The sequence below is a fragment of the Lepisma saccharinum genome, chromosome 13, assembly GCF_977018435.1.
Source record: "Lepisma saccharinum chromosome 13, izLepSacc3.1, whole genome shotgun sequence".
Lineage (NCBI taxonomy): Eukaryota > Metazoa > Arthropoda > Insecta > Zygentoma > Lepismatidae > Lepisma > Lepisma saccharinum.
Window position 1 is genome coordinate 19520166 of NC_139241.1, and position 72089 is coordinate 19592254.

The window sequence follows — 72089 nt, forward strand, 5'->3', positions numbered from 1 at the left end:
GAACGTCAAACATAATATTTTCTACAACTAAAAGAATCACATCTTCTTCCTATCTGTCCCAATAACTTTCTGTTCCTCTCTCTCTCTCTCTCTCTCTCCCGTCCTCCCCCCACATACACACACATTCATCAAAATAAATCTTTTCTTAGGCTTGTATGTGTATAAATATAAAATTCAATACCCAAAAATACTATTAATTTTCTACTTTCCGTTACTCGTCTATTTCTCACAAAACACCTAATCATTATAAGTGTTCGCCAGAGCATAGTGGTAATGTATTGACGTCTTGTAATCAGTGTGTCATTTTCTGAGTTCCAGTCAGGTCGCATAAATTCAATTTAAATGTTATCCCGAGTCGTGATTGGCCTATGTGTGCAAAAAGTGATGTTAAAACAAACTCTTGACCTCAATAATGCAAAACATATTACAGAAACGGGGAGTGCTATGTAGAGACAGAGACAAACTTCACGCAACCTTCGAACGTGACAATGTCAACTGAACTTGTATGGGTCTTGTTTCGGTATTCATTGCAATGAGGATACCAATATTTCCAACTGTTGTCAACGACGGCGAAGTGACTTCGCGGAGCTAACATTCACACTGTCTTGCACTACAGGAATGTGTTCTTCTGTGCGATGACTATGTTTTAGCCCACGCAAATTTACGGTAGCAACTGACCCGGATATCTCGAATTTCTTCACCAACCTCATAACTGTTGTTGCAGTGGGTTTTTGGATTGTGTGAAGTTTAAGAACTGTCTCCGCATAGCACTCCCCGTTTCTGTAATGTTTTCAAAATAACGACATGTTGGTTGATAGTGAACTGCTGCATGGCAAGTCAACTGCACCACCGGAAAAAAAAAATCTCAATTAGTAATCGGAATGATAAGAGATAACAAAAATGATATGAACAGTTATAGATTAGGAACACACAGGAGATGTACTACGTAGACATTTTCAGCGAAAAATGCAGCTGAGACTCGGGTTCGAGTCCTGGTTAAGTATGCATACTTAACCAGGACTCGAACCCGAGTCTCAGCTGCATTTTTCGCTGAGAATATGAACAGTGTTGCCAACCATAAAACAAAAAAAAAGTGACAAGTGATTTAAAAAGTGTGCACTTTATGAAACACCCTTTACAATAAACTCTCTCTCTTTCAAAATGAAAAGATAAGGAAAGGTTTGTTATTATAAAAATTGGTAATTTTAGTGCTCTAAATGCATCTAAAATCCAAAATACTAGATAGACGTTATAGTCCCACTGAATTCTAAGTCCACATTATGCACAGATAGGCTACGTTACTGTCCTACTAAATTCTAAGTCCACTTTATGCACAGATAGGCTAATCGAGCATGGACCTACAGCTTAAAGTGAAATATGAAACACTATGTGTCTCCACCGGTATACAACCAGGAATCCCTTGTTGTCCTGCACTGAACTTAAATAAACAGCCCCCCCCCCTTTCTAAAATAAATTGACATTAAATATGGTATTTATAAGAAAGTCATTATTGATTGTTTTTGTTACTGAACGTCAAACATAATATTTTCTACAACTAAAAGAATCACATCTTCTTCCTATCTCTCCCAATAACTTTCTGTTCCTCTCTCTCTCTCTCTCTCTCGTCCTCCCCCCACACACACACACATTCATCAAAATAAATCTTTTCTTAGGCTTGTATGTGTATAAATATAAAATTCAATACCCAAAAATACTATTAATTTTCTACTTTCTGTTACTCGTCTATTTCTCACAAAACACCTAATCATTATAAGTGTTCGCCAGAGCATAGTGGTAATGTATTGACGTCTTGTAATCAGTGTGTAATTTTCTGAGTTCCAGTCAGGTCGCATAAATTCAATTTAAATGTTATCCCGAGTCGTGATTGGCCTATGTGTGCAAAAAGTGATGTTAAAACAAACTCTTGACCTCAATAATGCAAAATTTGTATTTTCTTTCAGCTGTGGTTTCCTCCTTTCCCGAAAAATAACGAATTAGCTTAATCATTAACTCAACAAATAAAAATGCATTTCTAAATTAATTAATGATAACTGTTATTACATCCAAACCACTATATTATGGTAAATGTAAATGAACTATCATCTCACATAGTGAAAACAATGTTAAGACTTGTTGTAGATTAGGCCCACACAGGAGATGTATTACGTAGACATTTTCAGACGATTCCACGCAGGTAAAACAATGACAGCGAAAAATCAGGCAAGGCCGGGCCGGCTCGGTAGCTCAGTGGATAAAGCATGGCACAGTATGCCAGAGACCCGGGTTCAAGTCCTGGTCAAGCCTGCATTTTTCGCTGAAAGTTTCTAAATGTTAAAACTGTTGTAATGAGTGATATACAAGGGGTTTTAAAATGAAACTGAACTTTTACAAAATTGAGAAAATGGTCATATTCAGCAGCAATTTGGACCTGTCTCCTAAGTACTCCCCTTCACTGTGCACACACCGCTCAGTGTTTCTCCCAGTCCTGGAACGCATGCTGGAACTCCAGTTTTGGAATAGTCTCATAGTGAATTCTCCTTGATATCTTCTATTGTCTGGAATTCATGACATTTGAGGGTTGATTTCAACTTGGGAAGAGGAAGACGACTGCTGGTACCAAATCAGAGAAGTAGGCCAGTTGTGGGATAACAGATGACTGGTGTTTTGCCAAAAACTCCGGGACAAAGAGTAGCATTCACTGTGGAACCATGCGGCAACAACTCCGATCCCCTACCAGTTGAAGAACATGACCAACATCTCTTTAACATGGGACCTATTCATTCGTTATTCTCGATGGAGGTTCGACCTGATCTGAGACGTCTGTACCATTCGTAACACTGTGTTCAACTGAAATTTTCCTCGCCATAGGCTTCATGTAACATGCCGTACGTCACTTATTCAATTTCGCACAGAATTTCATACATACTTGCTGCTCTTCCTGTTCCTTCCTTCATGGTAGGGCAACTGAAAATAACAGCGCATATTCAACACACCTGCACTAAATGCAATATACTGCATTACTGAGGTTAGCAACGACTTTGAAACATTAACCAAGGGCACCGCTATACATCACCACTCTTGGATCTCTTCAATGTATTTACATACAAACTTTACAAAAGGAGTTCGGTTTCTCTTCGAACAGGACTTGTATATTGTCAAACACATACATGAATACATATATTTAGTTTGTCAACTCTTATTGTGACAATACTAATTTGAAACAGTTAAACACTATTAAAGAGACAATGTAAACTTTTGCTCATTCTTTCTGATGATTTGCGTTATTGAAATGTTATCTCATGTTTGGAAATGCTATATTGGTTTAACTTCCTGTGAAGAAGACCTTGAGTCACGTTTCCTGCTCCTCCGAAGCGAACTTCACTCGGATTGCAGGATCATATATTTCACACTTCCTTGTTGCATAGCTACCAACATAATTAGGAAAGACGTTTGACTTAAAAAAATTCCATGCGACAATTTTTTTATAACAGGAGTGTACCAGTACTCGAGATTTAACAAATCAGTGCAAACAGCTTTATGTTGAGGTTAAATTGAAACCTACAAATTCTGATATCAAGGACAACCTCACCAAGAAGATTCAGCCGATTGAGAGGAAACTGGAGATTTCAAGAATATCTCTTATGAACTATAAGAATGTATGTGGGTAAATTCACTACTGAATCCTTATGTGATTTTTCAAAATTTAACTTTGATATATTGATTTGGTTTATTTTACTTAGCCTTTCTGGAATTTTTAACTAATCGCAAAGATTGGGAGTGATTATATCATGAAATTGAAGGAAAACTCTAAAAACAAACATCCACGTCCTGACCAGGATTTGAACCTTGGACCACTGTGGTTGTTTTAGTTTCAGTAAATACTTCTTTGGACGAATTCCCTCGTGAATTCTTAAATCTTATGAGACTCCTACTTTCAAATATCTTTTTGTGTTGAGGGCTCTCGAATGAGCGATTTCCCTCCTGAATTCTCAAATGTGTCTTCAATTTTTCATTTCGAGCAAATCTTCTCTTGCACTCACGGCACTCCTATGAACGAATTTCTTCGTGAATTCTCAAATGTCGTTTCAAAGTTCCTTTGTGAGTAAATTTCTTCTCGCACCGAGAGCATTCATATAGGCGAGATCCATCATGAACTCTCAAATGTCGTTTTAATGTGCCACTTTGAGTGAATTTCCTCTTGCACTGAGGGCACTCATATGGGCGAATTCCATCATGAATTCTCAAATGTCTATTCAAGTATCCTTTTTGAGAAAACTTCATTTTGCAGAGAAGGCACTCATATGGGCGAATTCCCTCGTGTAATCTCAAATGTCTGTTCAATACTGAACGACGAACAAATCTAGCTTTACAATGATGACATTCATATGGGCGAATACCATCATGCATTGCCAAATGTCTTTTCAGGCTCCCACTCTCAGCATATGACTTCTTGCACTGATGGCATTCATAAGGACGAATACCCTCATGAATTCTCAAATGTACTTTCAAGTTTCCACTAAAGGTAAATTTCTTTTTGCACAGTTGGCATTCAAATGGGCGAACACCCTCGTGAATTCTCAAATGCATTTTCAATCTTCCACTAAGAGTAAATTTCTTTTGGCAATGAGGGCACTCATATGGGCGAATTCCATCATGAATTCTCATGTGGGCTTTCAAAGATCCACTTTGAGTAAATCTCTTTTTGCACAGAGTGCATTCGTGTAGGTGAGATACATCATGAATTCTCAAATGAGCTTTCAAATTGTGACTATGAGTAAATTTCTTCTTGCAATGATGACATTCATACGGGCAAACACCCTTGTGAATTTCACTGGCTGATATGATTCCTGATGTCTCAAAATTGTCAGTTAAATCGGATATTAAATTTACTTTCTGGTTCCTGAAAATAGAAGTAAATTACAGCAAAGTATAAGTTGAAAAGAACAATCTGATGTGGTCAGATTACATTTATTCCAGACCAACAATGTAAGTAAATATACTGTTAAAAAAGCAACTTCGGGAATGTTTCCAAAATATAACGCCATTGAGTGCTAAAATTCCATTTTGTCCCCTTTTGTAACAACACCTTGTATTATGCTGTGCAATACGAAATTTATTCTGGGATTCTTATAACAGTTTATGAACATTAATAACATTATCAAAAAATGTTATTTCTTTTTCCCCTTCTGCCGAGTCACGCCGCAAGCATGTTTCGCCCATGCGGGAACGCTGTATAAAAACAGTTTCCTAATATAATCAAATTACCTTATTTTTTGCATTTGCTCTGTAGTGAATATTTTGTGTAGAATTTTCTCAGAAGATTGTCGTGTACATTGCATCATGGTCAGTCACGTTAAACACAAATAAAGTGTTAATTAACAGTTAGCACGTTTTGTTACTAACTTAAAAACCAACTTCTTAAAACTTCTGCGCTGAGGTTCAACAGGTTATGGGCCCAAATACTGTGAACGTTGGTAGTTTCTTAGAGTGCAACAGGAAGTATCCATTATCTTTGTAATCAGAGTGGTGAGAGCTTTGCACTTTAGGAAGAAGCTTGTTTGGTTTGCGGTTAAAGATGGAGTTTAGAACAACAATAGACAAGCTGGAAGGTGCACAGAGCAGGCTGAGGTGGAAACAAGTGGAACAACGATGTGCTAAAAGTACTGAATAGGATATGTACTTCTCCAAAATTACTTGATGCTGGGTGTACTACCGAAGAGCGACGGAATTATGAAGCAGACTTTAAAACGTTCCAGAAGGTGGACATTATGGCACAAAATTTATTGGTGAATAGCATGAATGAGAGCTAACTGGACATCTAAAGATTAACACGTAGCACCAGGTTGCAATTCTAAATTCAATAGATTACTTTCAATTGAAGCTATTGAAATTAGCACCAAATCAAACCTCAAGCAGCAGTCCACTTTTGTTTAAGGGGCAAAGCTTTACATGTTCCATCCTCCCAGACCTTACTACAGAATTCTACAGACTGGTGCCATACAGATTCAAGAGTTTAGCTATTGGGTGTAGTGAATACTAGCTGCTGCTCCAACCATGCTTTTGATCAGCACACCATATATAACCTAGTAATGTTTGTCTATGGATAGAACCAATGCCTCGTCTAATGTGATCTATCAACTTGTGTGTTGCATTTGGTGCAATGTCTATGACTGATTGTAATAATTTTGGGTGATGTATTTACAATAATACTCCGGGATTGATGGATCCAAATTTTCATCTGTGATTGCATCATCCTTTTTGGTGCTATAATGACAGTTGCCGATTCTGGTTGCTGATGGCAGAGGACATCCTAACAATGTTAACAGTGTATATCTAGGCTCTCTGCGATTGGTGGCGGCAAAAATGTTAACATATTCTAACAACCAATAGGCATTGAAAAAGATAACTTCTATTTGTTGATATGATACAGTGATAAGACTTCTATCAGTTGAGCCTAGTTGAATTTGAACAAAAAAAAGGTCCCATATAATCAATATCTATAACTGTTATCAAGACATCAAATTTGGTGTTATGATTATAGGTGACAATTTTGGTCAAGGATGACGGAGGGCCTCAAGAGCATGCCAACAATGTGAGTCTGGGTCACTGCGATTGATGGTTGCCAAGATAGTCAAAGTTCAAAGTTTTGTTCTTAATTTTTTTACCTTATGATCCTACGTAGGTTGTTCCTCCAGACATTCAAGTTCATCTCCTAACCTCTGATGCCTCAATGCAATACCTTTAAAATCCAGCAGGCTGGAATACAGCACATGTAGATCATTTGTGAGACCTGCTCTCTGAAAATAACTACATAGCTTAGGGACTTAGATCTCAAATATTGTCATGATGGCACATGTTAATTGTAGTCAGGAATGACAGAGAACATTGAGACGATGCTAGCAGTGCAAGTACAGGCTTGCTGCAATTGATGGTTTGGAAATAATTAATATTTCTTAGAAGTCAAAAGTGACTCTAAAAAAAATGTAAATTCTATTTGTCAGTGTGATACATCAGTGAGACCTTGATTTTCAGTTCAGCATTGATGATTTCAGCAAGAAAAAGATTGCACATGATCCATATCTAAACCATTTTCAACACATTCAACAATTTTTGATTTTTTACATGGTAAAATCCCAAAGCATGAAATGTAGAGCGATGATGACAGATTTCAAGACTATGCAAAGAGTCCAAATCCAGACCCTCTTTGATTGATGGCTGAGAAATTATTAACATTTTTTAGAAGTCAATACGGTAAATCCATACCAAATTGACCGAAACAACAATAATTGGTTCATTGATCATTTTTTAAAAATTATCATAATTTTGTTCAAACAGGAATATTTTTCTCTAATGAATCATTCAATACAAAATCAACACAGGCAACAACCTGACCATCTCACATTTTCATGAAATTTCGGGAGTTGAAACTATTCATGGTAACTGTGAAAATTTTGAGTCTTGTGCATTTTGAAATTGTTAAATTCAAGGTCAAAGTTCACAGAAATTGCCCTTTCAGAGCCCATTTAGCTATCCTAAATGTGCTGTAACTCTGCCCCACTTGGCCTAGGAAGTTGAAATAAAGTTTATTATACAGGGAATTGAGCAAGCTTTTCAACAATGTGTAACAAGCTTACTTCTGGATAAAAGGAAAATATTGTCACGTGGCCTTGACCGTTGACTTAAGAAATCTCAGAACATGTCATCGCCAAAAATCGGAAAAAATATATATTTGGCACACCATGCTATACTCTAAAAAATATGAAAAATCAAACTCAGATACTGATAAAAGTCTCAATGCAATGTACTAGGGTGAGTCAAATGTTCCTTAACACACCCTTTAAAATGTAAAGGATTTTTGCTAAATGTAATTGGTCATGATAGAAACAGGTTAGACCCAGGGGTAACCATAGTAGTGTGTGTGTGTCAAGCGAAAATCCACCATGTTGTTCGCAGCTATATTGAATTCAACTCAAAAATTTTGAGTGGAAACTGGGTGGTGTAATATGTATATCAAATCAAGCTAGATTTATATGAGAAATGAAGTGGTGAAGGCTTTTCCAATGTATTCTTAACCAGCAAAAAGATATACGCATATCTTTCACTTATCATATCTGTTCATTATAATGTTATCAATGTTCCTGTATGCACACTTCATGATGTCTCTCACACTCTCAGAACATTTTGCAAAGTAGTAGGTGCAACATCATCTCAAGCAGCAACTATGTATTATATCAGATGGTCACTATCTAGATTGCCTTCAAATGCTTCTGAAGTTAAAAGTCACAAGGTGCTAGACCTGGGGAACATGCAGGTCTTTTGACAGGTCCCTGGGTACCACCGTAACTATCCAGAAATCATTAATTTGGCAACATTGCTCTTGGGAACCAGCATAGAGTAGCCAACTTTACTGTAGGTCCCTCTAATAGGCGAGAAAACCTGTGGTGAAAGATTTACATTCTTGTTTATAACATGGTCAGAAATTATATTTAGCCAACATACTAATAGAGAACAAAATAGAAAACTCAAGGATGAGGAATAATTTAAGAGAATATTTGCGATTCGGCATGATAAATTTGGAATCTGATAAACTTTTGTAAATTTGGAAACACTGCACTAGATCATGGTCCACCTACCTGGAGAATGTCCTTGACAAGTTTGAACACAAAAGGGCATAATTGCGAATAGTTTATGCAAATAAAATATAACAATATCTCTCAAAGTACTGTGCAATGAGCAAAAATTAATAATTCTCGCAATTTGCAGGGAAAATGTGCTCTTTGCATAGAAAAGTCATAGCCTGCGCAATCATCAATGTGTTTCAAGGCATTTGTTACAAAGTGATGTAGTAGAGTATTGGTAAAATATTTGCGCCACAAATATATTTTTCCAAAGAATTAGGGGTCATCGGTTCAAATCCAAAACACTCCAAAAATGTTTTCCTTTTATTTTTAATGGTATTCAGATGCATTGAGCATGGAGTTTAGTAGTAATTAAGTTGATTTTTTTTCCCGAAATGTTTGCAAAAAATTATTCGGTGTAGAATTCGACTGATGTTTCTAGCAGCTTAATGTATTTGTTTTTTCTTTCTGGCAGTAATGTATACAATTCAGAGATGAGATTTATCACAAAGCAGAAACTTTGTACTCAATCTAGGCATGCTACATGTGAAAAGTCTGCAATTACTTTGAAACTAATTTACACAACATATCCTTGATTATTATTACCATTCACTCTAAGTAATTCTTTTCATTATTCTTTAAAAATCAATAGCAACACTCATCACTTTGGATCGAAAAATACCTAAATTGTTGTCGTATTTCGAGATAAAGTATTTGTCAAATAATGAATGTCCTGATTACGACTCGGAAGTTGAAGAATTATAATCTTTTCTGAGCCTTCAAAACAATGCTAAACCTGATATCAGTCCATTCTCTTCAACTAGAATCAGGAAACATAATTTTTTTGCTTTTTCTCAGCCTTTTTTTTAGGTCATTTTCAGTACTTTTTGTCCTTTTTGTTACATTTTCCTTAATTTTAAGGTTTATTTTTCTCCTTCCTTGTTCTTTTGTGAATTTTAAATGCATTTGCTAGCAAATGTAGATTTAAATTTTCTGATATGGGCCTTTCAGCAACTTTGCCATTAAACGAATATATGATCAATGGAAAAGCACAACTATTATTTTCAAGTGAAATATTTGCAATGCATTAAATAATAAATTAATTGTGAGCAAAGTTAAAATACTTGGTGTGAACCCTACTTTAAGATTCCCTTGCTAGCCTTCGCTTTAATCTGTGCTTTTAAAATAAAATTAGTCACAATATTAAAATAGATGTAATTTTATGTACGCCAGACACAAATGTATTTTCAGTTACTGGCCGTCTACTGCAACATGGAAGATCCATTGTCAACTGAGGTGAATGATTTATACATTTCATCTTCTGAAACAGTTTCTGCTGTGGTTGGGAATCGATCTTGTGTCCTCTGTCACACACATCGAACAAGTTACCACTACACCAAAGAAGCCTCTTGTACTCAACATCTAGTTTAAAATATGACAGTCAACTATTTAGGTCTTTTAGCTTAACAAAATCTCGTATTTGTATTCACTATTAGTTATGTGAAACATGTGGGAAATTACTCATGGATGTGCTGAGAAATGTTGAGAATGAAAAGAGGCCAAGCACAAAGCCTTTTCAATCTCACAAGTAGGAAAAGTGAAATTGTATGTATGTAGAGTGAGAGAGCGAGAGGGAGAAAGACACCTCACAATCCAAGCTGGATATTTACAATTTCATTTTATTTTGCATCATTTGAGAAATATGGATACAAGAATTTGTTAAATTAAAAGAACTATGGCATGGACTATCGTTTGAACTGTACATCAGTTGCTAGTGACATCTGTGGTGTAGTGGTAATGTGCTCGACTTGTGCAAGATTGATTCTTAACCACGGTAGAAACTTTTTCAGAAGGTGAAAAGCATTCCACGAAATATTTCTTGATTCATGGAAATAACATTGATTTCTTCCACGAGTTGGAAACCTTAAATTCCCGACAGCTATCTAAATTGAACCACACAATCAGATACCAAGTAACAAGCACAGAAACCAGATAGGAAGCATAGCTTAGTCATCACTAGGGCTCGGAAGTTGATGACCTGTAGAATAACCTAAAAAATATTTTTAAAAATGGTCTAAAATACTTTTCACACTGAAAATTAAAGCTTGATTTTTTTTAATTAATTAAGAGAGAGTCATTGAATATATCAATAAAACTCGCTGTTTGGTGGTTTAAACTACTAAACTACTGAAGAAAAGGGATACAACCAGTTAATTGCCAATTTAGTTTTCTCTATTTTAACTTCAAGGTTACATAACATTTACCGCAACTACTTTTGTGTAAATCATTCAGCTCCTTTGACAATGGATTTTCCATGGTAAACGGCCAGCAACTGAAAATACATTTGTGTCTGGCGTACATATAATTCTATCTATTTTAATATTGTGACTAATTTTATTTTAAAAGCGCAGATTAAAGCGATAACAGAGGCTAGCAATGGAATCTCACAGAAAAAAAAATGGAGTGTTTTGGATTTGAACCCGCGGCCCTCAATGCTTTGGAAATATTTGTGATGTGAGTACTTTACCACTCTACATCACCTGTAGCAAATGCCTTGAAATGTGTTGATGATTGCACAAGCTTCCATTTTTCTATGCAAAGAACACATTTTCCCTGCAAATTGCGAGAATTATTAATTTTTGCTCCTTCCACAGTACTTTGCAAGGTGTTGTTATATTTTATTTGCATAAACTATCTGCAATTATGCCCTTTTCTGTTCAAACTTGACAACGATTTTCTCCAAGTGGACCATGAATGAGTGAAGTGTTTCCAAACTTACAACAATTTCTCCGGTTCCAATTTTAACATGACAAATCGCAAATATTTTCTTAATTTTTTCCTCATCCTTGAGTTTTCTGTTTTGTTCTCTATTAATATGTTGGGCGATATGGTTTCTGACTTCATGTTATAAGCAAGAATGTAAATCTTTCACCACAGGGTTTTTGACCTAGTAGAGGGACCTACAGTAAAGTTGGCTACTCTGTGCTGGTTCTCAAGAGCAATGTTGCCAAATTAATGATTTCTGAACTTAAAAAACTTTGAGGGCAATCAAGTAACATTTGGAGAAGTGTACCATACCCCATAAGCAAGGATGAAAAACCTGTTTACTTAACAAATCCAAGTAGCCATCATCTATTTAAGGTTCCATGATTGAAAATGGACCAACCAATCCCATTCTCTACACAATTAGCATACCAGCAGCAACCATTTGGTTGGGATCTGTCTACTGTAGATTATCAAATCACAGGTATTGCATATTCATTTTATTAACTTCACAGTGAATATCAAAATTAGCCTCATCAATGTGAAGAACTTCTCACTCCAAAGGAAGCATCATATTTTAATTGTTTGAGACACCATTTACAATATTCAACTCTGGAGAATGTTCCTGATTAAAATCATGTGCAATAGTTCATCAACTTCTCTCCTGATAGGTTAATGTGATCTTGATGAGTTCCTAACATTTTACAGGCATTCTAATGATTGTTTTTCTAACACCATGAAAAGGAGAAAATGATTACAAGCATGTAATCATAATTTTATACTGGATAACAATACATTCGAAACACCATTACCACTACATTTCTTGTTAAATCCTAGCCTGATTTCATGTATCACATCACCCTGTTTCCATTCAAAATATTTGAGTTGAATTCAATATTGTTGCCAACAACATGGTGGACTTTCGCTTGGAACACACTATTATGGTTCCTCCTCGGCCTAACCTGTGTCTATCGTGACCATTTATACTTAGGATAACTCTTTTATTTTTTTTATAGCATGTTACTGGACTATTGACTCACCCTAGTACATTGTAATGGGGCTTTAATCAGTCATATTATCTTGTATCTTGTGATACCAATGCAGTCCCAGTTTGATTTTTCATATCTTTTAGAGTATAGCTTGGTTTTCCAAATATACTTTTTTCACGATTTTTGGTGATGACATGTTCTGAGATTTCCTAAGTCAAAGATCAAGGCCACGTGACAATATTTTGCTTCTATCCAAAGGTAGGCTTGTTGAAAAAAAACAGAGGCAAAATGGCAGCAAGTTGTAGTAGTGGCGCTAATCGTCCTCCTGTTTTTCTAGATTTTTCAGTTGTTTTTCTCGGCCTGTGTTTAATCCTGGTGTACTCGTGGCTTCAGTGTAGCATTCCTTGCCTTAGAGGAGATTTTAGTTTTCGGCACTCGCAGCAACATGTGTGCGTGTCTCCGCCATGGCTTCACCCAGCAGCACGGAACAGCGCTCGCAGGTAAGGGGACCCTGGTCTGGTACTTTCACCTCCTCTGCATGACCTTGATCTGCGAGGACATACATGTGAATCCGGGGCCTGTGAAAACGTTGGCAAATTTCTTTGTGTATTACCTATGATCTGTGTTAACTCAAAATGGCCCAGCAAAGTATGCCTCAACTTAAAACGGAACTATGAAATACTGTGGGTGGAAGTTTCAGTGACCGGTGCCAAAAATCTTCTCCTTGGCTCTTATTATAGGCCACATAAAAACAGTCCTTTGTTCTTCCTCGAAGAATGTTGAGATTCTTTACTTGCGGCAGTTGCCCTGGGAGATGCTTTTCAGGGACTTCAACCTCTCTAATGTCTGGCAAGACCCTGTGAATGGCAGCAAAGTGTACGAACAATGCATGGTTTATTGAAACTTTCATCTGTAGTTTAAACCTGAGACAACATAATTTGTTCAACACCAGGAAGGACAGCAACCTGTATTATGTTCTGTCCACCCTAAACGATATTAGTATCACGCCACGTAAAAACCTCCTGACCTCCGACCCCGACAGTTTGGATGATTCTATTCTCATCCCCCCCACCCCCTTGAAGAGGTCCTCGACCCTCCATCCAGAACAAAAGCAACTTGTGGAACCGAGTGCCATGGGAGGAGATAAGACTTTCCCTCGACTCCCTCCCCTGGGGCCTTTTGGAAGATGGGACCATCGACGAGGCAGCTGACCTATTGCCAGGTGTCATTCAAGCAGCAGTGACGAACCACGTGCCTACAGGAAAAATATCTTCTCATAGATTTCCGTGTTGATTAGACTCCAAAGTACAGAATGTACTGACCAACAAGACACGAGCATGGCAACTTTAGAAGGGCTTCCCGAGTGAACACACGCACAATACCTTTGCTGCTCTGCCACGACACTCAAAGTATCTTCTTTGAAAAAAAATATAAGGAACATATAGACAATATCACTGCAACAATCCCGGAAAACCCAAAAAAAAAATTTAATCTAATAAACTCAAGAAAAAATAACAGTAGAATTCCAGCTGAAATTACACATGATAGTGAAAGTGTGATAGACGACCAAAGAACAGAACTCTTCAACGCTTATATTCATGGTAACTTCTGCCCACCATCTTCCCTTGCAGCATTGCCAGTCTGTTCCTCCTCTCTAACAACGCTTGCCACTACACCCGATGAGGTGAAGAATCTATTGTCATATCTTTCAGTTCACCGTACCCTAGGACCGGACGATGTCAACACCATGTTTCTCAGGAAAACTGTGCAATCTCTATGCTATCCCCTCTCCATTCTCTTGAACAGATATTTTTTGGAAGGCATCTTTCCTCACATTTGGAAACAAGCTAACATCACACTGATACACAAAAGTGGTAACAAAAATCTTGTTTCTTCTTACAGACCAATCTCCTTACTCTCTCCTCTGTCCATCATCTGTGAAAAAGTAAACAAAGACAGACTGTACAAATTTGTTTCTCCGTACTTAAGCACAAAGCAACATGGTTTTCTTCCTGGTAGCTCCTGGCTTACAAACCTGTTTGTTTCACTCTCACATGCTATGAAATGCATTTCAAATAATTCACAATTAGATGTAATATACTTTGATCTGGTCAAAGCCTTTGATACTGTTAGTCATTGTCTTCTGATTCACAAATTATGCAATAGATTCAAAATTCATGGCAAATTTCTAACCCTTCTCGCAGATTACCTTAGCGATCGCCAACAACGTGTCGTTCTTCCAGGAACTGTTTCTAACTTTCTTCCTGTCCTCTCTGGAGTTCCACAGGGTAGTGTTCTAGGACCTCTCTTGTTCATATTATTCATCGATGACCTTGCCGACCATCTCACAGCTCCCTCTAGTAATTACCTTCTTTTCGCAGATGACTGTAAAATTTTCAGAGAAATCTCCACTTCCAGCGATACTCATCATCTTCAGAATGACATAACAACATTTACTTCCTGGTGTCTGACATAGGGCCTTACATTACATCCTGACAAGTGTACTACTCTCACTATCTCTCTCAAGAAGATTCTGTTAAAGTCAGCTTACTCCATCTCTGGTAATAAAATCAAAGCAGTATCCTCTCACAAAGACCTAGGCATTGTTTTCGACCAAAAGCTCACATTTGAGGAACATATTTTATGCACCACAAAAAAGGCCATGCATCTCTTAGGTTTACTCTACCGTTTCACTGAAATTAGTGACATCTCAATCACCTTGTACTTCAAATCATTCATTTACCCAATAATAGAATACTGCTCTCCCGTCTGGTCCATGGCATGTCCCACTCAGCTCTCTAGAATCAATTCAGTCTTTCACTTCTTCCTAGCTATAGTCCGTCACAGGGTTCCCTCATTACGCAATTTTTCATCTCCGCATCACTTGTCTTTTCTAAACTTACACACTGCTTATCAGCGACGTTTGCAGAATGATTTCAGTTATTTATACAAAATTGTGAATGGCAAAATCCGCTGTAACACACTTCTTGAGGAATTCCACTTTCGAGTACCTATGCGCACAACACACAACACAAGATTATTTTATACAAAAAAACCTAGACTAGAAATTCAAAAAAGCTCTCTCCTTTACAGGCTTGCAGCACAATACAATGATCTCCCCTCAAATATTGATATATTTTCCTCCGAGTTTGCCTTTCGGTCTTCTATCAGAAGAAATGCTTGTAATTAATATCACATAGTGCCATCTTTTACTTATTTCTTTGTTCATTTGCTATTCACTTTTATGTTATTTTCTTGTTCACTTGCTATACACTTTTATGTTGTTTTGTTACTCTTAATTATTTTTTTTATTGTTTTGCTTATTATTATTATTGCGTTTTCATTGTTGACAATTTCAGTGTAAAATGGCCACCAGTGCTGTAACTGGAATTTTCTCAATAAATAAATACCATTGAAAAGCTTGCTCAATTTCCTGTATAATATAATATAATATAATTTCAGCCTCCTAGGACAAATAAGGACAGAGTTACAGCACATTTAGTATGGCTCAACAGAATCTTCATTACAAGCAATATTCCTAAAAAATGTGTCAACATTTGCAATTTTACTTTCTTTTGTAATGTCCATTCGGCAGTCATGTACACCACCATTACTTCCACTAGCAAATGTACCACATGTAGCATGCTGCTCCTTAATATCACTCATAATAAATACAAAATGAAATAATAATTTTAAAATACACGAGCCCAAACAAAATCAACTGCATATGAAACACATACGTGCAATGTTCAAAGTGTTGACTAAGCAGCTTAGAACAAGTGTGGCAACCCTGGAGGCCTAGGGGTGTAGAGGAAGCAAGGGAAAACACTGAAAGTTCATGACCTTCATTGGACTATTTTGGTACTGTTTTCTGTAGTGGTTACACATGCTCTGATTTTGTGAATGAAGACCCTATTGATATAAATAAGAAGAGGAAATCAAATTGCTCAATGCATGTGCTGCAAATAGCAAGAGAGGTAGCATCTGTTACTGGCCAGTGGCTGTCTGCACGAGATACAAGTGCAAACGCTGATGAAGTGAAGCAAATGTCAGGTGAAGTGGCGTGGGAATATATGATGTTTTGAAGATGCATAAATGTAATAAAAATAATTTGAATTACATATTTATTTCGGTGAGAATAGGCAGAAGGCACTACTGCTTTCTGGGGGGAAAAAATAATATGTATACGAGCAGTGTTGTCAGCTAATGAAAAAAAAATGAAAACCCCAGCCCTATGCATGGTTGATGGACCAAATTAAATAAAAAAAACATTCTTTGGGGTCATGTCTGTCCACCAAAGTTGAAAGAAAAATGATAATTACAAAAACACTTTTGAAAGTCCTCATTTTTGGGAAATTTTAGACATTGGATATTTCAGCATAGGTCCCTATTTGTCGCATGTTATCAATATGTTTTTGGTTCTCATTATTATAGCTACATGTAAATGTGTACAAGCAAAAAGCTGTGGTTAAAGAGTTAGAGACCATTTTATAAAATGTATCCCATAATAAGACCATTTTCAATTTCCATCTGTTAATAATAGTAACAATCCATGGATTGTTTTGTAATTCAATATGTATATAAATGAACAAAAAGACAAAGAAAATGAATGGAATTATTATCTGTAGCTTTCAAAATATTGTGTTAATTGCAGTCACATGCAGGTGGTTTTAATCAAAACCAGCCATCTGGAACGTCATAATTTGAGTGGTAGCATTCAATACTGACTGACTGCTGAAGGTTAGGAAGATTTCAATACCAATATGATATCCTGTTCTCAACCAAAAGCATATGCTTAAGCTAAGAGATAATATAATGTTCAGTTGCTAATAACAAGACAACCCTAAGTTGCTATTCTCAAACTACTTTTTGCGTTATTATGTCATGAATCAGTCGAGAGATTTCTGAATTCCCGAACTAATCAGAATTCTGAATAGACTTATTATCTGTTTTACATAATAACAGAGATTTTTGATTACCTTGTATATTCTTCTTCATTTTCTGGATTGTCCAATTCCCTGTCTATTATATTCATTGTGCTACTTTCTTCGGTTTTAATAGCTCGGATATCTTTATTATATTTTACATCTTCTTCCTCCTCTACACATTCTATTTTCACAAATGAGATTTTGTTTTCTTCTTCGAAATCAATTTCTTCCTCCCAGTTGAATGCATTATCCGTTTCCTTGGTTTCTGATTTGCAGGCAACTGATTGCTTCACCACATTGTCATTTCTAATATCAGGTGTCAAATCTGGTAATATCGTAGAAACAACATCCAAATCTGGTAATATCGTAGAAACAACATCCAATTTATTCACACATGTGTCGTTCACATGACTTCTATTGCATTTGTGTATTGATGTTTCCTTGTGGTTGTTTATATCTTCTGCTTTGGAGGAAATTCTGGATTTTGGCATTTGTGATGGAGAGTTGTATTCTTCAATATGAATTTTCTGTGATGTGATACATGTATTGTCCCTCTTACATTCCAATTCTGAGCTGCCACATGATACATTTTCACTGAAATTACCAGACACGAAAATATAATTATCAATAAGAATTATATATAAAGGAATAACAACAAAAAATCAGCCTCAGAATTACTGAGATATACAGGGTGGTCCATATATAATGAAAATATGAATATGATGTAAAATACATATGGGATGGAACAAAAGCTCTACATTGGAAAATATAATGCTGCAACAAGAGTCATAAAATGGCCCTATTGGTTATATGTCACAGATGATGTTGACATTTGTGAAACTAATATGAAACTAACTTTTTAAAATGGGAACCGTATTTTTATTGCACAAATTCTATTAAGATATACAAAATTTTGAGTTGAATCATTTTTCTAAAAAGAGTGCATTTATCAGTATTTACAAGTGATTAAAAATTATTAGTTCATAGGCATATTTATCATAGTCTTTGTTGGGTAGGCAGGCAGTAAAACGACACAGCTGCTACCTCTAATTGTTTATACTACAGAACACATGTACTTTTTTTTCCAAAATGATCCAACTGTAGGTTTCAAATTTTTGGCTAGAATTTCCCCCTATCTGCCATATGAAAAAATAAGGTTGGTACCAGTTTCACCAACAGCAACACTTTCTACAACATAACAGATAATGGTACCTTATGGCTTTCTTCCAGCATTTAATTTTTCACATAGAACAGAAGTTCCTAAACGTTTTCATTACACGGCACCCTTAGTGTTTCAAGATCTTACCGTGGTGTCCAAAAGAAACACATATTTCAAATTCAGAAACATTTTATATGTAAAAAAGTACTAAATAAGCTCATTTTAAAACCATGTGTAGACTAACAAGTAAGTGCCATTTCAATGAAAATACTGGAACATTTTGCGGCACCTCTGCAAGACAGGGCACCTCGGTGCACACTTTGGGAATCACTGGCATAGAACGTTTACAATATGTATTTCGTTGTAAATAGGTAACCTTGTACAATGCTGATAGTGACTTCTAAATAAAATTATGCTGTATGAAAAGAAGATGTAACATGGAAATGAATCATCTACACATGAGTACATCAATTAAGGGTCAAAGGGACTTGGGGGAAACTTGAGAAACTGGCATCTGTTCTGTCAGAAAGCAAATCCATGTTGCAAGAAAATTCAAGAAAACGTTGCAGATGTAGTACTCTGCTGCATTTGATGACTCTGGAGAACATGTGGTGATGTTATTAGTGCGATAGCAGACCATTCCAGGAGCAAGATAGAAATCATACCAGTCCAGGAGTCAGGGAAAAATGTGTTTGCTTTGGGTAAATGAACGATGTGTAGACAAGTGGAAGTATGGCACATTGCATTCATCTAGATGACATTCGACATGATCTCATCATGACTTCAACTGGATGTAACATTGATTGATTTGCTGTATTTTACTTCACTTTTGTGTCACTTTTGGCAAATTGCAAAGATGGGGATTAGTGATGATATGATGAAATTGATGAATGAACACTCATAAACATCCATGTACAGGCCAGGATTCAAACCAGAGAGCCCTGGCATCGTAGCACAATGTGCTAACCAGTCTACCACGGGGGCCAGCAACTGAGTGTAACACAAAGACAATTTTTTCCCCATGTTGGCTTTCATTACAATTGTGGAGAGTTGTCTCTCCTCCTATGCCAAAGACACCAAGAGCCTTCCACATAAAAAGGATATTCAATTTATGATTAGAAGTACAGCTTATTAATACATTTTCATATTTTTCTACTTCTTCATTGCTTCCTTCCCGAGATCTGCCATGATGATGAAAAGGTGCCTCCCCTGATTGCATAGTGTAAACCTGGGTTTGATACCTAGTGGAAGCACATAGCAGTTTGGATCCCACTTTAAATTGTAGGCCGTCTCTATTTGCCTTTCTGTGCACAAAGTGGATTTAAAACCACAACAATTGAATGATGATGATGATATATGAGATTGCTGAAGTTGCAATGTGTAGTTATGTTGTGAAATTATGAGTTAATAATTGAGAATACATGGTCACAGAAATGACTTATTAATATGCCTATTAATATACCTAGTTTCAATGCTAAGACCACTGAAAGAAACAATCACTTTAATATGCACACACACAAAGTGAAAAACTCCATTTCCCTTGTATTTGGCAAGTAACAACAACCATTGTGTTCCAAGCAAAATTCTTACAACGTGTTTGTTATACATGTTAAAATTTGTTGTTCCTGTAGTGACAAATGTTAAAATTTGTTGTTCCTGTAGTGACAATCTGTCGACATTACTTCCAATTAATATTCATCAACTAGATAATTACAATGATCAGAATGAAAACCAAGAAATGCTATGCAATATGAGTGAACTATATTAAAGATGTATGTGCCAAAATTGCATTGTAAAATTTCAATTACATTTAGCACTGATGCAACTTACCTCATAATCAAATTAACAGTTTCATTTTCATTTGATTCAGGCAATTTAAAAAGCTCTGACACTAGCTCTTTTTTCAAACTTTCAAATGACTCTGATATTTCTGCATCTGTTAGTTTTTGGTAATCATCCATTTTTGTTATGAAAATCGTCTGTTATCTCTTCAACATATTGAAGTATCTGTAAAGAACAAAGATATTATTGACAAAATTAATTTCTTAATTTTTTGAAATGTATCCATGTTCGTTTCATTCTAAAATTAAAAATGTTGTTAAAAATTAATTATACAATGCAGGAGCACATGATACACTCATTTTCTTATTGATATGCTGAACACACACAAAAAAAGGAATTGCATTCACCAGGTAAATGCTCAATATGTATTTTTATAAACACATGCTTTCAATGTACAATATATTTTTCATTGGATATTGAAAAATGTAAAAATCTACCAAGAAAATCCTCTAATATCCACCCATGAATCACAAATTGTATGAACACACATAACATGGCAGGTGGTCAAAATATATATTACAGCAAAAACAGGGAGAAGTGTAATGGCCCACATACTAGACCATAATTACAAATAGATTATATATGTGAATGTATTCAAAATCAGTTGTAGAGAATTATGCTGTTTCAGATAGACTTCAATAATAAAGAAAGTTCAATAAAAAAGGTAGCTATCACAAAATCTCTTATTCAAAGATCAAAATTTTTAAAAAATCTATCTTTGGAATTGGCACAAATTTTCAAAACTTAAGCAGTCATGAAGGCAAGTCTTCATTCTATTCACAATTAACAAAAATCTTGCAGAAAAATATATTGTCAAATTTACAGAACACAAAAACAGATCCTGCACAGTAATGTTAATATTAGTTCTACTACAACAAATTTATGGGAAAATTGTGGCAAAAAGTTACAAATTCATCTCTACAGTACTTATGAAATACATTGAAGTGTCAGATTCACAGATTTCAAATTTAATCAGCACATTTTATCATTAAGACAGAATTCAATACAAAATTGACAATTTTGTCATTTAATTATTACGAAACATGACAATGTGTGCATTAGTTTCAATTTAATCAATTTGTCTAAAAAGGTCAAAAGTACTTCATTAGCTAACAATGCCTTTTATTCTAGTACGAGTTTACCACAAGAATGAATTATATTGGAAGGTTATTGCTCAGGGTGGCTACTCTAGGACGTTGATAAAATTCAAGTATAATTCCTGGTTTTCAAGGCAAACTTTCCAAATATTCAAGGGTAGAAGCAAATGTTTTCTCTATTTCAGCCTTACGTATTACCTCCTCTCACCACTCACGTACACACAGTCACACACACAAATATATTAGCAATATAAAAGGTCCGTGCGATTCCAACTTATCAAAAAATTCTAATTCAATTCAATTAAATGGTACATATATTTAAAATATTTAATTTATGGTTCAGATTTTACATTTGCCATTGCACATACTCAGACTCGAAATACATCTACAAACACAAGTCACAAATGGTACGGGATATACTAATCTATGAGAAATTGTTAAATGCATAAGAATTTCAAACTAAAATTTACCTATCAACTTGAAGATATATTGCAATAATATTCCATCTGTGAGATAGATTGTTCTACAAAGGAGACTAACAAAGCAAAGGAATTGAGAGAATTCTGTTTTATTTTCCTTGCAGTTTTCTTTTCCTCCGTCAGAAAAAAAACCTGTGAAAAACCTGCCTCAGAGCATTAATAAATATGTATAAATTCAATGGGATTTGGAGTACTAAAATTTGCAATTTTTCACGTCTACGGAAAAAAAAATTACATAGAATTCACACATGATTCGCAGAGGCAAAAATTCATGCATAATTCCCGGAATTCAAGGAATTTCCGGTGAGTAGCCACCCTGAAGTTTTAAAACTGTACTTTTTGAATGTTTACCAAGCTCTAGTCATATTCTTATTCTGAGTTAATTTACATGACATCTAACTAAGCGAAATTATAAAATCAAAGTTACAAAGGCGGGATAACCCAACTCAGGGGTTATTTAAGAAGTATAAAGGTGTACAATTGCATGCCACAAATAAAAACATTCTTGGTAATATATTTGCATCAAAAACAAATATATAAACATCAGACCTATCATTTTGTCATATCAGAAAATTAGGTTCTCATTAACATTTTAAACAAATTTATTTTTTCTGAATTTCCAGACTGCACAGGAGACAAATTTAGCATGAGAACTTTCTCTTTTCTATCTATTGTTTACAAGAATTAATATAACAAAAGAATTGACTTTTGTGTACTGTATTATGTAAATAAAATCAGTGTCCTATATCACAGCAAGAACGGAGTTCTGGCACCAAACTGATTTGCTGGAACAGGTGGGATGCTTTAAGCCCTGGTTGTATCTAGTTGCAATATGAATTTCAGCTCAAAACCTCTAAATTATCTGCAGTTATCATGGTCACAAAATTTGTGACTATCCTCGAAAAAAACCACCCAAAAAAAACCAGTCAAAAAGTGTTTTTTTTTTTCTTTTCAGAAAAAGTTGCAAATTATTGCTTTAAATAATTGTGAAGTTCTAGAATTGTCAACAGTTTGAGAAAACTTGTAAAATAAAGGCTGAGCCAAGCTTATCATAATCAAAATAATTAATGTGGTAAAAGTCATAGTGGTTTTTTTTTCAAATCATGCTAGAAATGGACTTTTAACAGAAATAATATGAACGTTTAAGGCGTTGTGGATACGAAGGGCGAACTCAACAAATATACATTTAGAGGAAAATGTGTTTCAAGTTGTGAGGCATGGAGCAAACTCTCTCTCAAAAACAACTTTGGAAATCACACAGGAAACTTTCCGATATACCCTTACTATATTTTTGTGAAGTTCGCACTGTGTCTGACAAGTTGAAATGCACTGCCCTCACTGCCTCTTGAGTTCGCACTTCATATCCGCAACGCCTCATTTATCCAAGGAACAAAAAATCAAAAGGGTCTGAAATTTTTAGTTAAAATGTTTGCATCAATTGGTGCAGTACAGTTGAATAAACAAAGCTTATAATTTTGACATGTGGTAGCACTTTAAATATCAATCACTTCCGTATGTGGGCAAGCCACATAGTTTCACCTGTGACCATCAACTTTTACAATAAATTTTTGCATGTATAAAACATTACAAAGGAGAATTGAGTTCATTTTATTGAAATGTTGTTAAAGTAGAATAAAGTTAATTGTGGCATAATTAAATCAAACACTGAGGGGGTGATATATTGAAAAATAAAGGAAAAATTAAACATGCATGTATGCTATAGTCACTACATAAACTACCAATCAACGTTTAGTAGGCTTCTATGAAAATATACAAATGACTTGATTCATTTTTGCTTGCTTGCTTGTACAAGGAAATAAATGTAGCTCCCCTTTCAGATTAATATCAACGGCTTGCCTGTAGTATACAATAATAATGGCCTCCCTTCAATACTTAATATAACATGCCCATGACAACATGATGTTCGCAAGTCATAAATAAATTACACTGGAACATAGAAAAAACTAATTTGGTTGAATTAACAAAACACATTTGGTTAAGTTAGTTGGTACATATAAACAATAAACATAGTATCATTTACTAAGTTGGTAATTTTGGTAACTACAAACACATGCCCTCCATTACTAAAGAGCATTGAAATTGGTTGATTGATTTGCTATATTTCACTTCACTTTTAGCTAACTTGCAAAGAAGGGAATGAGTGATGATCAGTGGTGTAGCGTGATTCTATGAAAGGTGTAAGGCTTCCTTAGATAAACCTGATCTGAATATTGGATAAAGAAAACCCAAAGATATTTTAACTAAATAGAATCTATTTGAATGTAAGTCATGCATGGGCATACTAAATTTCAAACACAAAATGCACACACTCTATGTTAACAATAATAGCATATGTATGTATTACTTAATGAAAATTCTCATTTATACTGTTAACTCGATCCGACGATCCTTTAGTCTGAACACCTCAATCACGTCGTCATAGAATTGGGAGTTTCTGGTCAATTTCTTTAGCAGCTCCTTCTTAATGGATATCAGTCCCAAGTCAGAGTTCCCTGCCTGAGTCTGTGTGCTGCGTTGAAATGTGTGAATCCTCTTCAGTGCAGAAAACTACTTTTCCACCGACGAGCTTCAGGCAGGAACAGTGAGGAAGAATTCTGTTAGTTTGTACACTTGTTCAACAGCTTCATTCAAATGGATAGTACACAAGTACTCATGAAGTTCAAACACACTCTTTACTCGATATTCGGCTTCTGAATAAATTACCTGTAGCTCAACTTTCAACTGGTAACAATTGACAAATTTCGCATACAGCTTAGTTAAGGACACAAACTCTTCTTCTGGAAAGGCCATGTCATATTTTTATCCTTATTTTTCTTTTTCTTTCACTAAAAAGCCATTTGTGGGAAAAGCATAGAATACAATTTGCAAATGCAAATGCATTCGAGAATATTACTCATTATCATGGTTACGATATTTGCACACATTTTGAAAAGCATATCAAGCAACTTAGTCAAAGGAAAAGGTAAAACAAATCTGTAAATCATAACGCTAAGTATTACGCGTATGCTTTTAACATTACAGGCAACTGGATGCATGTGCCTAACTTTGCGGGCGCTGCTGGATCTAGGATTGCCCGACATTCCTCTTTTATCATTAACTTCGCTGCTTCTAATGAAGGTACTATTCAACATTAAACCATCTCTTTGTGAACTTAATAGTTAATTTACACATTTAAAATGACACCCGTTCTGTTAGCTACACCTCCCGTCAAGCATTGTTGAAACAACACGGGAGTCGATTTTCTTGGTTCTCTCTCGACCATGGCAAACAGATGCAGTGGGGACAAAAATCTCGCCAGTTAGCACCCACTGGTAATGCGCCTTACAGTGCATGAGTGGCCGCTGTGGCTCAGTCGGTAATGCATCTGACTACCATGCTAAAGGTCCCGGGTTCGATCCCCGGCCGATTCAAATCCAGGAACTTTTCTAACGTTGCAAACGGCCCTGGCACCCACCCAGCATCAAATGACATGGGTACCTGGGGGGTAAAGGCAGTCAGGGGCGTGATGCTGATCACATCACCCCCCACTCATGACCGGATCAAGAAAGTGTGGGGCGTTACCCCAACAGCCCCTATACACCTTCATGGTGTGGTGCTAAGCACAGGGGAGCACCTTACTTTACTTTTACTTTTACAGTGCGGGAGAATCGGGGTGCCCTGTCATTGGTTGAGAAGATACTACGTAAGCAAACACACCCGCTATGGGCGAGTCCAAATCATTTCTTCCATTCACCCGCACGTAAGCCCTCTCAAGAAGCCTTACAGAGAAACAACTCGAATCAAAACAAGTCCTCAATTGTTTCGTTAAATGTTATACTTGAAGTCTGATATTGCTATGTGTGTTCAAGCAATAAATATGGGAATGAAATAAGTTTTCTTCAATAATTTCAACTTGTAAGGTGGACTTACAAGCCTTACTGGGCACTACACCGCTTGTGATGATATGATGAAATCGATGAATGGACACTCTCAAACATCCATGTCCAGGCTGGGATATGATCCTGGGACCCCTGGTGTCATAGCACGATGTGCTACTCTGTCACAGGGGCCAGCTAAGAACATTGAGAGTACTGGTGAGTATTCATTTGTTGACCTTTGTTTGAACAAGAGTTTGGATGGCACAAAACATTTTTGGTTAATCCAAACTTTTTCCGTTGTAAAGAGTTAACAGGATTTTCTGTTGAAACTTGGTTTTGGAAAAGGGGTGCTGAAGAAAATAAAAACCAACTCCCTTGGTCCTACATACTCTTGATCTCGGCCATTTTGGAGGTGGTGTGATCACAACCATGCTGCAGTTTCCTTTACTCACTCCCCCCAAGGACCCATTCATTTGAGTCCCAGAGCTGCTTTATGCAGGGACAAGATCGGAAAAATTCCAACCTTAGATCACCCTCCCTGAGAATTGAACCTTGGTCTCCCGCATGGCAGTCAGACAGCCTGCTGACTCTTTTTACATTTTTAATAAACTCCTAAGAAGTAGTATCCTCAGTTTTCTCTCTATTTCATCAATTTTCTTTATTTTCTCTGTACAAAATTACCTTATGCAAGCATGAGTGCTCCCCATGGACAAGGCCTTCTCCATTGATAGAAGGTAGAATTCAAACCTTCTGGCTGCGATCATTAGTAGAAAGCATTTAGGGAACTAAACCTGACCTGGCTAACCTAACCATGAAGGCATTTAGGGTGATTATTAAAATGCTAAGAGAACTAAACCTGACCCACGTAACCTAACTATGAAAGCATGTATTGGGAAGTGAAAAACCACTGTCAAGGAAACGCGCATTAAGTAATCGCCAAAACTCCATAAATCGAAATCTAACCATGTAAAATTTGCATACGTATCTTGATGATTTCACAATAAAACAAAAGGAACTTGGGCCACTATAAGTTCTATGGTGTGAGGGGAAAGACGTAAGGGCATATTTCAAAAAATAATAAAATATATTGTGGAAAAAAGGAGGGAAAAAAGAAAGTATGAATAATTAGCAATGTAGAATGGTATTTTCCAATTGGGCATGATTGCACAATATAGAGAATGTCTCCAATTCCTTTCCTACTTCTTATACTCACTAAATAACTCCTGGTAACTTATCTGGAGTTAAGATTTGGGGGTCACATGTAAAAATTGTACACTTACGTCTATATATGTTGCAAAATTACGTTCTTTATTACCGCAATCATTCTCCATACGTAAACATAACAACCATTTTTGATGGTATGAAGATCATTAATCATTGAAGCATGGCATTGCTGACTTTGATTAGAGGTAGGTTTGGCAATGGTGTTCAAGCTTTCTTCTAGAAAAATGGTGTTTTGCGCAGTAAGGAAGCTAGTGATACAAAACTTATATTTTGTGACAATATGTACTCATTGTGAAAAGATTTTACTTATATCCCCACAAAACTATTTCTGGTAAGGTTAGGGTAAGAAACTATCTTCAATTTCGTTATTATTTGGAATATTAACTAATTTTGGCCTCCTAATCAGTACACAAACCATGCACGGGTAGCCCCACAAACCATTGATGGATAGCTCCACAAACCATTCACGGATAGCCCCACGAACCATTTCTGGTAAGGTTAGGTTAAGTTAGGTTAGGTTAGCATAGTTAAAATTTTGTTTGCAAAAAAATGCGATACAGCTCTAAAAAAAATCCACTTATATCGGCTTTTTTCGCGATTTCCAGACGTGACCCCTTCATTTTAACAACATTTCGGGCTAGACTCTTACTTTACGTCCTTATTGCCTTTGGTGGTAACCGATGGGAGTTAACACACTGCAGGCTCATCTTTTGTGTCCGCATTGTGAACGCGTGTGCTTTGCTCATTTGCATTCTGCATGGTGATTGCTTCTTTGCGTTCATGGTGCGTTGTGCGTGTGTATGGTGCAAGAAGAACAGGTTCCAAAAACTTGTAGATAGTGTAAAATACGTTTATCCCTAGTAATAATTTAGTGCATCGTTCCAAACCGTGCTTGCAGACAGCCGGCATCTCTTCAGGTAAGTACCTTTTTCTTTTTACACTTTCTGTTTATGATAACCCCACTAACCATTCATGCCTATGGGGTTAGGTTAGGTTCCATTAGCACTCATTTCACCCTAAATATGTGCTTCATCATCAAAAAATTTCCTCAGTACGTTCAATTACGCATATCCGGACAACATTGGTTTTTATAGATTTCCTTTTCCAGGTAATTTTTCCTCGCTTTGGGATTTACGTTGTTGAATTCCTTATACAATAATATTTCCAACGATATATGACACGTATTTCTTAGGACAAGGACGTAAAGTAGAGTCTGATTAGAAGGCCAAATTTAGTTAGTATAACAAATCTTAACGAAATTGGAGACATTCTGCATTCGCTCCTCCAATTGTTTCAATGGTTATAACAAGTATATATTGAAATCTTTTACTTGCATTCTAGTAGATACAATATCAAACAGGGGAAAAAACAAACTAAAATGTGTACACTCGCCTCAATTAGTATTCCTATTTGCAGAGATACAATTAAACATAGAAGTGTATCAATATACGCGGTATAAAACCCAACTTGTTTATAACTTTGTTGACCCTGTACGTGACAATTAAAAATATGGATTAGTTTAGTTTAGTTGGATGGATTTATAACGACTTCATAACATCAGCTGACCACATACCAGAATTCACTTTTCAAGGTGCATTTTAATAAATTTGCATGTTTGTTTGAGGCTCAACGAAAATTTCAAATTTCAAAATAAAGCACTACAAAACTATTGTAAAACTTCGATAGCATCCCAACACCTCTCTCGTTTATTTTGTACGTTTTGACATTCATACTTAACTATTTGCATTGCAAAAGATTCTTCAAGGTGTTATTTTGCTTTTTTCACGAAAAAAAATCAATTTGTGACATAAAGAGTAATTACTAAACGGTAAGACTGCAGAATATGGGCTGCTTAGGAGGAACGCGGTTCATAATTTTTTGGTAACGTTTTGTAGTTAGTAGCCTAATCGAGAAAAATAAGTTTTAAGGTGCGGAAAAATTTTTTTCTTAAAAAAAACAACAGAAAAACGTGTCCAGGTTGGACAGTATTGAAATCGTAGCAACGAAGGAAAAGGCATATTCCTGCACAAATCTAGTGAAAGCAAAAAATGCCTATGTTGTTAGGTAGCTAGGTTTAGTTCACTTAGCCTAAATAATAATTAGTCATTGTATTTATGCTAATGAAACCTAACCTAACAGGCCTAACCTAACCTTGTAGGCATTCCTCGAATAAATAATTAAAGAAACTGTGCGTAAACAATATCGACACAAATGAATGGAGAAATGCATTGCTTTTAGTAGCAGGAAAAACAATTTTCATTGTATTTATGCTATTGGAACCCAACCTAACAGGCCTAACCTAACCTTGTAAGCATTCCTCGTCTGAAATAATGAAAGAAACTGTGTGTCTGTGGGTGGAATCCGGAGCGACAAATCAACTCGAATGCCGCGAAATGAAGGGTCTCACTTATTGCACAACACTTGAGCGCGTAAACAATATAAACGCGAACAAATGGAGAAATGCATTGATTTTAATAGCAGGAAAAACATTTTTTACGCGCAATAATGTAATAGTAATCGTAAAAGGAACACCGGAAAATGGAAGTAGAAGGCACATACTTTCAGGGGATATAAATTTTGTTAGTCTATTTAGAGGAAAAAAGCAGCCCATGTTCTGCAGTGAGACCTTATTAAACCATTGATGTTAGCCCCAAAAACCATCCACGGGTAGCCCCAAAAACCATCCACGGGTAGCCCCAAAAACCCTTGACGTTAGCCCCAAAAATTCACGATAACCCCACGAACCATCACGGGGTCGAGGTATGCCTACGAGGTTAGGTTAGGCCTGTTATGTTAGGTTACCGAAATTTTAAGTAGTTTCTTGTGTAAAATTGAAGAAATCCGTTGGGGACGCTATCGAAGTTTTACCCAGAACGATTTATCTGTGATTACTGAATATTCATTACGCTAGTGCTCATCCCAAAAGGATTCTTTTTTTCTTGATCGCCGAGTTGTTACGAGGCTCCTCCACCTCCACACAGCTATTTGCTCTTCTATACGCTAAGTATTTACCATAGACATACTACTACAAGATGTTACAGCTGCGGGTTAAAAATTGTTGACAGTATGGCGGCACTGGAAGGTCGTTTCCTCGCGACCACCGACGGCAGCACCGTCGGGGAAAAAACAGAAGACGAACGCTATGCGCAAGGACTCGCGGATTACTCGAAACGACAAAACACTATCGTGTTCCGTACCATTCGCGTTCCGATACTTTCTAACCGCGTTCAGCCGATTTGCGCGTATAATAAATTATACGCGCAAATTGACTAAACGTAGTTAGAAGTGGCGGAAATTAATTATATGCAATGATTTCGTTTAATTACAAACTTGTCGCATTAAAATTGATTTCTATCAAACAAAAATAAAAGTATACGAAAATTATATGGAAAACGTACTATTACCAAAACTTCCTGAAATTGCATTATTACTTTGAGCGGAAATATATTTCCTTTAAAAGCATTTTTTTAAAAAAATCTTCATCATACGAAAATAACAGTCTTAAAATAGGTGACTTTTTTTTCTTGGGTGGAGAAATGGAATGAAATAAGTATACAAGAATTCAGAATGATTTATGTCATGCTAATCCATATTTGCAAAAATATTTTTTCCCTGATTGATCCTTCGGCTATACAGGATTGTATTGCAAGATTTTACACAGATCAATAAAAATATTTTCTTTGCCACACATTAAAACGGAAAAAAATGACTGTGTACAGCAACTACGCTCCATTCGATAATAAAAATTTCAATACTGTCAGGGATCAGATCCAGTGGCGTGACCAAGGGGGGTTGGTGGGGGTTATAACCCCCCCCTTTGGCCCAGTATTCCCTAAAAAAAAAGAACATCAAATGCAGGTAAAGATGGCAAAATGAGTGCTGACTACTAAAAAATGTATACATAACCCCCTCCTTTCGAAAATCCTGGGCATGCCACTGATCAGATCACATACCTTAAGGCACTGATTAGAAATAGCTTAGTCTGTACAGAAAAAATATAATAATTACTAAGAGAATTCTCGGAAGTTTTCTCAAAAATCAAATAAATAAGAAGTACTAGGTTGAATGCTACTCAAAGGTTCAGCCTTTAACACAAATTTACCGTCATGACAATGACCACTAAGTTGAAGTGAAATTTCATACCTTATTGTAGCATGTGCAGCAGCACCTACTATACATACTATATGCTTGAAAGAAAAGTATGAAAACATTTTGGAAAATTAATTGTTGTTCCTTGTAGACTTCTTTCAACATTTAAAGCAATTGAAAGAATGAAAACCGGTAATATTGAAAATTAATATTTCTACTATAAAAATACACAGAAAATACTAACAAAAATAATATCTACATATACATATATATAAAATAATATCTACAATATCTCTTACATAAAACAGCTTATTTAAAAACCAAATACTCATCATTTACTAAATAGCTGAACATGAATGAAGAAATGTTGATTTATTTCCCTCCACGATGAACTTTGTGCCAGCTGATACGAGACTTAAACAGAGAAGTGCCATATTTATTACACTTCCCACGTCCAAGTCCCATACCGGACTTTGCATTTGTATCTCTTCTATCTTGATGTGTGCATAAAACACGCACACAGGTGGATAATTCCTAGAATGAAATAAGTATACATGAATTCAGAATGATTTATGTCATGCTAATCCATATTTGCAAAAATATTTTTTCCCTGATTGATCCTTCGGCTATACAGGATTGTATTGCAAGATTTTACACCGATCAATAAAAAAGATTTTGTTTGCCACATATTAAAACGGAAAAAATTACTGCGTACAGCAACTACACTCCATTCGATAATAAAAATTTCAATACTGTCAGGGATCAGTTCACATACTTTATGGCACTGATTAGAAATAGGTTAGTCTGCACAGAAAAAAATATAATAATTACCAAGAGAATGCTCGGAAGTTTTCTCAAAAATCAAATAAATGAAAAGTACTAGGTTGAATGCTACGAAAAAGTTCAGCCTTTAACACAAATTTACTCTCATGACACGGACCATTAAGTTGAAGTGAAATTTCATACCTTATTGTAGCAAGTGTAGCAGCACCTACTATACATATATGCTTTTACACTGAAAGAAAAGTATGAAAACATATTTTCGAAAATTAATAGTTGTTCCTTGAAGACTTCTTTCAGCATTTAAAGCAATTGAAAGAATGAAAACCGGTAATATTGAAAATTAATATTTCTACTTTAAAAATACACAGAAAATATTAACAAAAATAATATCTACATATATATAAAATAATATCTACAATATCTCTTACATAAAACAGCTTATTTAAAAACCAAATACTCATCATTTACTAAATAGCTGAACATGAATGAAGAAATGTTGATTTATTTCCCTCCACGATGAACTTTGTGCCAGCTGATACGAGACTTAAACAGAGAAGTGCCATATTTATTACACTTCCCACGTCCAAGTCCCATACCGGACTTTGCATTTGTATCTCTTCTATCTTGATGTGTGCATAAAACATGCGCACAGGTGGATAATTCCTAGAAATTAAATAAATGCTCTACAGTGCTGTACAGTGGGATTAATTTTCTTGCGTTTTCATGTTCAAATACTATTAAAAAAATATGTACTGGGAACTGCCCAATGGGTAACATAGTTTCCCTGGTGACACTAACATTTCAGTAGCCAACATGCTAGAGTGCTCACCACATAAATGAGAGTACACTTTGCAAAAATAAAGTCGACCGAAGCTATGGCAAACAAAAATAATGTACTCACTTTAAGAAATGCATGACTTCATTATCAACTTTGGCTGCTTTATCCTAAGGACATATGGACCTTGATACTCCATACCTCCTTTCTGTAGTTATTACGCATAGTTTTATAACATGAGCAACTAGTATTTAATGAAGTACAGCATAAACAGTGTGCAGCAGAGACAGTGGCGTGCCCAAGGGGGGGGGTTGGTGGGGGTTATAACCCCCCTTTGGCCCAGTATTCCTAAAAAAAAAAAGAATGTCAAAGTTAGGAAAATAGGACAAAATGAGGGATGACTACCAAGAAAAGTATACATAACCCCTCCCTTTCGAAAATCCTGGGCACGCCACTGAGCAGAGACTACTTACTTTCATACATCTCACTGGACTTGATTAATCTGTTATATCAGTAACTACTGTACTGTGTGTATCATGATACATGAATGTTACTGAACACAAAAATGTTCATCTTAAAATAGATAAATTGTGGAAATGATCACACTCTGAAGTGTTGTTTTTTTTCCACAGAAAGGTTTCTCCGAACTGCAAAGTTATTCCCACAGTTGTTTGCAGTACTGAAAGCACCTTTTCATTCTCTTGTATAGCTTCTAAAAAAAACTTCATACAATGGGAACCATGATTTTCAGTAATTATTCTCAAAATAAAAAAAAATGTGCAACTACATTCATGAGGTGTTGGGACGAGCAGAACAAGTTATTTTCAGCAGGTTTTTTTTATTATTATGGTAACAGTTTCATACATCGGAGACACATTTCTTCACTTTTACAGAAGAAACTACTTACGGAAATGAGTTTTTCTAAGGTTTCCAACGTTAGTCAAGGTATTTTCTTTCATCGTGGTATCTATTTGACAGGGAAATCATGTCAGTGTTTCCAACCCCCCTTTTTTTAAACTATGCTTGCCTAACCTAACCTTATCGGAATGGTTCGTGGGGCTATCCGTCAGCAATGTACAATTTGCACACGTGACGAACACGATAGTAGGTATTTTTCGGTGAAGAAGGTTGGAAAACACTGATATTGGAAAACAAAAGAAGCGATATCATTCACCAAGTAAGCGATATCGCACCGTTACGTGCATTCGATAGCACTTAGATAAATGCGTAGAAAAATTGTTTGTTTTTGTGTAAAACGCACAATGGCACCTTGAACTATGTTCCGCAATACGCAATTGGTAGGTACGAACCATGCAAAACACAAAATATCTGATTTTAATGTGTCTCCGATCTATGAAACTGGTACCTTTATTATTAAGTACAGATGCTATTATATTTCACACATTGTCAATTTTTGCAAATTAAAAATGCTGATTATTGATTATTATGACCACTTTTTAGAGAGAGCAGTGATATCACATGGTATAGATGATTATTTTTTGAGACATAGAACCTAACAAGCAATGCAAAACAAAATCTTACAAGAGAACAAGAATGTTTTATAAAATAATTCCCACATTATGAGGAATCATGAATTTAGGTGAAAATAGCACAAAAACGAGGTTGACCACTTGGTGAAAATAGTAACTGAAAATATGCTGCTTTCAATACAAAGTTGCATTTACCTCAAATGATCCTTAAGGATTAGCTACATACAAATAAAAAAGGCTGCGACTATTTTCACCAGGTGGTGAGAATAGCATGTAGGGTTATTTTCACTAGCAAAATAATTACCGGAATCATAACATAAGTAGGTTAGGATCATTATGTTTAATTATCTTATTATTACCGCGCGTGTGTATAATTATAAAAGTAAGAGAACCAAACCTGGTCCACCTAAACCACTCAAGCAAATACGAGAGGAATTTTAAAAATAAGTAATTGCAGAAGCATAACATCACAGATTAAGTTATACACATGGAACTTGGCCCTTACAGAACAGTATATAATATTATTACCATTTCATTAAAATTCCTGAGTTTTTATTTTACACAACAAATGATACACAATTACAATCAGAAAGTTCGATTTCGATACTGAATGCAAGCCTGTACTGATGTATGAAATGAACGGAATTTGGTTCGCGTTTGGCGATACTTCTTTATCACTTTTGAAAAAAAAGCTTTGATAAGTATTACGCAGTGATTTCATACAATGTTAAATTACGATTTCATTAACTACATTAGGCAACACTTACCGCATCCCCAAAATAATATTCTAATGACAAGAATCAGACGACATAATTTCAAAATTTAAGCAGACTGCTCGGCCGGATGAAGCTACTTATCCAAATTAAAAACTAAATAGTGTGTAGATGAAAGAGTTGTAGAATACGTACATTGCTGGTGCTATTTTTAAATATTACACGTATTCTACTCACATTCTCGCAATAAAATTTAGTACAAAAAAAGGTTCGTGAATATGGACAGGAATTTGACTTCAGCCGGTTCGCGAGGAACAGTAGAAACACAGAATACTAACTACGGTCAACCAATCTCCCATAAGACTGAAACAGCCCTGGTATTTACTCCCCCCCTCAAATAGAAATATTAATCTGTTGTAGTAGTGTTCTTCTTTCACCCCTATAGAAATACATTAATCTGTTGCAATCTGTTGTAGTAGTGTTCCTCTTTCACCCCTACAGCAGTACAATAACGAGCAATCACAGCGACCGGAGGTAGTTATTCTTTTTGTTATTGATTTGGTGTTTTAAGTCCACTTTATGCACAGTAAGGCTAATCGGGACTGGACCTACAGTTTAAAGTGGGATTCGAACCACTGTGCCAAGTGCCTCCAACGGGTATCGAACCCGGGACCCCTTCATTACAAGACGACGACGCTAGCACCATAGAATAGTTAGATTATAGAAGGGGAAGCTACATTTAAACCTCGCTGCGCTTGGAAATTGCAGTTCCGTCGGTGGTTAATAGATGGCGCGGCCGTCTTCTTTTGCTGCTCGCAGTAAATAGGGAGGGAGATTCATTGACCCACTGGAGTTTCCGACGGGGTGGGTTGTGAAACAGGTTTTCTGAAAACGAGGGGGGATATATTTCGTTTTCTGATTTCATGCAGTTCGTGAATTTATGGAGTGAGGAGTTTATCAGGCAGCTACATACCCTACCAGGGTGCGAAATCATTGAAAATTGATGATTTTTTGTTTGGGGGGGGGGGGGTAAGAAGATTGTGGTCTACACAGACATACACAAACTATACATATATATTATGTATGTACATGAAAATTAGATGATAGTAGAGTTAAACAGGTTATATTTTTTCTAATTTTCTACCAAGCAACTGAGAAGAAAGGGATTATATGATTAATATTTATAATGTTATTAAATATAATAGTAAATTACTAAATATGTAAAAATACATTAGTATTAATTACATATAAGTGAATCTATTTTATATTTTTTATGTATCAGGTATTTATAATTGCCTTCTCGATTGCGCAGTGAATACGTTTTCGCCTTGTAATCAAGGAGTCTCGGGTTCGATACCTGGTGGAGGCACATAGTGTTTCGGATCCCACTTTAAACTATCGTTTGATTGACTTGTTATTGATTTTTATTTTTGGTTATTATGTATAGGTTTTCTACCTACCTGTGCGTGATCGCGGCGATAGGGTTGAAATAAAACATTATCTCTTCTGCCTTTAGAATCGGTTTGGATGGAAGGGGGAAGGGTGCGTGGTATTTGCATTAACACAAGGTTAGTCGAGCAACTGTGCAGATTAAGGTTGACTAACAATGGCAGTGAGCCTAAAGTATCCAAAGTAAACAATTATTGCTTAAATATGTCTGCATTATACAGTGACACAATTACACGGGGGCAGGGGATCATTGCGAGCAATTACCCCTTCGATTTCAAATTTTATGCTAATAAAAATTCATTTTGTAAAATTTTCTTGCTTGCTTCCCTCGCATTATCTGCTTTTCTTGTTCTCGTCAAGTTCAGAGCTGTAGCTAGGGGCGGCGGGAGTCAGCCATTGGGGCCGAATGATCTAAAAAAATGTAAAAGAGAGAATGCCATGGCATCCAGTGAAATTAATTGCGCACTATTAAATCAATACTGTTTTCAATTGCACAAATTGGATCTAAAAATTTTTGAGGTATCTATCTGCATTTTTCCGCACCTTCTAATCGGACTAAAATGTATGATATAAAGTAATTCCCTCACATTAGCCTTCTAATACTAATAGTAACTAATATATTCAACAAAGTGCTCATTTCTGTTTTGGGGGTTGAACCGGACCTCTAGATTTCCAGTGTTAACCCAGCATCACAAGATCAATTGGAATCTAGTAGATGGAAATATGGCGGACTCCAGCCTTGAAAGATGGGTAATAGGGCGGTGATGGGACTTCATTCACTGAAAATTCGTCACTCAATGAAAGTCGATCGGAAAGACTGAATTCCGAAAAGGATTTCAATTTTAATAATAGTGGACATTATTAATGATAATTTCAACAATAGCATTTCTTTTCGATATATTTCATGAAACAATACCTTTTTATATTAATAGATCATCAGTGCTGGAGTTGTGGGTGTGGAGAAGGAGTGCAGAGGGGAGCTTTTCCCCCAGTTATGTAAATTTCCATTGACCATCCCCTCCTGCTAGGATAATTTGCATAAGCATCCCCCACTTCTTCATTGTCTCCATGCTGATCTACACAAAGACCCTCCTCGACCAAGCATACCATCTATAGGAGTTTCCACTTCGAGCACTGTAGATCATAAAATAAAAACACACTGGAAGGAAGGAAATGTCCACAGAATTTCAATATGGAAGAAAAATGAACTTCACAAAATGCCCCCAAATAATGGTAACATTTAACCCTTAGGGCAAAGGGATAATTCGACTCCACATCCTACTGAGTTTTGGGACCACTTTGAAGTAACATGGAACAGGTGTAAACTATTTGAGAATTTTTTCCTGCTCTTATTTGAATATATATATAAAAAAAACTTGAAAATATTTTATGTGAAGTTGCATTCAAAAACCACACGTAAAATTAAAATTAGTGATAAAAGTTCATGATTTATCAAATTTAATTCTTTATATTGTGCAGCAACAAAGCAACGACTGGTTGAGTAACTGAATCTTTCTATATTGGATTCATAACTGTAGACATTTTATGTATATGCTCACCACAAACGGAGTAGACCTCGGATTTTAGGTTTTTAACCTATTTTTCCTTCACAGGTCTGCAAGAAATAATAAGTTATGTCAGCGTTTCGTTAAAAAACTCAACAACTAATGAAGTTTTATAGTGCCTAAAAAACCTATTTTGCTTGTTAGAACCTATTTTAGGTTTATGTGTCTAAATCAAACATTTTTTTTAGGTTTTTATGTATTATTAAAGGTTTTACAGACTTTTTATGTCACACAGAGGCATTTGCTTTGTTTGGTCACGAGATAATTCAATGACGAACTTGTTTGAAACATACTCTCTGTCAATTTCCCTTCCTCCAAGTCCATGGTGATTTTTCAAAGCTCTAAACAAAGCAAAATTTCTGGTTCCACTGTTACCTGTGCAATACAAAGTGGTCTGATCTGTGTGGTCTTGCTCACTTTCACGTCACTTCCATGCTTTGTGGCATTCAGGCCTTACAAACTAACATTTCAGCATTGAAGTTTGCACCACTGACTATATTTTTGTTGAAAGATTTTCAGAATATAAGATGATCCTCACAGACAAAATTGCGGAGTTTGACTGTGGATAACATGAAAACAGATTGGTGCCTAACTATACGGCGATGAGTGGATTTTAATAGCAAATTTCCAATGTTAAGTTCTGCCATCGCCGTAGGGTTAGGCAACACACATAACGTTATGCAAGATAGTGCATATTTCAGGATATATGTGTCCCATTTTCATTGTCGGTGACTATACCTAATCAGCAGTATTCAGAAATGTTGAACTATTTGAAGTTTTTTTTAACCTACTTCAGGATTTTTCGAACCTAACTTAAGATTTTTAGGACCTATTTCAGGATTTTTAGAATCTATTTTAGGGTTTTTCGAACCTATTTTAGGATTTTTAGAGCCTATTTTAGGAACCTAAAAGCACAATTTTTGGAACTTAAAAATCCGAGGTCTAGTTATGAGATATGGGATTTTTCCTATAGATGTCCATCTGCGAGCAAGGAAGTTAATTCTGCATTTCGGAGGGGACACATATGTCAAGTTACCCGGGCTCCTCTGGCCGAACAAGAACGCCCCTGCTTATTATCGAAGACGTCGTATGATAGGTTACTGGGAACCAGATTACTGTCTCGTAAATTCAATTATTTTATATGCGACACTGCCTGTTGAATTTCTAAGGTTTATAAAATTTAAGAAGCATATAGGGAGAAAGAACATTGCGGGACTGGTTCTACAAACTACACCTCGTCACACCCTGCATTGCCGGGCGGCCACTGGCACTAATTATTATCATGATCAATTGAGCTTTCGTAGCTCACTTCAGTAGCTGTTATGTCAGCCTTTGCAGGTTTCAGATTCAAATCTTCTGTGGAAAAATAGCGACACATTGGCTTCGAGGAGAGGGGGGGGGGAGGGTAACCTTGAGTTATAACTCACTCACTGTCATAACGTTCCCAAGTTTACGACCCCAACCATTACCCCGATGCCCAAACTGCTCGCGGATCTGATTCAGGTTTCGCCCGCTTTTGAAGGTCCTACAGGCCTCTTCTTTTCCACCTCTCGTGTTTACAACCTCGCCAGAGCCAGTTTCTCTGTGACGCAGGCCCGTAGCCAGGAATTTTTAGTAGGGGGGCGAAGTCAATCCTAGAGGGGGCAAATTTTTAATATATTGTGTTGCATTGGAAGATATAGCAGGGTACAGAGGGGTACGTGCCCCCTCCTCCAAAAGTGATAAGTGACAGGAAAGGGATGATATCTTGAAACTCCAATGAACAAAAAAAAAAAAGTTCGAGCAACATCAAATAACAATATTTCGATAATGACCTTTCCGGACTACCAAAGAATACAAAGATAAGGTTTAACACAAATAGGCTAATCGGGACTGTATCTACGTTATATTTACAGGTCAATAATGTTAATAGACGATTAATATTTACCAACAGCTTTGGGCTTCTCTGCAGAACTGATTAAGGAAGACGTTTATAAATCGTGCTCATAATGTTTCCTTCTAGTTTCCAGTATGCAAGAGGGCCTCCCCCATGGCGCAGTGGTAGCGTCTTTGCCTTGTAATCAAGGGGTCCCGGGTTCGATACCCGGTGGAGGCACAAGTGGTTCGGATCCCACTTTAAACTGTAGGTCCAGTCCCGATTAGCCTTACTGTGCATAAAGTGGACTTAAAACAGCAACTCCAGTATGCAAGATTTTTAAGCACAAATGGGCTCTCCCCGATGGCACAGTGGTAGCGTCGCCGCGTTTTAATCAAGAGGTCCCGGGTTCGATATCCAGTGGAGGCACAAGTGGTTCGGATCCAACTTTAAACTGTAGGCCCAATCCCGATTAGCCTTACTATGCATAAAGTGGACTTAAGACACCAACTCAGCAACTATAGTTTTACGCACAAAGGAATCCAAGAACACCATTGTGTTGTATTATGCAAGAAAAATATAATTAATTAAATAATAATGGTTACATATTATCTGCACTTTGATGAATTGTGTAAACATTTATAATATTTTTTTAGGCCTACTTGCTAAAACATTAAAACATGGGTCCCTTACTCCACCACGGATTCTATTTGCTTCAAATTAAAGACTCTTGCATCACTTCAGACAATCTTTGCCTACGTTAACCATTTTGCAAAATATTGTGTTGTTGAAATACATGTGTTTGACACCTGACAAACTAATAGGAATCCTTGATTGATCAGCGACTTCTTGGATTACAGTGTCATCATTAATATTTCATATCAAGTTTTATAGAGGGAAATGCTGTATCCTCTTTACATTATGAAAAATACCTTCCTTAATGACTATGGTACGAAAACGAACGATATAAGGGACTTCCTTCGCCTTACCCCATTTCCGCGGCACGAGGTCTCTGGGCCGCTTATCGTCACCACTTTTTGAGCATAAGACAGGGACGTAGCTAAGTTGATCAGTTTGGGGGGGGGGGGGCAAAACTTAAGATTTATTTTCTATCAAACCATTAAAAACTAACAAACTATTAATATACCATATAGGCCTACATATATGTACAGTATGTGTGTGTGCTTTATATATATATATATATATATATATATATATATATATATATATATATATATATATATATCTTGTTGGAAGAGAACATTATATTCTCCTGTACCCCCTAAAATTTACGAATATAGACTTGCGAAATCTACGGCCATTATTCGGGAATCTAAATTCACAATGTATGCATTAACTTAATGGCATCTATACGTATTTTCTCTTATGTCAGATTTGATATACCAAGAACAACGTCATTAGTCGTTACTCCTTAGATTTGTAAATTTGCTCGAAGAAAATTGAGAAGTAGACAAAACCCTCTTCCGTGGGTTTAGATATAAAAGGGTGTTGAAATCAGGCGTACAAGTATGACAACGGTGCGAAAATGAAATGTTTGTGTAATGAGTTCAAGATAGGCATCCATGTATATTGTATATACCAGAATCGAATCCGGCGTCCTTTAGAGCAAGGCGACACCGTTAATCACTATCCCATGGGACATGCTCGAGTCTTTTGTGGCGTAGTACTGTACACATTAGAGAATGATGACGATATATGAATTTTTTTGCACACATCTAATTTCTTAAAATAAATCTTCTCTGTGCGTGCGAAACTGATTATATGATGGCAATAGAAATAACAAAATTCCCGCGCGTTAAAACTAATGCGCTCTCGTCTTTGGTACGACAGGTTCAAGGTTTGATCCCTGGAAGGAACTCCTAAATTTCTGTGATGGCCCAACATCTTGAGGACAATTGGGAAGCTACTTGAAATCAATATGTAAGCGAATGCCACTCTCAAAACTAGATAGGACTCGATGTGATGACCTCGCGTCACCGAATGGAAAAACACTTCTCAGGCTTTGTTCTTCAAAATTAATTTTACTGAATAATTGTAGTTTTCTTTACATGAACTAAACATTGCTTTTTGCACAGTACAATGTTGCTTTCTTTCACCCTACTTTTATAGTTATGCATTCAAAGGATTCCACTCCCGAAGCATAAGCATAACGCGCTACGAAACCAGAGGTCCCAGGTTCGGACCTCTAACAGGTGTGGTTGCATCATGTCTCTCGCATCGCTATTCCTTCAGTTCATCATTCAATCTCATCGTTGCATTTAACCCAAGAGGTAGAAGGGCCTTCCCGATGGCGCAGTGGTAGCGTCGTTGCCTCGTAATCAAGGGGTCCCGGGTGCGATACCCGGTGGAGGCACATAGTGGTTCGAATTCCACTTTAAACTATAGGTCCAGTCGCGATTAGCCTTACTGTGCATAAAGTGGACTTAAAACACCTATTCAATCCAATCCAAGAGGTAGAAAAGCAGCGTAAAAAACCGAATTAGAAATGATTGATTGACTTGGTTCATTTTACATCACTTTTCTGAAACTTTTTGGCTAATCGTGAAGATGAGAATGAGTTAAGATTAAATTGGTGAAAGGACCATTACAAAGAAGACACATGCCCAGGTCGGGATTCGAACCCCGGACACACTGCTTCGTAGCGTAATCTGCTAACCACTCCACCACGGAGTTGTCAGCCCAAATTGAAATGAAAATTAGAAAATGCCGTCTTGAATTTGCAGGTACAGAGTTCACCTCCAAGGGCAAAAGATTTTCGCTCCCACTAGGATAGGCAAATAACAGAAAATGCTTGATAAGTAATTTGGCTCTCCATATTTCATGATATTATTATGTAAGTAACTATTATAGACCAATATTATAGACCAATTACTATATTAAATTCCATGGCAAAGGTTTTTGAACACATAATTGCTGACTATTTGTCTTTTTCTTTTAAACAATATATTGATGGAAATCAGCATGGATTTTTTAGAAAAAGGTCTACTATCACAAATTTATTGGTTTTAATAGACTCTCTTAAATCTAACATTAGGAAGCAATCCCAGACCGATATTTTATTTATTGACTTGGCTAAAGCCTTTGATAGTGTCAGCCATCAGTTATTAATTTACAAACTCGACCAAATGGGATTATCACCACGATTTCTGAAATGGTTTTCCAACTTTTTAGTAAATAGAAGTTTCTCTGTTAAGATTGGTGAAACAAATTCTTCTAAACAAGAAATACTTTGTGGAGTACCTCAAGGGTCGCCACTCGGCCCAATTCTGTTCGCTGTTTTTATCAATGATGTTACATTATGTTTTAAATCTAGCACATGTTTACTATATGCAGATGATATAAAAATTTTTAAGAGTATTTTAACAAATAATGATGTCGCTCAACTTCAGGCTGATCTCGATAGAATGACATATTGGTGCAAGATTAATGAAATGGAAATTAACTTGAAAAAGTGTAAAGTTTTAAGATGTACTAAGAAAGTTCATTATATAGTCTCCAACTATTTTATTTATGAAAATAAAATCCAAGTGTGCGACAGTCATAAAGACTTAGGAATAGTAATAGACTCCTCTCTCATATTTGATGAGCACATTTCAGAAATTTGTAAAAGAGCAAAGAGAATGCTTGGTTATATATTTTTCTCGTGGAAAGTTTTTAAAAAGGAAGATACCTTAATATTCCTGTATAAAACGATAGTACGTCCTATTCTTGAATATGCAAATGAATTATGGTTTCTGACTGCAACCAGTCACCTTCAAAAAGTTGAATCAGTTCAAAAACTTTTTATCAGGTTATTATGCACAAAGTTTAAAAAAAATTACTATGACCAACATTACTCTGAATGGTTATCACAGTTGAATATGTTTTCCTTAGAAGAAAGAAGAAAAATGAAAAGGTTAAATTTTGTAGAGAAGATATTAAATTTCCAAGTTGACAGTGAATACTTTTTGAAAAATATAGCTTATAAAATTCCCAGATATTCACATAGGTATATCTCAATTCTCACATGCCTAAACAAGGCAAGAGGTTTAGTAGCTGATCTTGTTGAAACCTACAATTTGAATTTAAGTTGATGTATAAAATTGTAGGATCTACTGTTTTATTTTATAATTATGTATTCAATTTTTTTAATTTTGTATAACACAGTGGTTGTTTAATCGTTATCATCACTTCAATAAATATGATCATTATTATTATTAGAACAATACACAGTTAATTGCACAATATTATATAACAATAAACAATTATTAGTATCAGAGATATAATAGATCTCATTGAAAACTGTAACTTGAAGTGTAAATGTGCTAACTTGTTATGTTATGTTATTCTGCAGCTTATGTATTTTATTCGTGTAACTTTGTACTTTTGTATTTGACTTAGTGCTGTATTTGGTTTCATACTGTGCTCAACACTTAAAATAAACTATTATTATTATTATTCGTTATATACAAGGGTCGTTCAATGTTGACCAAGACTTTCGTGCGTAAAATATTAATTAATCAATGTAGCGCTGCATTACTTCGGCAGAACAGACCATGATTCCTTACGAGTAACCATGATCCCTTGGGACGCATTTGGCGCATGCGCAGTAGTGTAAACAACAGTGGCGTGCGGTGACGTTTAGACTAGGGTACGCAAGAGAAATACGTAAGTGAAATCCTTAGTGGATAATTTACCAAACTTTGAAAACAATACTAGTGGCTGTATCAAATGCATTCATATGCACACAAAAAGAAAAAAAAGATTTCTGCCGCATTTTTTGTTATGTTAAAGGAAGCAGAATTTAAGCTTCCTTTATGCACACTAAAGCTGATTGAAGTTAGTTGAATTGAAATGGGATCTAATTCAGGATTTTTTTTATATAAGATCCACTAGCGAAGCGTAGTCTTACGAAGGAGGCAAGCAATGTTTCAGTACAACAAAACATGTAGTACAATGGCACGCCAAGAGGGGGATTAAAGGTTTATAGCCTCATTGGCCCGGTCGCTGGATTTGTCAAAATATCATAATAAAGTGACGGTTCTAAAAATAAACCATATGATCCTCAAACGTCACATTTACTTTCGAAATTCCAGGTAACGTTATTCGTATGGTAGTAAACGTCTTACATATGCAAACTTTCCGCATACGACTAAAGGGGTACGTAATTTCTTATTTATTTATTAGTACTTTTATTTGTTCATTATTTTTTAATGTGGGCAAACGGTGACCAAACGGATTTAGGTAAAATAACTCATTTATTTAATTTACACTGCGTGATTGTAATTTAGGATTTGTGAGCACCCTAAAAATCGCATTCGGAGTCAAACATTAAAATAAAAAGTTAAACACAAACTTTAAAAATTTCATTTCAAACCAAAGAAACACATGCATAGACGATGTACTCACCACAATAAATTCCAAACTCCTTTGCATATATAGGAAATTTCCCGCTATCGAACAATTCAACAAATCTTAGGGCCTCAAGGTTCTCAAAACGTGAAGACACTCCCATGCTCTTTCCACAACTGGAAAGCATCCACGCAAGATCACTTTGGAAATCTCTGAAACGACCGAAAGTGATACCAACCTATTTCCTTAATTTTATCCTTCATGGGAAGGAAGTGGAATCAGAATCATTACAGCAGAAAGAGTATATACATAATATTTAAGTAATAAAGTGTCACACAGAGGCGGGGCCGGGGCCGGGGGAGGGTTGGCCCCCCTTTGGCCCAGTATTCCTAAGAAAAGGAAAGTCAAAGGCAGGAAAAGATGACAAAATGAGGAGACTACTACAAAAAATCCTGGGAGCACCACTTGTGTCATAATAATAAAACTTAAAACATGTTCCTGTGTTCATAATGTGTACAATGTATACGATTTAATTGTGCTGTGTAAATATCAGTAGAGAGTTCTTTTTAGATAGCTTTATTTTCACCCCAAGTTTTATTCAAAAGCAGTCAATTTATTGAATGTGGTTGTAAAATTTGTGAAACAGCTCACTTGAATTAGGTGTAAATAATTTGGCAGTTGCAAACACTGGTGCGGTCAACACTTTTGACGTAGCCTAATTTGAGCTGGACCGAGCTGGACACAGGGTGCAGACCAAGGTCCGTCGAATCTTCCCTCCCTCCCTGGGGAAACTCTTCACGGTGGTGCAGACATTTCACTTCCTGAAACACAAACCCCCGCCCTTTACCATCTCGCCCGAACTCCCAATATCCATTTTTTTACGCGTTTTACAATTCGCGAAATCTAAAATAAATTGTAATATAAAATGATATATATATGGAATTTAGAACAATGATAATAACTTATTTTATGACTAAGAATTATTTTTATATTCGCGATCTTGTTTACGTGTTCATGAAGACACAAATTCTTTACTCGTAGTTTTTGGTGGCAATTTATCCTTCTGCTTTCGGTTGAGCTTTCAGGCCGGTTCACCAACATCAAGTGAGGAGCTGAAGTGAGGCTCGCCTTAATGGATTTCTCTCGTAAGGCATGAGCTCTATTTGATGGCGCAGTGTTGCTAGCTCCTCACTCGAAAAAATCACCAAGGTTTTTGGTCTAACCTAACCTAAAGCAAGGAGCTGGCAACCTTTTTCTCGCAGTGTTGCCAACATCTTACTCGAAAAAATCACCAAGGTTTTTTTCTTGGCCTAACCTAACCTAAAGCAAGGAGCTGGCAATCTTGCTTGAGGCTTGCCTTACAGTGCATAAAGCAAGGTTGCCAACCTACTGGTGCTTTTGCCATGGCTTTTTACAAAAAAGAGAGAGGAGAGAGAGAGAGGGAAGAGTTAAACAACCGACAGCCTACCTACAGCTTTTTTTTCTTGGTCTAACCTAACCTAAAGCAAGGAGCTGGCAATCTTGCTTGAGGCTTCTTAATAGTTTGCTCTTGTAAGGCATAAGCTCTATTTTCTCGCAGTGTTGCCAATATTTTACTCGAAAAAAATCACCAAGGTTTTTTTCTTGGCCTAACCTAACCTAAAGCAAGGAGCTGGCAACCTTGCTTGAGGCTTGCCTTACAGTGCATAAAGCAAAGTTGCCAACCTACTGGTACTTTTGCCATGGCTTTTTACAAAAAAAGAGAGAGGAGAGAGAGAGAGGGAAGAGTTAAACAACCGACAGCTGCCAACACCCACCCTAACCTAACCTAACCTAACCTAACCTAACCCACCCTAACCTAACCTAACCTAACCTAACCTAACCTAACCTAACCCACCCTAACCTAACCTAACCTAACCTAACCTACCCTAACCTAACCTAACCTAACCTAACCTAACCCACCCTAACCTAACCTAACCTAACCTAACCTAACCTAACCTAACCTAACCAGGTCTAACCTAACCTAAAGCAAGGAGCTGGCAACCTTGCTTGAGGCTTGCCTTACAGTGCATAAAGCAAGGTTGCCAACCTACTGGTACTTTTGCCATGGCTTTTTACAAAAAAAGAGAGAGGAGAGAGAGAGGGAAGAGTTAAACAACCGACAGCCTACCTACAGCTTTTTTTTCTTGGTCTAACCTAGCCTAAAGCAAGGAGCTGGCAACTTTGCTTGAGGCTTGCTTTACAGTGCATAAAGCAATTTTTGCCAACCTACATATACTAAACAAGGAGAGCCGGCAACAAACACGCACTGCCGTAAAAGAGAGAGAGATGGGTGGATGGTAATATAGTATGTGTGTGCGTGTGTGCGTATAATATGTAGCATTATTAACTAGAGTGTGTTGGCAATTTACTTACAACTAAAAAAAAATAGAGATGCCAACGTTGCTGTAAGATGAAGAGAGAGAGAGATTTATGGCTGGCAACAGTAATGAGCGAATGCGCCATATCGTAATTTTCCAACTCCGGCAATGTTTGTATATCGTGACCTTTGTAAACCTCTCTCTCTCTCGGGGGAACGATGTGCCACACACACACACACACGCGCGGGCGCGTGTATTGTGACGCAAGCAAACAAACAAAATAATAATAATTGTTGTTTTTTAGGATTCCTGGCCCCCATAACCCCGCCAGGAGTGCGTGGTGCCCAACCAAAAAAGTAAAGGTTTTCCCGTACGACCTTCGAACGTAAAATTGATTGACGTAGGGGGGCGAATCTCTTCGGGGATGTTTTTCAATTTGTATATTTACCTGTGCATACTATTTATTATTAATTTAGCCGTGTTCTGTTTGGCATCTATTTCGAGCAGTTTGCCCGGCGGTAAAGTCTTATTGTTTTTAAATTTTTTGATTTTTTTACGCAAGGCCATGATCTTACGGATGCACGTGGCATTGAGCGTGTCTCGTGAAAAATACACGTGAAGATCAGCTTCCGTACAACCGGCTGGATTTGTAACGCCGCGATAAACATTAACTTCCGTACCGGGCAGAATGCCTGTTCCGGCGGCGTGGAATTCGCGCCACTCCCCAAGTTCACGTTGAAAGGGGAGAGGCCGGCTGCGACCATGATGCTCGGGTAGAGTGACGTAAAGTCCAATGTCAAAATAATCTCATCCTCTGTTCTGTTTTTGAGTGCCACGTTCATGTGAGGGTTACGGCGTACGTAACCCCCGACCAGCTTGTGATGATACTCGAGATGTTGCTGTGGGAAACACAATCATCGCTTGTTCTGCAACGCTTCGCTGAAATAGTAATGCGAGAGATGCAAGTTGAGTTTGTGCCCTCGAACCTGGTCCGCACGCAACACGCTCTGGCAGCACAATTTGGGTCGCCCTAAACTCAGAGGCCTAGTGAGTTGGCAATACTGACACGACCTAGTTTTTTGCTTATATTGTCACCGCAACCGGATGCGACGACGGGCATTATCTTCTCCCCACCAGGTTGAAGTACAACGAAACATACTTCAGCGTGTACGAGGAGAGGTTCCCGAAAAGGTAACGCACCACTTCGATGCCGTCCAATTTGAGTTTCGGACGACCAGAAAATCAGAGGCAATATTGATACGGCCTAGTAAGTTGGCAACATTAGTAGACCCAAATGGAGAGTTCTGCGACCGAAAGTGAGGCTCGGTGAGGCTTGCCTTAATGGTTTGCTCTTGTAAGGCATAAGCCTTATTTTCTCGCAGTGTTGCCAACATCTTACTCGAAAAAATCACTAAGGTTTCTCTCTACGTTCTACTGCATAGGGTATCCTCGGGCAAATGCATGGGAAAGAGCACCGTGTGACTTCTCGTCGATATTTTGGTTCCTGCTTTGAATCCTCCCGCCTGATAGTATGCTGCGTCCGTTTTGGATAATTTCAAAGTTCCCACTGCCGTCGACGTGATGCCTGGATAATCTATTCTGTCGATGACGGTGTTGTGTTTCCTCGCCTCCACCTGCGAGAACAGGTGAGGCACGAAGTTGTCCACAGTATCAAATTTGCTGCTGCGGGGAACGCGTATCTGCTTTCCTTCTTCACCACGTCGAATTCAAGGTAGAGGTCCGCTCTGTGAGGATGAATGAACCCGTCCCCTACGTCCACGTCGTATTCGATCTCTCTGTTTGCTTCGTTTAAATTTCCGAACATAGGTTCTATTCATATTTTTACTTACGTATAGGCGTACATGATGAATCAGCAAACATATTTTTTCTAAGTCTTGCCGTTTCCAAGATAACCCTATTTCCGGTCACCATTTTCGATTTCCGAGCATAGGTTCTATTCATATTTTACTCACGTATAGGCGTACGTGATGAATCCGAAAACAGATTTCTCCTAAGTCTTACCGTTTCCAAGATAACCCCACTTCCGGTCGCTATTTTCGATTTCCGAACATAGATTCCATTCATACTTTTTCTCACGTATAGGTGTACGTGATGAATCAGCAAACATATTTTTTCTAAGTCTTGCCGTTTCCAAGATAACCCTATTTCCGGTCGCTATTTTCGATTTCCGAGCATAGGTTCTATTCATATTTTACTTACATATAGGTGTACGTGATGAATCCGCAAACAGATTTCTCCTAAGTCTTACCGTTTCCAAGATAACGCCACTTCCGGTCGCCATTTTGGATTTCCGAGCATAGGTTCTATTCATACTTTTTCTCACATATAGGCGTACGTGATGAATCCGCAAACAGATTTCTCCTAAGTCTTACCGTTTCCAAGATAATGCCACTTCCGGTCGCCATTTTGGATTTCCGAACATAGGTTCTATTCATACTTTTTCTCACGTATAGGTGTACATGATGAATCACCAAACAGATTTTTACTAAGTCTTACCGTTTCCAAGATAACCCCACTTCCGGTCGCCATTTTGAATTTCCGAGCATAGGTTCTATTCATATTTTTTCTCACATATAGGTGTACATGACGAATCCGCAAACAGATTCTTGCTAAGTCTTACTGTTTCCAAGATAACCCCATTTTCGGTCGCCATTTTGGATTTCCGAGCACAGGTTCTATTCATACTTTTTCTCACGTATAGGTGTACGTGATGAATCACCAAACAGATTTTTCATAAGTCATGAATTGGAGGGTTCTATGACAACCTATATTAATTCTCGTAAGAGAACAGAACGTGTCCTACGGGGCAAGTTAAGGGGCATGTGCATGGCCAAAGGGGAAGTTCCTTTGCGCGCTCAAGCATGATTTAATTTTATTATATTTTCAGATTGACCACAAAACAAGGTGTTGACAGGCAGTGTGTATATATATTGTAAGAAGATGTTTTATTATCAACCTCTACTTCTTGCAGTACATCCTGGACACAGCGTTGCAGGTTAACAAAGGACTTTTGGTCAGTATATATTTTTTTTCTTAAAACTGTTCGGTTACTCGCTCGTTCCTGACATCATACACAAAAGTTTTCTCCGCGATGAGGATGACGCTACACAGAGTGTCGGCAGGCAAGGCATCGTGGAACTCGCACACAATCTTGATGTTGGTGCGATCGTTAACAACCACCTGCTTTCTTTTAGATGTGTTGATGACGAACATGGGTCTGCGAGCTATGAACTCGTTTGGATTGTAGTACACGTCCACGTTACCGGAAGTCACTCGTTTGTAAGCTGTGTACGCCTCGTACAGTTTTAGGTAGTCCTCTTCTGCGATGTTTAGGTTGTAGTTCTCACGTGGGAAAACTTCGTTCCTGCTATTTTTGAGGTAAATGTTCTTAATCTTGCAGTTGTCGAACTGGCTTGAATTTTTCTCCTGATTGTTACCCCTTCCTGTCTGGAAGAGTACGGCTGCAAACTCGGGCATGTCGTACCGAATGTTGTTGAATTGCGTGGTTACGTCAAATTCGAAATGATTGCCGGAAGCAGGTTTTTGCACACACTGGTAGCCATAAAACTGAATGGACACTTGAGGATTCTTCAGGATGTCGGCTTTGTACTTGAGAGCATAGTTTGATTCGTATTCTACCACTGGCACGCGCAGCTCCATGGACCTTACAATACACTTGGCAGCGTCGGGTAGTGTGTTGGGAAGCAAGGTAGTCCCGTCCGGGCCCAAAGTGCTGTATCGCATCAGTGCGTCGTTGTCGTTGGCAGCTCTGCGAAAAGTAACACGCAAACCACCCTTCCACATGATCTCCTTGTAGTCCGAGAAGAAACCGGGCAGCAGACGCATGGGAAACAGTACTGTGTGACTGTGAGTTTTGATTTTTGTACCTGCTTCGAATCCCCCTGCCTGGTAGTATGCTGCATCGGTCTTGGAGAGTTTCAGTGTTCCCACGGCAGTCGAGGTAATCCCGGGGTAGTCAACCCTATCGATGACGGTGCCGTGCTTTCTAACTTCCACCTGCGAGAATAGGTACGGCACAAAATTATCTACGAGTCTTAGGTTTGCGTTGGCAAGAAATGCTTCGCCGTTGTCTCTCTTCACTACATCAAACTTGACGTACAAATCAGCTCTGTGAGGGTGAATGAATCCATCCCCGACGTCCACATCGTATTCTATCTCTCGATTCGCTTCGTTAAGGTTGGCAAACGTGCGACGGTTGGGAGGGAAGGACTGCAACTCGTAACTTTCGATTTGTTCCATGATGGCTATTTATTATATGTTAATCTCCACGACGGCAGTGGTTGCGGCTCCTGCAAAATCAACCACCTCCCCCTTTTTGTTTGTCACTGCTAATTCTATGTTGTCTATGCGATTACGATATACAGGAAAGTATATCGGTGGGGAGGGTGTGTAGATAATTGGCTCCATGAACTCAGAGTTTGGTTTGAACGTAACGATAATACCTGTCTGCTTGTGACTCCCTGGGATGCCGTCAGAGGATTTGGTGATCATAACTTGATTATTTTTTTACAGAGCAGTTCGGGTAGGTTGTTATTTATAGACCCCACCCTATTTTTTTTTGTTTTGTGTTCATGGCGATGGTCGTACCTAATGCGGCGACCCGTTCGCCCAACGAGACGTCTCTGCTGACGAGTCTCCCGAAAGCTGCGTGCTCTAACTTTCTGTCAGCATCATGACGTACATCGAGATCGGTATTGGTATTGTAGGCAATATCGTGATCCTTGCATGCAGCATCCAGGGGATTCACACCCTTGTTGCCTTTTTTTAGTCGCTGTTCGAGTTTGGTACCGGGACCGCGGTACTGGTAACCTGGCAAGTGCATCTTGAAGGGTAGCTTGTTGATGATGTCGTTCACGAGACCTCGACCTTCGGCCACGTTCCAAAATTTTGGAGGTAGGGTGTTGATGATTTTGATGAGGTACCCTATGCTTTTGTCGTCATTCACAATGAAGTTGGCAAGCTTGGAGCTAACCATGTCCACAATTCCTACCTTCTCGTTGCGAAAGTTGCTGTTGCCTGCATTCTTCTCGCCTGCAATAACCAACAACCTGTCTATGAGCTTGCGCACGTCGTCAACCCACACAAACTCTTTGGGCAGGTTGTTGTAGAGTTTGACGCCGCTGCCTGTTTTGACCTGGTTCCATATCGGCTTGATGAGGTTCTTGTATTTTTCGCCGCTGCTAGATTTGACGCGATTCTGCGTAGCGTCGTTGTTTTGGTACAAGGCATCCGTCATGATCAAAATTTCCTTGTAATTTTGGTAATCTTCGTCTGTGTAATCTCTTGGCTGCTTTTTTGGTGATGAGTTCCCACAGTCCAACCGTACCAGGATACCTGTTCCAGCTGATTTTCTCACCCAAATTGACTTTCACGTTGTCACCCTCGAACGTGACTTTCGATTTTTCGATTTTCCAAACCACGCCCTCGTTGAGTTCCATGGTTGGGTACAATCCGAAAACTTCGTCTTTCTCGAACTAAACTCAACGGCCTGTTGATCAATCAATTTTCGGAACGTTGCTCTTCTTGCTGGAACAGTGACGATTTCGGATTCGCGACGATCGACATGACGAGGAAACCCAACGACGGAAAATACAGAAACAAAATTAACGACTTTCTAAATGTTGCAAGGAAATTTTGATCATGACGGATGCCTTGTACCAAAACAACGACGCTACGCAGAATCGCGTCAAATCTAGCAGCGGCGAAAAATACAAGAACCTCATCAAGCCGATATGGAACCAGGTCAAACAGGCAGCGGCGTCAAACTCTACAACAACCTGCCCAAAGAGTTTGTGTGGGTTGACGACGTGCGCAAGCTCATAGACAGGTTGTTGGTTATTGCAGGAGAGGAGAATGCAGGCAACAGCAACTTTCGCAACGAGAAGGTAGGAATTGTGGACATGGTTAGCTCCAAGCTTGCCAACTTCATTGTGAATGACGACAAAAGCATAGGGTACCTCATCAAAATCATCAACACCCTACCTCCAAAATTTTGGAACGTGGCCGAAGGTCGAGGTCTCGTGAACGACATCATCAACAAGCTACCCTTCATGATACACTTGCCAGGTTACCAGTACCGCGGCCCCGGTACCAAACTCGAACAGCGACTAAAAAAAGGCGACAAGAGTGTGAATCCCCTGGATGCTGCATGCAAGGATCACGATATTGCCTACAATACCAATACCGATCTCGATGTACGTCATGATGCTGACAGAAAGTTAGAGCACGCAGCTTTCGGGGTACTCGTCAGCAGAGACATCTCGCTGGGCGAACGGGTCGCCGCATTAGGTACGACCATCGCCATGAACACAAAACAAAAAAAAATAGGGTGGGGTCTATAAATAACAACCTACCCGAACTGCTCTGTAAAAAAATGATCAAGGTATGATCACCAAATCCTCTGACGGCATCCCAGGGAGTCACAAGCAGACAGGTATTATCGCTACGTTCAAACCAAACTCTGAGTTCATGGAGCCAATTATCTACACACCCTCCCCACCGATATACTTTCCTGTATCTCGTAATCGCATAGACAACATAGAATTAGCAGTGACAAACAAGAAGAGGGAGGTGGTTGATTTTGCAGGAGCCGCGACCACTGCCGTCGTGGAGATTAACATATAATAAATAGCCATCATGGAACAAATCGAAAGTTACGAGTTGCAGTCCTTCCCTCCCAACCGTCGCACGTTTGCCAACCTTAACGAAGCGAATCGAGAGATAGAATACGATGTGGACGTCGGGGATGGATTCATTCACCCTCACAGAGCTGATTTGTACGTCAAGTTTAATGTAGTGAAGAGAGACAACGGCGAAGCATTTCTTGCCAACGCAAACCTAAGACTCGTAGATAATTTTGTGCCGTACCTATTCTCGCAGATGGAAGTTAGAAAACACGGCACCGTCATCGATAGGGTTGACTACCCCGGGAGTACCTCGACTGCCGTGGGAACACTGAAACTTTCCAAGACCGATGCAGCATACTACCAGGCAGGGGGATTCGAAGCAGGTACAAAAATCAAAACTCAAAGTCACACAGTACTGTTTCCCATGCGTCTGCTGCCCGGTTTCTTCTCGGACTACAAGGAGATCATGTGGAAGGGTGGTTTGCGTGTTACTTTTCGCAGAGCTGCCAACGACAACGACGCACTGATGCGATACAGCACTTTGGGCCCGGACGGGACTACCTTGCTTCCCAACACACTACCCGACGCTGCCAAGTGTATTGTAAGGTCCATGGAGCTGCGCGTGCCAGTGGTAGAATACGAATCAAACTATGCTCTCAAGTACAAAGCCGACATCCTGAAGAATCCTCAAGTGTCCATTCAGTTTTATGGCTACCAGTGTGTGCAAAAACCTGCTTCCGGCAATCATTTCGAATTTGACGTAACCACGCAATTCAACAACATTCGGTACGACATGCCCGAGTTTGCAGTCGTACTCTTCCAGACAGGAAGGGGTATCAATCAGGAGAAAAATTCAAGCCAGTTCGACAACTGCAAGATTAAGAACATTTACCTCAAAAATAGCAGGAACGAAGTTTTCCCACGTGAGAACTACAACCTAAACATCGCAGAAGAGGACTACCTAAAACTGTACGAGGCGTACACAGCTTACAAACGAGTGACTTCCGGTAACGTGGACGTGTACTACAATCCAAACGAGTTCATAGCTCGCAGACCCATGTTCGTCATCAACACATCTAAAAGAAAGCAGGTGGTTGTTAACGATCGCACCAACATCAAGATTGTGTGCGAGTTCCACGATGCCTTGCCTGCCGACACTCTGTGTAGCGTCATCCTCATCGCGGAGAAAACTTTTGTGTATGATGTCAGGAACGAGCGAGTAACCGAACAGTTTTAAAAAAAATATATATACTGACCAAAAGTCCTTTGTTAACCTGCAACGCTGTGTCCAGGATGTACTGCAAGAAGTAGAGGTTGATAATAAAACATCTTCTTACAATATATATACACACTGCCTGTCAACACCTTGTTTTGTGGTCAATCTGAAAATATAATAAAATTAAATCATGCTTGAGCGCGCAAAGGAACTTCCCCTTTGGCCATGCACATGCCCCTTAACTTGCCCCGTAGGACACGTTCTGTTCTCTTACGAGAATTAATATAGGTTGTCATAGAACCCTCCAATTCATGACTTATGAAAAATCTGTTTGGTGATTCATCACGTACACCTATACGTGAGAAAAAGTATGAATAGAACCTGTGCTCGGAAATCCAAAATGGCGACCGAAAATGGGGTTATCTTGGAAACAGTAAGACTTAGCAAGAATCTGTTTGCGGATTCGTCATGTACACCTATATGTGAGAAAAAATATGAATAGAACCTATGCTCGGAAATTCAAAATGGCGACCGGAAGTGGGGTTATCTTGGAAACGGTAAGACTTAGGAAAAATCTGTTTGGTGATTCATCATGTACACCTATACGTGAGAAAAAGTATGAATAGAACCTATGTTCGGAAATCCAAAATGGCGACCGGAAGTGGCATTATCTTGGAAACGGTAAGACTTAGGAGAAATCTGTTTGCGGATTCATCACGTACGCCTATATGTGAGAAAAAGTATGAATAGAACCTATGCTCGGAAATCCAAAATGGCGACCGGAAGTGGCGTTATCTTGGAAACGGTAAGACTTAGGAGAAATCTGTTTGCGGATTCATCACGTACACCTATATGTAAGTAAAATATGAATAGAACCTATGCTCGGAAATCGAAAATAGCGACCGGAAATAGGGTTATCTTGGAAACGGCAAGACTTAGAAAAAATATGTTTGCTGATTCATCACGTACACCTATACGTGAGAAAAAGTATGAATAGAATCTATGTTCGGAAATCGAAAATAGCGACCGGAAGTGGGGTTATCTTGGAAACGGTAAGACTTAGGAGAAATCTGTTTTCGGATTCATCACGTACGCCTATACGTGAGTAAAATATGAATAGAACCTATGCTCGGAAATCGAAAATGGTGACCGGAAATAGGGTTATCTTGGAAACGGCAAGACTTAGAAAAAATATGTTTGCTGATTCATCATGTACGCCTATACGTAAGTAAAAATATGAATAGAACCTATGTTCGGAAATTTAAACGAAGCAAACAGAGAGATCGAATACGACGTGGACGTAGGGGACGGGTTCATTCATCCTCACAGAGCGGACCTCTACCTTGAATTCGACGTGGTGAAGAAGGAAAGCAGATACGCGTTCCCCGCAGCAGCAAATTTGATACTCGTGGACAACTTCGTGCCTCACCTGTTCTCGCAGGTGGAGGCGAGGAAACACAACACCGTCATCGACAGAATAGATTATCCAGGCATCACGTCGACGGCAGTGGGAACTTTGAAATTATCCAAAACGGACGCAGCATACTATCAGGCGGGAGGATTCAAAGCAGGAACCAAAATATCGACGAGAAGTCACACGGTGCTCTTTCCCATGCATTTGCCCGAGGATACCCTATGCAGTAGAACGTAGAGAGAAACCTTAGTGATTTTTTCGAGTAAGATGTTGGCAACACTGCGAGAAAATAAGGCTTATGCCTTACAAGAGCAAACCATTAAGGCAAGCCTCACCGAGCCTCACTTTCGGTCGCAGAACTCTCCATTTGGGTCTACTAATGTTGCCAACTTACTAGGCCGTATCAATATTGCCTCTGATTTTCTGGTCGTCCGAAACTCAAATTGGACGGCATCGAAGTGGTGCGTTACCTTTTCGGGAACCTCTCCTCGTACACGCTGAAGTATGTTTCGTTGTACTTCAACCTGGTGGGGAGAAGATAATGCCCGTCGTCGCATCCGGTTGCGGTGACAATATAAGCAAAAAACTAGGTCGTGTCAGTATTGCCAACTCACTAGGCCTCTGAGTTTAGGGCGACCCAAATTGTGCTGCCAGAGCGTGTTGCGTGCGGACCAGGTTCGAGGGCACAAACTCAACTTGCATCTCTCGCATTACTATTTCAGCGAAGCGTTGCAGAACAAGCGATGATTGTGTTTCCCACAGCAACATCTCGAGTATCATCACAAGCTGGTCGGGGGTTACGTACGCCGTAACCCTCACATGAACGTGGCACTCAAAAACAGAACAGAGGATGAGATTATTTTGACATTGGACTTTACGTCACTCTACCCGAGCATCATGGTCGCAGCCGGCCTCTCCCCTTTCAACGTGAACTTGGGGAGTGGCGCGAATTCCACGCCGCCGGAACAGGCATTCTGCCCGGTACGGAAGTTAATGTTTATCGCGGCGTTACAAATCCAGCCGGTTGTACGGAAGCTGATCTTCACGTGTATTTTTCACGAGACACGCTCAATGCCACGTGCATCCGTAAGATCATGGCCTTGCGTAAAAAAATCAAAAAATTTAAAAACAATAAGACTTTACCGCCGGGCAAACTGCTCGAAATAGATGCCAAACAGAACACGGCTAAATTAATAATAAATAGTATGCACAGGTAAATATACAAATTGAAAAACATCCCCGAAGAGATTCGCCCCCCTACGTCAATCAATTTTACGTTCGAAGGTCGTACGGGAAAACCTTTACTTTTTTGGTTGGGCACCACGCACTCCTGGCGGGGTTATGGGGGCCAGGAATCCTAAAAAACAACAATTATTATTATTTTGTTTGTTTGCTTGCGTCACAATACACGCGCCCGCGCGTGTGTGTGTGTGTGTGGCACATCGTTCCCCCGAGAGAGAGAGAGGTTTACAAAGGTCACGATATAGAAACATTGCCGGAGTTGGAAAATTACAATATGGCGCATTCGCTCATTACTGTTGCCAGCCATAAATCTCTCTCTCTCTCTTCATCTTACAGCAACGTTGGCATCTCTATTTTTTTTTAGTTGTAAGTAAATTGCCAACACACTCTAGTTAATAATGCTACATATTATACGCACACACGCACACACATACTATATTACCATCCACCCATCTCTCTCTCTTTTACGGCAGTGCGTGTTTGTTGCCGGCTCTCCTTGTTTAGTATATGTAGGTTGGCAAAAATTGCTTTATGCACTGTAAAGCAAGCCTCAAGCAAAGTTGCCAGCTCCTTGCTTTAGGCTAGGTTAGACCAAGAAAAAAAAGCTGTAGGTAGGCTGTCGGTTGTTTAACTCTTCCCTCTCTCTCTCCTCTCTCTTTTTTTGTAAAAAGCCATGGCAAAAGTACCAGTAGGTTGGCAACCTTGCTTTATGCACTGTAAGGCAAGCCTCAAGCAAGGTTGCCAGCTCCTTGCTTTAGGTTAGGTTAGACCTGGTTAGGTTAGGTTAGGTTAGGTTAGGTTAGGTTAGGTTAGGTTAGGGTGGGTTAGGTTAGGTTAGGTTAGGTTAGGTTAGGGTAGGTTAGGTTAGGTTAGGTTAGGTTAGGATGGGTTAGGTTAGGTTAGGTTAGGTTAGGTTAGGGTGGGTTAGGTTAGGTTAGGTTAGGTTAGGTTAGGTTAGGGTGGGTGTTGGCAGCTGTCGGTTGTTTAACTCTTCCCTCTCTCTCTCTCCTCTCTCTTTTTTTGTAAAAAGCCATGGCAAAAGTACCAGTAGGTTGGCAACTTTGCTTTATGCACTGTAAGGCAAGCCTCAAGCAAGGTTGCCAGCTCCTTGCTTTAGGTTAGGTTAGGCCAAGAAAAAAACCTTGGTGATTTTTTTCGAGTAAAATATTGGCAACACTGCGAGAAAATAGAGCTTATGCCTTACAAGAGCAAACTATTAAGAAGCCTCAAGCAAGATTGCCAGCTCCTTGCTTTAGGTTAGGTTAGACCAAGAAAAAAAGAGCTGTAGGTAGGCTGTCGGTTGTTTAACTCTTCCCTCTCTCTCTCTCCTCTCTCTTTTTTGTAAAAAGCCATGGCAAAAGCACCAGTAGGTTGGCAACCTTGCTTTATGCACTGTAAGGCAAGCCTCAAGCAAGATTGCCAGCTCCTTGCTTTAGGTTAGGTTAGGCCAAGAAAAAAACCTTGGTGATTTTTTTCGAGTAAGATGTTGGCAACACTGCGAGAAAAAGGTTGCCAGCTCCTTGCTTTAGGTTAGGTTAGACCAAAAACCTTGGTGATTTTTTCGAGTGAGGAGCTAGCAACACTGCGCCATCAAATAGAGCTCATGCCTTACGAGAGAAATCCATTAAGGCGAGCCTCACTTCAGCTCCTCACTTGATGTTGGTGAACCGGCCTGATTATTCTACTTCGGCTATTTTCGGGAATCACGCAAGCTCAGCAAGCAGAGCTTTTGGTATAAGCGTTGTGGACGGGTTCCACTCGAATTTCACGCTTCGCCATGTGACTCCTTCGGGTGCGTTATTTTCCCGCAGAGCAGCCGCAAGCATTGAGATTGAGGCTGGTGCTTGCTACAGAGCTGCTGAGGGAGTTTGCGGCCGTAATTTTTCGCGAAATCGAGTGCGATGGAAACGAAATAAGGCTAAAACATTAAGTACATTAAATGATATTCGAATAATGCAAGCAGTGCTTGCATTGCTTGTACTATATCTTCGCCTCTGGATATAACCTTAAAACGCTACCGGAGAGATTCAGATGTAACACGATAAAACATTTGTATGAAATTTTATATACTTGCTTCGCAAATATATTCTCAAAAAACGTGCAGCCCAAGAATTCAACCTTGATTAGTTTCTTCATGCAGCGCGATGCACATTGAACGGGAACGAAAGAACAGACAAATGTTTAAATAAGTAATATCTTAATTAAGGGTTGAGGAAGAAATACACATAAGTAAGTTTTTTCCTGAAAATGCCTAACATACTGCTTACCATCCTTCGTAACTCCAGCCTGAGACAAGTCCTCCAATTCAGGAACAGGCCTCCCATTTCGGATTATTTCCACTTTCTTTTCATAACTATATGACGAAAAACCCCTCTCCAGAACGTCATCGACAACTCCCGATTCCATATTATTTCTATTTCACCTCTTCACCGCAATGACAAAACAATAATAAGAACGAAACACTGCAAATTTCACACGCAAGACGGAAGAAACAAAAAACGTCAATCTCTCGCGGTAACAAGTGTCTCCTTCCTCGAAATAGCCACTCACATTTGTAGATGAATGGATCAGGGTTGTCAGTCGACGAGTTATTTTATAGAATGAAGAAATTACGGACTCTCGTAGAAAATGCATCAGAATAGAATGGTATTAATCCCAACACACTTCAAAAGCTCAAATAAACGTTGGGCAGGGTTCGAAGTCCTGAAGGGGAATGGAGGGATTTCCCCCCACCAATAATATTGGCCACAAAAATCCCCACACCAAAATTTCCCCGGGGGGGAGAGTTTTGTTATAACAATGAAAGATGAAGGATAATATTGAAAACATACACTACCTCTTCAAGAGATATTTAACAGATCTACACCAATAGCAAAATATGTACAATAGAAGTAAAACAAGAATGCAAGACAAATATAAATATGATGTTAATAGAAAAACTATTGCATAATAAAACGATTCCAACTATTTTTGTAATTTATTGAATTAATTGTAATTAATTTATTCTTTAACCCGTTAGTAAATGAATTTGTTTGCTACTTTATAAATATCTCATGTATATAAAAGTAACAAATTGATTTCTTTCTATGTATTTATTAATAATGCATTTTTAAATATTTAGAAATTCATTATTTTTTTATATGGAATGACATTATAAATATGTATATAATAATTATATTATGTGTATATGTAATATATGCGCGCGTGTGTGTAGATTGAGATATCTCCCCACCCCCACCACCACCAATATGATGTTGCACCCTTATGTTGGGCACAATGTAACGTCCATTTACATAACTTTGCAACGTAAGGGAGCGGGGGTACATTCGAATTCCATAGTAAGCATTGTGTTTATGTTTTTTCTTTCGTTCATTTATATCGTCGGGTCAACAGTCAACACCCATCCTTATCATAAGCTGAAATGCAAAGTGACACGAATACAATTTTGATCTCTAGAATGAGAAAGACAGATACTGAGAATGGTGTGAAACATGCAAATTGTCCATATAATAACCCTCTGACACATTGACATGACGATGCCGAAAAGTGTTTCAGGTAAAACGCAATACTTAGTCGATCACTCCATTTCCCTCACCTCCCGATAAACATTTTCTTGCCTTCCGCTCCGATTTGTATGTCAGTAATCAATTTTTATAACGCATTTTTATTGCAACCAAATCACAGGGATTAATTTATCTAAGCGTGTCTGTCCAATGTTAGTAAACTAAACATTCGAGAAAAAATATATGTTGACTACTACCAACACTGCAGACGCTGCCAAAATCTTGGGTACCCTGGCTTCTTAGAACCATGTGCTTTGAACAGGAAAATGCACCGTGGGATGAGCGCGGGAAGACCCAAACATATGGTGGGGGTTGATCGGAGCCAATGGGGATTGCCCTCCGAATTTCTAGGGTACCCAACAGAGGCAGCAGCTTTTGCTCGTGGAAATCGGGAGAAGCCACGGTGGATGGGGTGGGTGCGAGCAACACCGAAGGCACAATCGGGATGATTCGGGCAGACGTTCGGGACTGCCTGGAGGGCCAGGCTACTCGGGCAAGGCAGCAGCGTTCTCGGACGGAAGATAGAATTTCTGGCAGTGGAAGGGGTTTCGGAGAGACGATAGTTGAATTTTCATGCTCCGAGAAGGTGGGGAAAATTATTATTTTTTCTTACGGTGTTGTGGGTACGCAGTGAGTACCTTGCGTACCCAGAATGCACGCCGCTGGTAAACAAAGATGGCGGCATAGTGTATCTGTTGCCTTGGAACGGCAGTGTATAATGAAATTTCTCGTGAAGTAGAAGGTGAAACCTGCTGAAATTTGGCGTAGACTGCAAGCACAGTATGGTGAACAAACATTGTCACGGGCAAGAGTGTACGAATGGTGTCAACAGTTCAGTGAAGGGCGGGAGTTGGCAGCAAATGAACCGCACGGACATGTTAGCCCAACTGCAGTCACTCCGGTGAATATCGGTGTTGAGTAAGTTATCCATGTGGATTTTTTGGAGAAGGGTGTCACAATTAATGCCCAGTATTACTCAACACTGCTTCACGGTGCTGTACGTGGGGCCTTTCGAAAGAAAAGACCTGGAATGTTGTCGAAACATGTCATTCTTCTCAATGACAATGCCAGGGCACACACGGCCCATTTGACTCAAACAACACTGACCAAGTTGTACTGAGAGGTTTTACCCCGCAGTCCTTACAGCCTAGATGTAGCCCCCAGTGATCTCCACTTGTTTGGGTCTCTTAAAGAGCATTTGGGCGGGACGCGCTTCCAGACAGATGAGGAACTCAAGAACGCTGTCCTGCAGTGGTTACGACACCAACCTACTTCTTTCTACGCCAAAGGCATCAAGGAACTTCCACAACGACGGCAACGGTGTCTGGATGTTCAGGGGGAATACTTTGAAAAACTGACATAGTTTGGTGCGTCTATGCATTTGTATGTATATTTCCTGTCTATAAATAAAAGTCTTGGTCAACCTTGAACGACCCTTGTAACTTCGGATTAATTCTATTTGTATGTGCAGTCAGCTTTCCCGCCTAAGCAGCAGCCACAGCGTCTGCATTTTTTGTGCCAGGGTTGTTAAAGATCCAGGAATATTAAATACATTCAATTCCCATCCAGGAGAGAAAATGAGCAAGCGTAAATGGGTTCTGGACCGTAACGAACATTTTCATCTGTAAAGTTTTGAATTCGGTCCAGGAATAATTTTTCCAGATGAATATAAATTCGGTCCAGGACCCTTACTTCCTGATGAATTTAAATACAGTCCCGATTAGCCTTACTGTGCATAAAGTGGACTTAAAACCCCAAATCACCCAACCAACCCTATAGAACAAATTAGGGTTGTTAATGGTCCAGGAATTGTAAATAAATTCATTTCCCATCCGGGAGAGAAAATCAACTAGTGTAAATGGGTTCTAGGTCTCAATTCGGTCCAGGAACGTTTTTTCCGTATGAATTTAAATCCTGTGCAGGAATTCTTTTTCCGGTTGATTTTAAATACTGTGCAGGAAGATTGTTTGCGGCTGAATTTAAATACGGTGCAGGAACCCTTTTTTGCGGTTGAATTTTTATACGGTCCAGGAACATTTTTTAATGGAACAATACACTACTTGGACCGAATTTAAATTGTGCGAGAAAAAAGGTTCTGGTCCTGCAACGGAACCCAATAAAACCCATAGAAGTTATGGGTAGATGGACCTTTGACAACCCTGATGGAGGCTAAATGAAGAAAAATCATAAAAAGTCGCAATATTTATCATGAATGTAAAATTTTCAGCAAATGTAGAACAGTTTGCCGGGGCCACGTGAACGTTTCGGGGGGCCAGTGCCCCCCGTGCCCCTCCCTAACGACGTCCCTGGCATAAGAGTACAAACCCCAAATATCAGGGATTTTTATTCTGATACTAATTTCTGCCAGTCACACAATGGCTTAAGATATATGAATAAAATTAGGAGAATCCACTCCATAGCAGAAGAGTTGACATAATTATTTGTCAAAACATTAGGTTGTGCCTGAGGTACTTTAACAGACAACGTCTGCTAGAGACACTATGTAATATTATAAATATAAGAAAATAAATAGAACATAATTTGAGAGATTTTTAATTGTATTTATTTCACTGCAGCCTTTTTCCACTCGTCATCTTATTGAACCTATATTCATAAGGTGCCGCCTGATAACACCGACAACTTTCACAGTGTGTGCAGGACATCAAGGCAAGCAACTTTTCTCAGTCACTATTTGCGCCTCTAACTCATCTTTCGATGTTACAAGCAATCAAAATATGGCATCTTCTGTCCTTAATGTATGCGATCCAATTGTAAGCTTCGTAGTTGCAAATGTCATTTATTTTTACTGCCGTTTAAAATTCTGAGAGCAATATATAACATGCTATTGAAACGATATCATGCAAACAGTCAGGGTTAAAACTTAACTTTTCCTTTATAAAATGGATATCATAACACACACCTATGTTACTTACCATATTTGATGCGTTTGCATAGGGAAATGATTCATAAGATTTGAAATTGATATTTACACTCCATAAGATGCTTAGTGTAACCCTATCGAACTACAAATTGTATTGCTTTCTAACCGAAATAATAAATGTGAAACACTATCACATTTTCATCGTGTGTGATAATAATTTGAGCCAGTAAGCTAGTCCTACATCTTTCACTAGCCGACCTACATGGTAGGATGGTTACATAACACACTACGAAGCCAGGGGTTCTAGGTTCGAGCCTGGCCATGAGTGTTTTGTGAGCAGAGGCGAAACCACAAATTTTTATCTGGAGAGGGGGTCAAGTACCAGGACAAACGTGCCAATAATAATAATAGTAATATAGTGGTGGTAATGGTAGTAATAATAGTAGCATTGCAAGACGTTATTATCGTCGTAAATCATGCAAAAGGGGGTAAAAGTCGGTGCTAAAGAATTTGTGTTTGAACAAATTATTTTAAATATTTTTCCAACACGTTCAATTTCATATTACCTAAGAAAACAAGCTCACAAACTGTATTTTTCAAGGACAGAATAATAACGAACATTATTCTTTTGTACATATGACATGTATAACTTTCATGTATACAACATATATTTTAAACATATGTAACATGGAGGGACATAAAATAAGAAAATACATATGCAACATGTTAACGCTAAATTGTGTACGTATTCAAAGTATTTAAATACATTACATGATCAATTCATCCGCCAAATTGTCTCTCAAATGTGAAGGCTCCATTTCCTCAAAAGAATTGTTCATGCATTTAAGCAGCAACAGTCTGAAGTATATATCTGGCCTTACCTCTCTCTCGGGTAATTTAGAATGCATTACAGAAAATAATCATATTGGGATCGAAGCGAGCAGGAAAATCTTTAAAATCAAATATTTGCAAACTGAAAACAATATTTATTTACTAGGGCGCAACAAATTTCACGGAGAACATCATAACATGGCATTCTCTTTAACATTGTTTTTTTCATTTAGATCGTTTTGGCTCTCAGGGCTGACTCCCGCCGTCCCCTAGCTATAGCTCTGAACTTGAGACTATAAGAATAGTAGATAGAAAATTTTACGAAATGTACTTTTATTTGTAAAAAAATTTAAATCGAGGTAGCAATTGCCCCTCTTTGTCCCCTGCTAGTGGCCTTAGCCGTCTGGAAGAAAAATGCAAGAAACACTTGAAAACTGATTCCATCTTGAGTCAGCGGTGGCTCAAGGGGCAGAGCCGCCGTGCCATAGCACTACCCTCAGAAGAAATTCATACGTCACCAAGTAAAGTTAAATGAATACATTGATAGTTTACAGACAAGGAGATTCGAATCTTGCAATCGGTCAAGCTGACGTGACGACCGCCCCAACCTCCTCACTGCATCGCCAGCTGTTTCGTTCGTACCCTCGCGAGGCAACAGTCCGTTCCGCGGAAGAGCTGGCCTAATCATGGACCTAACCAAGTTGACACACGTGCAGAGGGTTGAAGAAGTCTCAGCGAGGAACATTTCCACCATGAGCCGAGAACAAAGTGGCAGGGGGCTGGGTTAGCCCATAAGATACCGTGCCAGTCTTAGCCTGGCCTGGCGAGGGAACTTTCGCAGAGTTGACACGACACAGTTGCCACCTTCAGAAAAAAGTCGCTAAATACGACTGGTTTGTCAGACCCGTTGGGGAAGTAATTTCTGCCTACTTTTGGAGAAACGAACCTAATAGTTTTCCAAAGTTAAATGAACATTTTTGATAATAGATAGATGCACCAAGAGGACCATCCAGACTTTTTAAAAAATATCTATGATGATGCGAGTTTCCTTTGGTATTTCGACCATTTCTTTTCATAACAAAGATATTTTCGACATCCAGTTAGAATACGTGTGCACAGGGGAGGAGAAGGTGATAGGATTTGTTTTTCCTTTCCTCTTGTAATTGTTATATTTCTAGGGAAGTTTCCTGTAGTGTATAAAGATATGTTAGTGAATGACGATTAATCGGATTAGTACGTTATTACTAAAACACATGTTGTTTTCCACGTTACCAAACGAGGACAAACATCTTGGCTAGTGGCGCAACCTCAAGGAGGGGGCGGGGGGACATTGCGGAGGTTTTTTTTTATTTACTTGATCACGTCGGCACTACCCATCATAGTTGCCGCCGGCCGCCACTATCTTGAGTATCCATTTTGGTCTACTATTCTTAGATTCTGCTAGTCATGTTTCTTTACTTCAATGTCCCCCCCCCAGATTGGACTTCCATCCAAGATTGGGGGCCAATGCCCCCTTCGCCCCTGTAGTTGTGGCACTGTTCGTGAGTGTCTCTTCATCAATTTCACGTCATCACTCATTTTTACGATTAGCTAGATGTGGCAAAAAAAGCAACGCCAAGTAACAAAAATCAAATATCCACTCCCTCTCTCTATCACATGAATCGCTATTACCAGTGACCTGCTAACTAACTAACTAACTCTCTAGCCTTCTTAAACCCGAAGGTTCATGGCTGCAGCAACACAGGCCTTCCATCTGTCCCTATCTTGAGCAAGATCTATATACTCTTTTCCATCCCTACCGATTTCCCTTAGGTTAGCTTAGAACATGCATTAGCAAGGACTTGTTGCTGCAATCATATTATGCATATTTTCATAGCCTTCTGACTTATGGAATTCTCTTGTGGGGAAACTCATCTGGTGCTGGGGATGTATTTATCTGGCAGAAAAAAGCTTTACGAAGCATGGCAGGAGTCTTTGATCAGTCTGTTTCCTGTAAAAATCTCTTTAAAGAACTAAAGATAATGACTGTGCCAAGCTCATATATATTTACCTGTCTAGTGTATACAAAAGAAAATGTACATAATTATAACGCAAGACACACTGTGCACAGACACAATACAAGATTCTGTTACAAGCTCGACACACCATCAATCAGATTAAGTAAAACACAAAATAGTTACAAGTATTTAGGAATTAAGTTATACAACATGTTACCAGAAGCTGCTCACAGTGTCTCTCTTAAAAAATTTAAAAGTGTACTTCAACCCTGGTTAAAAGAAAAGGTCTTCTACAATCTAGAAGAATTTGAAATCCATCCCAAAAATGATTTAATATTCTAGAATGTATTGTATTGTTTATTTCCTGTTTTATGAATTATTGTTGTGTATATTGCCACTGCCATATTTATATTATTTCATCGTCACTAATATTATAATTGTCTAATGTCTATGTACTCTTACTTTATATATGCATATACTCTCATATTAGTATCTATAACATATTGGAGTTCCATGTAATCCCTCTCTCTATATATAATTATATATTTACATATATACAATAACAAATATGTAACCAATAACTGACGACATCTATTGCATTGTACAATGTCTAACGATGAATAAATATATTGTATTGTATTGTATTGTATTGTCCATCTCGACGTTGTCCCTCCATCTTCGTCTTGGCCTTCCTACTGGTCTCTTACCATCAGGTTTCCCAACAAGAATCCTGAAAACTCCTCTTTCCTCTCCCATTCGTGCCACATGGCCTGCCCACCTAAGTCTTCTTGATTTAATTATTCTAATAATGTCTGGACATGAATACAAATTATGTAGTTCTAAATTATGTAACCTTCTCCACTCACCTGTCTCCTCATCCCTTTTAGGTCCAAATATTTTCCTAAGGATCCTATTTTCAAATACTCTCAATTTATGTTCCTCTTTCAATGTAAGGGACCAAGTTTCACATCCATATAATACTACAGGCAAAATTACTGTTTTGTATATTTTAACTTTTAGATTCTTAGATATTAAACGAGAAGACAAAAGTTTATGAAGAGAGAAGTAACATGCATTTCCTGAATTAAGCCTACTTTTTATTTCCTCTTTAATATAATTTTCATTTGTTAATATTACTCCTAAGTATTTGAATTTGGAAACTGGTTCAAACGAGTTGTTATCAATAATTAGATTTTGATTATTACCTAACACTTGGTTTCGGCCTGTAAGCATATATTTAGTTTTCTCTTTGTTAACTTCCAAACCTATCTCTTTAGCAGTTTTGAAAAATATTTTAGCATTATTCTTAATTGTATTCACATCATCCCCCAGTAAGTCTACATCATCTGCATATGCTAACAACTGAGTCACACCATTTAATTTTAGTCCTTCTTTAGTTTCGTTTACCTTCCTAACAGCACATTCTAAGGCAAAATTAAAGAGCAATGGAGATAATGCATCTCCTTGTTTTAACCCATCATGAATTGTAAATTTGTCAGACATATTAATACCCACACGAATTTTACTTTCTGTTTCACTGGTGCATATTTTTATCATACTAACAAGCTTCTTAGGTATTCCAAACTCTACTAATATATTATATAATTTCTCTCTTTTGACCGAATCATATGCTTTTTTGAAATCAATGAATAGCTGATGGACATTTTGATTATATTCCCACTTTTTTTCAAGTGTCTGTCTGATGTGAAAAATTTGATCTGTAGTTGATCTGTTACGTTTAAATCCACATTGATAATCACCTATAATTTCATTAGCATATGGGGTTAGTCTTGTTAAAAGAATGTTAGATAATATTTTATATGTTGTTGAGAGTAGAGAAATTCCACGGTAATTATTGCAGTTCATTTTATCACCTTTTTTAAACACAGGAACAATTATGGATTCTTTCCACTGTTGAGGGATTTCTTCTTTATTCCATATTAAACAAATTAATTTATGAATTTGACAAATTAATGAATTTCCACCATATTTAATTAACTCAGCTGGTATTAAATCAATGCCAGGTGCTTTGTTATTCTTTAGCCTTTTAATAGCATCTTTAACTTCAGTCAAGTTAGGTTCTGGGACTAAAGGTTCTGCTGTGTGTACTTCATTCACTTCTGATTTATCTCCTACATGGACATTTAAAAGGTCATTAAAGTAGTTCTTCCATCTATTTAGAATATCGCTTGGGTCAGCTAGAAAATCACCGTCTTTATCTTTTATCAAGTTTACTTTAGGTTGCCACGCCTTTCTAAACTCATTTACACCTTTATATAAATCTCTGATATTTTTATTTTTGCTGTTTGTTTCAATTTCGTTAATTTTGCTTTTCAAGTAATCTCTTTTTTTACTTCTAAACGTGCGGTTAACTTCTCGCTTTATTCTATTATAATTGTTTAGATTTGTATCATCAGAGTTATTTAACCACCTAAGTCTAGCCTGATTTCTTATTTCTATTAGATTATGACATTCATTATCAAACCATGGCTTACTTTTTCTCGGTTTATGGTATCCTATACTTTCTTTAGCTGCTGATTCTATTGCATTACGTATGTGCTCCCAATTCTTATTTACGTCTGTTTCATTTATATTTTCATCATCATTTAAATCCTGCAAAACATCAAATCTATTTGACAGTTTAATTTGGTAATCTTTCTTAATTCTTTCATCAGTAAACTTTCCTGTATCAAATTTTAGAACTTTTAGATTTTGTTGCTTATGATTTATCACTGAGAGTCTTTCTCTTAATTTAGCAATTACTAAATAATGGTCACTGGCACAGTCAGCACCTCTATGTGTACGAACGTCAATTATACTAGTATGCCTTCTCTTATCAATGAGAATATGATCTATCTGATTATGAGTTTTACCATCTGGAGAAGACCAGGTATATTTATGGATATCTTTATGTTTAAAAGTGGTACTTTTCACAATTAAATTCTTTGATGTTGCAAAAGTAATCAATCTTATACCATTATCATTACTTAATTCATGAAGACTTTCTTTACCAATCGTGGGTTTAAATGTCTCTTCTTTCCCAATCTGTGCATTACAATCACCTAACAGAATTTTCATATCATACTGAGAAAATTTATCCAAGACCTGTTCTAACTCTGTATAAAAATCATCTTTAGTATTATCATCTTTATCTTCCGTTGGTGCATGTATGTTTATTAAAATAATTTTACACCACCTACCCTGTAAAACTGCATATGATATCCTATCATTAATAAATTCTATTGTTTTAAGAGCCGAGATAATTCTATTATTTATGAAAAAGCCTGTTCCAAAATTATGATTCTCAGTACCACCATAGAAAAAAGTATAATTTTTAGTTTTACAATTTCCTTCTCCTGGCCACCTAACTTCCTGGACAGCTACTACATCTAATTTATACTTGACTATCTCATTAACTGTACACTGAAATGCCCCAGGCCGGTAAAGGCTCAGAACATTCCAGGTGCCTAATTTAATATTTTTCTTATTCCTAACGTAGATCTTATCCTTAGTCCAGGGACCTCCCAAAGTAGTCCCCACCCGGAGATCCGAACGGGGGACTATTTTACCTCCGGAATATTTTACCTTGGGAACATCCATGGCCTTATATTGCTGATTCTTGACATGGCTTTTTACAGTGCAGAGTTGTCAGCTCTACGCCTAACCCCCAATATGAATGGAGGAACTACTACACAAGACAAACACAAACACATTAGACAGCACAACTACTACACAAGACACACACAAACACTTCACAACTATAACACAATATAAACACAAACACACCACAACTACTACACAAGACAAACACAAACAAATTAGACAGCACAACTACTATGCAAAACAAACCTACTAGACAGCACAACTACTACACAAACATACTAGACAGCACAACTACAACACAAGACACATACACACCACCGATACTACACAAGACAAATACAGGGTGGGAAATAACCCCTTGCCAGGGGTCCACAGTAAAAAGCAACAACAATCAAAAAATCACGGAAACACCAAATGCTCCCCACGACAACTGCGGCCACAAAAACAAAATTAAAAGTTAGTATGTCTGCCATTTGCTTCTTTCACAGCACGAAGATGATCAGGGTAGGAGCTCAGAAGATTCGCAAACAGTCCGTTGCAACTGTCCCCGGTGTGGAGCAGTTTGTTGCAATATTTTAAATAAAATTAACTTTTCAAATGTTACTTAACAAAATTAGTATATTAACCAATTTCTACAGTCACTATAGTAACGAATAACAAACAAAATAACATCAACATTGAACAGAGTAGCACAACAGAATTTTCTTCATTCTTTTCACAATATTTCTTGAATTTGAGTGATTATGGTTAAAAGAAGTAAAGACATAAAACCAAAATTCTGCAGATTGGAAGGGAGGACATCCGTTGTGTATTTGAAACACACGCAGATCCCACACAAGGTGTCGAACACATTATAAATGATATGCACGCACAAATCAACATTATTCAATTAATCACAAAATTCCATTCAACAAACTATAATGAACTCCATTTATACAAGACAAAACACAATCTGTCTCCACGTACATTCCGACAACCTCAAAGGACCCACAAACCATACAGACCATCCACGCAATAAGCGTCACACATACGACATTCTTTTCAGATTATGCTCACAACTAAATAACAAAATATAATTGTATAATGTCTTTGAATTAAAGAACTGTTGAATCTGGCAGAACAGGAATTCATTTTGCATTTCAAAGAACTGCTTGTGTACTAATATATTACAGATCCGCTACTTCAACATTCTTCTTGTACACAATTTCATATTCATAATTAGCCAAGAACAAACACCAACGTTGAATCCTGGATGAAGCCATAATGGGTATAGCCTTTCCATATTGA

The 72089-nt window shown here is 38.0% G+C and overlaps 1 protein-coding gene across 1 annotated transcript; it reads right to left on the bottom strand.

The window, feature by feature from the left end:
* Positions 1-3512: 3512 nt before the first annotated feature.
* LOC145996887 (uncharacterized) lies at positions 3513-29981 on the bottom strand. Its single transcript, XM_083133442.1, has 4 exons — positions 29884-29981; positions 20288-20464; positions 17350-17892; positions 3513-4900 (listed from the first exon to the last, which is right to left on the bottom strand). Exons 2-4 carry the CDS (start codon positions 20416-20418, stop codon positions 4048-4050), a joined length of 1527 nt encoding a protein of 508 aa, XP_082989568.1. The 5' UTR covers positions 20419-20464; positions 29884-29981; the 3' UTR covers positions 3513-4047.
* Between the last annotated feature and the right edge of the window lie 42108 nt (positions 29982-72089).

Coding starts and splice junctions, on each gene's coding strand:
- LOC145996887 (XM_083133442.1), bottom strand. CDS start 20,418: ATGGATGATTACCAAAAACTAACAGATGCAGAAATATCAGAGTCATTT. Junction 17,893..20,287: donor ACTGTTAATTTGATTATGAG/GTAAGTTGCATC, acceptor TGGTAATTTCAG/TGAAAATGTATCATGTGGCA. Junction 4,901..17,349: donor AATGAAGAAGAATATACAAG/GTAATCAAAAAT, acceptor TTCTATTTTCAG/GAACCAGAAAGTAAATTTAA.